Genomic DNA, 72089 nt, shown 5'->3' on the forward strand with positions numbered 1-72089 from the left:
CAGCAGACATGGCCCATTGTACGACAGAATTCTGGACACGTTTGTTGGTGCCCACATGCACATGTGTGCACAAGCAGAGGCACAGGGATTGCAGACCTACATCCTAGAACTGCTGACGTGTTCCAAGGAACTCCAGGCAAGGTGAGCAGCACAGGGGGGCCACAACACAGCAAAGCTTGCACCAGGCGAGTTGCACATTCAGGCTTAGTCACAGCACTGAGGGTGAGCTTGGACGAATATTGGTGTTGAAGCACACAGTGCAGCTCAGATGTGTTGGTGGACTGATGGCTGTTGATTGTGAGGTTGTCTGGGACACCTGCAGGGGCAGTGGCACATACCCTCCGGTACACCAAGGTCCATCGAGGCACTTGTATCAACCATGTAGCCTTCAGGGACATGGAAAGGGGCAGCTCACAGGGACATACAGCAAGGGACATACTCGGGTGCAGTGCATTTCATTTCCATGTACTTTATGATGAATGCACTGCCAACTTTGTTTCGGTCATGGTGGTACGCAACTTGCTCTGAAGTCATGGCTTGCTATATGGGTCTGTCTGCTTACCCAGGGAACATTGCATGCTGTGTGAATTGTGACACATTGGTGTTCCATTTGCCATGCACCCACCGGCGGCTGACTTACTGCATTGACTGTGTATGACCCGTCACAGGGTTAATGTTATATATGGGTATGGAGCATCTACACCAGATTGTCTGTTTGTAGAGTAGTTTGTTGCTATGGGGCATGTTTGGTGGTGTGTTTTTGTGTAATTGGCACGTACAGGTTGTTGACTGTGGCTCTCTTTGCAGCATTGCAGTGCTCCTGTAACCGGACCTGAGAGTGCGCAGGCAGGAGGCCAGTACTCAAAACCAGAGCTAAGTGTCTTGTTGTTTTTCTTTCAAACTGCTCTGCATAGGCTTGCTGGGGGGTGCACTAATGCATGGATGTATGTGTGATTCAATTTGGTATGTTTTTTTCCCCCTAATCACCCGGAATCCTATGCAATTTTGAACCCTGTACCCTCTACCCGGTGTTCCTGCTTCCCGTACCTATCCAAGCAACGTTCCCTAACCCTCTTTCCCCGCTGGGGTTGCGGATGCCTGTGTAAGCCCCGAACTTGCAGGCGCCAAAACCCTAGAGGGGGTGGTTGGTTCGTACCACTCCTAAGCCTGGACTGCAGAAGGCCATGACAATGATGTCCAGGTTTGTTGGGATTGTGTATGTGTTCATGCAAGTGGTACATTTTCGTACATTCCCTACTTTCATGTGTCATTCCTCCTCCCCTCTCCTGCCACTCATTCCAGTTATCCAGTGTGCCAACACCTGTCCCGATTGCATATCCCTGAACCTCCTTCCCCACCAGGGTCTCAGGGGCCTGTGTGAGTTTGACCTTGCAGGCACCCGGGACACAGTGGGGGTGGTTGTTTCGTGACACTCCCGCGCCTGTACACGGGACCTGTGACAGTACACATCCGTTCATGGTGCATCATCCTATGTTATGTACCACACATGGTTCACATCCTGTTGTGACATTGTTTTACTGTGCTACCTTGGTTGTTGCATCATTGTGGTAGTACATGGCCTTTGTGAGGTACTGCTACGTCAAGTCTTCTACTGGAGGGTGTTCTGTTTCGTTTTTATGGCTTGGATTTTGTGATTTTGGAAATGAGTGTGGATTCTGAGGGTGCAGGCACCTTTTTACACACAAGGTGGGAGATGGTGACGGGGGGTAAAGGTGATCCTGTGGCCAGGTGGAATTGAGGGTTGAAGGCTCCATGACCCAGGTGCAGTTGTTCAGTGGGTCATGGTCATTTGTGAGGGAGGGGGCGGTTGTTGTTGATAGTTGCCTTGCCCTGCAGTGTGATGGGAACCCTGACATTGTAATGGTGGTATCCTATGTACATGTTGTGTTCTGCTGATCAATGCCTGTTCATGTGTTGTGTTTACCTTTCAGGTGCGAGGGGATAGTTATGGTTTGACATGCTGGGGTGTACACATGGTGAATGTTCACATGTGATGTGTAGAGAACACTGATGGTCACTTGATTGCACATGCATATGTTGAGTGCATGTCCTTGCTGACCCACAAACTTGCACTCTGATGCACTACATGTACTCCCACCCTTGCATATCCACGTGTACACTGTTTGCCTTCTGGTGCCCACTGTGTCCCTGCAGCACATGTTCTGTGACCAATTATGGATCCTGCACATGCCTAATTTGTTTTTTGATGTGGTCTGTCGCCTAGATGTGATGCTCAGGGTGTGCATCACACACAATGGCTGTTCACTGTGCTGTGCGCTGAGCAGTGTGTTGCAGGAGTAGGACACAGCACACAGAAGCTGCAGTGTTGTTTTTGCAATGCACAATGTGCATGTAGACAGGCATTCATTGTTATGTTACGTCTACAACTCTTGTAATGCATTTGGAAATTACTTATTTTGGGTGGGAGGTTGTTGGTCTGTCATTTCATCTGATTCCAGGTCAGGCATCATTGTCTGATGCCACTGTACATTTTGGACATGGCAATGTGTACCTTATTGTTACTGTGTTGGTGTATGGGTATTGCTTGCCATGTCATGTTGTGGTTTGGGAGGGTTTGAGTGACATAACAGTGATGGCCATGGCCTGTTTTGCAGGTGTGTGTGATGCACACCTTGCATGTCAGGGTCATCCGCTTCTCAGAGCAACTAGCTGGGGGTAGATCTCTCTCTGCAGCAGGGCCCTCCCTCTGGAACAGCCTTCCTGCCTCACTGGAACTTGAGGGGAACCATCTCCGGTTCGGGAAGCACCTCAAGACCTTCCTCTTTGCTTCTGCTTTCTCTCTGCCTCTCCCTTGCAAAATTCTTCACTGGAACTGCACTGGATCTGCAACTGGGCCACTCTCACCGACCTCGGTCCCTGGCCCAGCCACTCTACACTTGCACTGCCTCCCTGGCAACCCCTGCACTGCGGTACTGTCTCTCTATCCCTAAACCCCCCCCTTCCCAGCACTTGTCTGCACTTACCTTTGCAGTTGCCACCAGCTGGCCTATGTATTTGTTTTTTGGTCTACTTCCCCTGTACTGCACTCCCCCCCTCCCCTTCCCCTTGCACTTTTCCCTTCCCCCTACCCCTGCACTTGCACAATCTCAATGACACCTGGCCTAGTAGTACCGTTGTCTGTCTTCCCTTGTTCCCCCCTCCCTGCCTCATCGCACCTTGAAATACTTGTGTATAGGCCATATCATGTCATGTCATATGTGTGCCTTTTGGTCACACAGGAGAGCTTGTGTTTAAGTAGCTAAGTATGCAGACGATGTGGCACTTCCATGGCAACTATCTCAGGGTGGTAGGGTTGTTACAGTTGACTGTCTCTTTGTCATCATCGATTGTCACCTGGTATGTGCCAGGCCTGTCTGCACTCCGAAGGGGTGGGAGTTTAGGTGAAAAATGTGACCACAAGCTGGGTCCGGGCTTCCTCGCCACGTGCCCTGTCCCCTCCCATGGGCAGCGCCTGTGCCTGTGGTTGGGGATGTGGGGGCACCACAATGTCCACCGGGACGCCCTGCCGTGTTGCAACATTGTGCAGGACACATGCTGCCACAATGATCCTGCACACTACTGGTGGTGCATAGAGTAGCTGCCCGCCAGAGCGGTCAAGAGAGCGGAAACGTGACTTGAGCACTCCGAATGTACGCTCCACTATGGCCCTGGTTGCAATATGGGCGGCGTTGTATCTTACCTGGGGTGGTGTGGTGGGGTTCCGGATTGGCGTCATCATGTGGTTGCTCAGAGGGTAGGCACTGTCCCCTGGGGAGGTGTAAATGGTTGTGATTATTGTGGTTTGTTTATTTGTGTGTGTGTGTGTGACGTGCATGCATGTGCAAGGGCATTTGTACTCAGCTAGGAGCCATGTGTCGCCATGCTGCCCAGCTTCCAGGGCCCGGTTCAGGGCGGACATTCTGTATATGAAACTGTCATGGGTGGAGCCAGGGTAGTTTGCATAGACAGAGGTGATGATTCCCTTTGCATCGCATACCACCTGTACATTGATGGAATGCCAGTGCTTGCGGTTTCGGTAGATGTGCTCAGTGGCCCTAGGTGGACGTAGGGCCACATGGGTGCAATCTATGGCACCGAGCACTTTGGGGAAGTGTGCCACCCTGAAAAAATCCAGGACAACGGCCTGCCTTTCTGCGGGTGTTCTGGGCATGTATATGTGCCTGCGGACTGAGGGGCGCGCTATCATGATTGCCAGTACCTGTTGTAGGCAGCGTGACTGCGTGGCCTGTGAGACCCCCCCCACTATGGCAGTAGTCTGCTGAAATGACCCAGTGGCCAAAAAATGCAGGACATTGAGCAGCTTCTCCAAGGGGCTCAATGCTTGGGAGCAAAGGTTGGGGGATGTAAGGTCATCTTCCCACTCCCTGACCAGGTCTAGGATGATGTGGGGTGGAAACCTATACCTGCCATAGATCTTGTCGTCAGGCATCCCAAAAAGGCTTGTCCGTGGTGCGAAAATGCGTGCCCTGGCTATTCTCCTCCTCCTGCGGTGTCCCACGATCAGTGCTGCGACAAATGGGGCATTCATCGTAGCTGTATATATGTGTTTGTTGTTTGCGCGCACTTTTATACTGTGCGCGGGGACGCTTCCGCCTGCCTTCGTGTGGCGGACGCATTGACGCCTGTGTGCGTCTTTTGCCGTGCGCGGGTTTCCCGTATTCGGATCCATGAATACGGGTTGTTCGCGTGCGTGTGGGCATTCCGTGTAGTTCCCTGCAGTACTTCCCCAGTTACGCCTTCTTTTTCACGCGTTATTCCCCATTCCGTGTGTTACGCCCACTGTTCCGCCCATTTTGGTTGTGTGTGCCGTGCTATGTGCGCTTTTGCTGTGCGCGTAGCACACGCCGTGTATGCCTGCGTGCGCCATGGCTGGATTGGGCGCACGGACAGGGGGAAACACGCGCAGCATCTTCCTTGAATCGCACACGTGCGATGCATTTCTCACGCTTGCGCTACCTTGCGCCTGCTTGCGCATGGATTTTGGGCGCACGTTTGTTCCATGAATCGGCCCCTTAGTGTTGTAGACGTAACAAATATATTCACTTTTTACCATTAGATGTAGTATTAGTGATTCCCCTTGCCAGCCACATACTTTATATTGCCATCTGAAGCCCAGTATAGTAACACACAAATACAATAATTGCCTTCCCAACTTGATGTACCTGCCCAATGCACAATCACACACCTCCACAATCATACTTACCATCATACTGAAACACTCATGCACAAAGCACGCATACACTCCACAACAGCCAAACCCACACTTTTTTTCTCCAACAGACCCCAAAGAATGCCTACCAAAAAGCAACTCCATAGAAAGCAATGCAGAAGTAGAGCAAATCAAAATAAAAGTGTCAAATATAAGCATCCATCTCTTGCAGATTTTGTACAAAAAGTTCAAACAAAACAGCTAATACAGTCATTAAGCGAAACAAAACAAGCTTCCAGTACAGAAACTTTCCCTCTTCTATCAAAATGTAAAACCAAATAGAATGTGATTAACAAGACTTCAACTACCACTACTGCTAACACTGTACCTATAAATCTTGATGTAGTGGCAAGTAAGCATACCAAAATAAATGTTTTACAAAAATATGTTCCGCCACAGAGTCCTTCAGAACCTTTTAAAAACAGGAGAGAAATCATGCACTACCCTTAAAACCTACCATAAAAAATGTATCCTAGAAGCTCTTGTAGACAGTGCAATCCTTCTCAAGGAAGTTATTTATTTTAGTTTTAAACAGAATTAAACCACTAACAAAACTAACTACTAAACTACAAAATAGACTTTTCAATATACAGAATATCACCAGAAATAGCTTCTTAAACATCTGTGGAGGTGAATGGAGTTACACCATGACCACAGAACCATATTTTAATGAAGAAGCATATAAACAAAAGCAAACAAACCCAATTGCCATACATAGCAGTGGATGAGTGTATGAAAAACGTAATAACACCATTAAGGAACAAGAAACTCTGCTCACAAAAATATCCCCAGAAAACTCACTATCACATCCCCAATCTACTGAACCAAAAAGGTCCAGTCTACAAATGGCCGTGCACATCAATGTGTAACATTGCCAAAAAATCTTTCAAATCTTTACATGAGTTCCTCAATCAGTATGTAAAAAGCAAAGACAAAATAGATGCACAACAAACTAGCAACTACTGTACAAATAGGAACCTTCTATTAAACACATACAAAAAAGAAATACTAAAGTTTAAATGGACCTCCGCTGAAGTACCAAACCATGTCTGCGTATGTTGCCACAGGACTTCTTATAAAAGTACCACAAAAACTATAGACATAACGTACAAAATAGAAGACAATGAAGATTTGAAATGGTTCCAATTAGCTCTCTACCTTATAGCAGAAAACAAATACGACATTACTGACCCCTTAATACTTTGCAATTACTGCACTGCAAAACTTGACAACAACCAAACGCCTTCACGTGCTATCACAAATAACTTGGAATTATTCCCAATACCAAAACCCCTGCAACAACTAAATTTATATGAGAGCATCATAATTCAAACAGTGCACCCATTTCAAGCAATAATACGCCTCAAACCAAAAACAGCAAAATTACCTCCCTGAATTAGTCAAAGGCATTAGTCGCAAAGTAGTTTATTTACCATTAGATCTCACAGATCCCACAGAAAATGTACACACTCTAGGAGTGCAACGGCCGACAGCCAATAGATCAATCTTTAATTGTCTTAGTAAATGGCGTACCCACAATAGACAAAATAATTTGGCAACAACTCGTGGACTTACATAAAGTTAGACAAGCCCTGCAATATCTAAAAAACAACAATGAATGCTACAAAGAAATGAATATTGAAGAAAACCTAAGAGAAACTATTGAAATAATAGTCACCAGAAACTGGTCAATTTGAACTTCTAAATCCTACTAAAGAATCCAATATTTTAGACCATTATACAATTCATCCTTTACACTCTAAAGACGCTATAGATGATGCACTTCAATCGTACCAAATGCGACAAGCCAAAGGATCTCCAATCAGCATATGGGAAAAAAGTATAGAAGCACGGGCCTTTCCGCTACTCTTTCCTACTGGAAAAGGAGGAAGGTACGATGATAGACCCACACAGATAACAGCATGAGAATATCGCTCTCTACAAATGTATTTCCTACGACCCCAGATTCAGACAAAACGTGGAACACATATTCCACCTTCTCTTTGAAAGTGAACTAGCAACTCTATGATATGGAGTTGCACACACATTAAAATCAGGTACCCATTTTCAAAATATGTTAGCTAAGCAATTATTACAAAAAATGCAAGAAAAAGATGAGGTTTTACAGTCAAGTATTACAAATCTTTTAGCAAACATGTGTGGTACAAAATAATACTGGTTCCGACGTCACGGAGATGTACGCTGTATTTTATTTATTTATTTTTTTATTAATTTGTTCAGTTGTAAAATCAACTTTTCAAATTATTTGTGCAAAACAAAGTTTTTAATATTAAAATCATCAAATTCTTCTTATATATCATTTCATCAAGCAAAATTAAAGCAAAATAAAAAGATGAAATTATATATAATTATGCAATGATTGTAGTAATGATGATAAAAAATAATAAAATACAGTAATGAAATTATTTTCTTGTACAACATGATTGAAATGTGGAAGTAACAGCAAAAGTTGAGCTCTTTGCCCACAAAGGTAAGTAATACCCCAACTGTTTTATTTTATAGTTAACATGGAGCAGGGTTATCTTGCTCATTTGGGAGGGGGTCCGGCAACACCATATCTAAAAATTGGACAATTGCTATTTGTATAGAAATTCTTGGGTTGGAAAAAGAGTGTTTGCCATTTTTGAAATTGGGTTAGGTGATTCTGGAACACCAATTTGTCCTTGAAGCATCTGCTTCTTGCCCCACTTACTGCTTCTCAATCTACCAACAGATGTACAGTTTCAATTTGGTTTACATTTTTGCAATACCGGCAATACTTTTGCTCACTTGTGATGATCCTTCTCCTGTGTAGTATGTCACAGGTAGTATAAAGGTTTAACCTAAACCTCAAATACTTCCTCCTAATAAGAGGGCATGGATACTTTACAAGTTAAGTTGCTATCATCCCGTGTTTCTTCATTCCAAACAAAAAGACATCAAAGTCTTTATCCGTTGAACATTTTCCTATGTTTTCCACCCAGTCATGCTGAAAAACTTTTGCTTTAGCCCGATCAGGGTTTGAGATGAGTAAATCTATGGTTATAGCTGCATCGCTGAGAGCGTCTAAGGTGCGCTCGCGCCATTTCCGGGGAAAGGTATTATTTGACGTAAGTAAACTATGCGCTACAACCTTCAGAATGGTTGGTTTCTCTAGGCCAGTTAGCGCTTTCCAGAGAAAAGCGCATTGTTTCCACACCACCTGTGAATAGAGTGATGTGAGACCCAGCCCAAAGCGAATCATAGCTGTAGATGTGCCATTTGGGAGTTGTATTACTTGCTTCCAATAAGAGGACTCTATGCCATCCCACAATATACAATCTTTAGGTAAGCAGGCTTCAACACCATATAATAAGATGGGTGTTACTTTCATCTTATAAAACATGATGATGTGTTTCATTGAGAATTTTCCAAACTTTCTGAGAAGGACTCTGGATTGAGACACCAAGGATTGTGCTAGTGACTTTTTATGTTGTATAACTACACCTAGGTATCTATATTGGTTTACATTATCAATTCTGCACTGTTGCAATTGCCATTTGTGATTGCATACTTTAGATTTCCTCTTTGGATTGCAAATGACTATTTGAGATTTGTGAGTATTGATATTTAAATTGTTGGCCTGGGCCTATGTGCCAAGTTGTTCTAGCATATTTTGTAGTCCCCTCGGTGTCTGTGATAGTAGGACTAAATTGTCTGCGTATAATAAATACAGGACTTGTTGTATTCCTATTTTTGGGGGATCTCCCACACTATTAGTCAGAAACTTACCTATTTCTAATATGTAGAAATTGAACAGAAAGGAAGCTAGGGCACTTCCCTGCTTTAGGCCTATCTGTGTAGTTATTGTTGGCGACAGAATTCCAGCAAGGGTTATGCGTACTCGCATTGATGTATTTGTGTAGAGCAGTGTTATTAAGGATAATAAAGTAGGAGGACAGTCATATTTTCTGAGCAGCTTCCGATCTATTGAGACGAAAGCGGCTCTGAAATCAATAAATCCCAGATATAATGGTTGTCCTTCTGTTAACTGCTGAGCTTGCACCAAATGCAAAATTTCAAAAATGTTAGGAATGGTACCCAATCCCCTGACAAAGCCCGACTGAAAGGGGTCTAGTAATGATTTCTTTTCGACCGAAATATTCAGTCCTTTCAGTAAGATTCTACAGAAAATGTTCCCTGGGGCGTCCAGTAACGAAATTGGACGATAGCTATCTGGAGACAGGCGATCGCCCTTTTTATAGATTGGGACCGTTATTGCTTGAGTCCATGTTGGTGGATGTCTTTGACTATAATTGATTGTGGTGAAGATATTGAACAAAATAGAGGCCCATAGTTCTGGGTGCCCTTGCATAACGAAATTGGACAAGCCATCTGGGCCAATTGCTTTCGACTTGCTGGCAGTTTTTATAAGTTGAATTATCTCGGTCTCATTAAATGACAAGTTGAAGGGAGTTAGAGTGTCAGATATGAGCGAGATGGAGCTACTGGCTGGAATAGCATAAAGTTCACTAAAATGCGTGACCCAAGTGTGTGTGTCAACAGCGGAGGACTGGACACAAACCTGATGTTGGCCCAGAGCTTGGTTCGGTGTAGCCCACATCTTGGAAGTATTCTTACTAGCAAGTGTATTTAACATTTCTGCTCCATCTCTCTGATAGAGCAGTCCTCTACGTCGCTTAACCCAGTTTCTATAGTTGTTGCGTAGCTTCCTTGACAGAGTCGTTCTAACAGCAGGGGGGATGCTTAGCGAGTTTCCTTAATTCTGCCCGATAGGCAGTTTTTCTTAAACGTACCAAATTGTCAAATGTGTGCAAATGTCGTTGCTGTATGTTGGTAATTGTTTTTGTTTGTTGAAATGCTTGAAGCTTATTGCTGAATATGATGCCAGCATTATCCGGCACATTACCATTGCTCAAATTTGACTCTTTAAGGCGTTCACTGAAATGTATTAAAGCATCCTCCGACCATCAGAGATGGCACTTGCCTAAGTTTGTCTCCAACAAACCCTTAACTGGTTCCCTTCCAACAAGATCACATTGCATTTGGACACCAAGTTCAGTAAACAGCATGTTATGATCACTGGCTTCAGAGGTTATGACAGTGAATTTTTGTACAGTTGGCCAGAGTGCTGCATTTACATAGATATAATCAATAACTGAAGACACAGTGGCCCTCATTACGACCCTTGCGGAAAGTGACTGACCGGACCGCCACAGTGTAAATAGCGTTTCCGCCATTGCACGATGGAGCAAAGTGCGGCCCATTCCGACCCATCGGGCACGAGCACCACGCCATGGCGGAAGTGCAAAGTCCGCGATGGCGGAAATGACCCCAAAACGGCCCACACCGCCGCCGTACGGCGCCCTAGGTGCAATACCGCCACCCATCATAGCGGACACCGCAGTGAGCGCCAACCGGAAAGTACGGCGACCGTAAATATACGGAAACGGAAGTAAAAACATGGGCCCGGAACGGGAAACAACACCCCGTACACCTATAAAACCACAAAATACACACAACCACTAAAAACACCACCCTGAGACACATCCCAACCCGTCATCCACCCTAGTGAAACCAAGAAAAATGGGAAAAGTAGCGAAGAAAGCGTGCGACCGCAAGCGGCAGGTCCACTTCTCCCGTGAGGAACTCACCATACTCACAGAGACCCTCCAGGAGAATGCCGCCGCCGTCTTCTCCACGCAAATGACCAGGACGGCACTTGCGAACAAGAAGGCCATATGGGCCCTGGTGGCACAGCGGGTAAGTGCGGTGGGGACCGCACCCCGCAACCCACAGCAATGCAGGAAGCGGTGGGACGACCTGCGGATACGCGTCCGTAGCATACTTTCTGCCAACCGCAACATTGCCACAGCCACCGGGGGAGGGTCGGAATCACCCATCAAGTTGACCCCCTGGGAAGAAATCTGTGCCTCCACCATTGGAATGGAGAGCATAGAGGGAGTCGGAGGGATGGAGAAAGGAGTGCAGACATCCGGAGAATCAGGTAGGTGGCCCAAATAAAACCATGCCAAATCCACAATGTCCAATCATGTGACTCACATGTGTCCACATAGCGCAACAGCAACACATGGCCAGGAGAACGTCCACACACATTGGCCTGATAGCGCACTTTAAAACACACAATAAATACATAAATAAGTAAAAACCCCAAAAACACCCACTACACGTGCAGCAGGCACACCCTAACTGCAGGCTGCCAAACAACTGCACCCTCACTCCACACACAAATGAAAGCACCTCCAAGGCCCCGACCCAAATCACCCTCAGGTACCACCCCAATGCATGTGATACATTGCCATTCCAATTCCCACAGACCCATTAATAACGCTCGCCCTCCTTTACTCCACCACAGGGTCCGATCCAAACGACGAGCTCCAGGACACCCCTACCAGCACACCTGCAAAGAGGGCCAAGACCGACGGCCAAAGACCCTCCACCTCAGCTGCACGCATCAAGACACGGCAGCAGCACATATCAAGTGGCAGCACACAGGAGGGAACATCAACAGGCACCCCAGCAGCCAGCATGCCCACAACAGCACCACCACAGGTCCCCCCAATGGATGCCACAGAAGGTACTGCCTCTGGTGGCAGCAGCACCATAGGTGACACCCCATTAATGGCAGCATGCTCCGACACAGAAGACGGGGATGTCGAAGTCAGATCCATCCATGACCTGTCCCAATCCCCCTGTCTGTTCCATCCCGTACACCATGAGGATACCACGCAGGGGCACCCACAAGACGACGACTGGCCATCCCCCACAAGCCCTGTGGCAGGGCAACATGAGGCGAACAGCCCCTCTGTGACACCACCGCAAATGGCCATGGCCCAGCAGAGGCAACAGTCCCTCGACCAGTTAATCGTGCAACAGCAGCAACTGGCCACGCTCCTCAAGGACCATGCCGATGGATGTGGGGGCACTAAGGCAGACATAGAAACATCAACTGAGACACTTAGGGCACAAATGGAGAGTAGCACCGAGAGCCTGAGAGTCCAAATGGAGAGAAGCACCGAGAGCTGAGGGGGGAACTGCATGCGACGTCCAAAGACGTATGTGCCGAACTTGCCGCTGTGCGCCGTGTGCTCACTGAGCTCTCACAAACCCTTAGGGACATGCATGGACGTGAGCAGGCAGAGACATCATCCGTTGCAAGTTCCGTCCAGGGCAGCCCCCAACGTAGATCTGGGAGGAACCTGCGCTCCACAGGCAGGGGTGCCCCTGATACCCGCAGAGGGGGCTTGCAATAGCGACTGCCCACTGACAATGAGCATCTTTGGACACTGGTGTTCGGGGGGGAGGTAGGAGGGTGGAGGGGGTGTGTTGGGCTCACTTGGGTGGCGGGTCGATAGGGTGTTCAACATGATATCACATATGCCATAAACAATGCACGATCAAACAATGAGATGTGTGGACAATGATCTTTGTGTACTAGGCCATCATAGGCGTACAGTCCATATTGTGCATGTACCAGACACACACAGTGCCACGAGTCCCGTGTCCATGTATCAGCCACCAGGCGTGAGTGCTAGAAGCATGCATCTATGAGATGCTGACGAATTTCACGGCCCTCCTGTGCCTCGCAGACTCCTTGAGGTGCTGCCACATCCCCACCCTCATCATGACCATCTTCAGGTGCTTGCAGTTCTGCGTCAGGGGGCATGGGCACATTTCTACGTACGCACATGTTGTGGAGCATGACACATGCCATCACCATCTTTGCAACCTTCTCATGGCGGTACAGGAGTGCCCCGCCAGACCTGCTGAGGCACCGGAAACGAGTCTTCAGTAGGCCGAATGCCTGTTCAATGACTACACGGGTACGTGAGTGGGCATGGTTGTAGTCCTCCTCATGCTGGTCCCGTAGGTTCCGGACTGGTGTGAGGAGCCATCTCTTCAGTGGATATCCGGCATCACCTGTATGTGGACGATAAACGAATTATGTGGAATGCCATTGCTACGTACGCACCCCCCCCCTTCCTGCCAGGTCATTGCCGCATCACATACCCCACATCATCATGCATGAAATGAGACTCACCGAGTAGCCAGGATCTGTTCCCTGCGTGTCGCTCCATGTAGCGTGGTATTGTAGAGTTCCTCAAGACCATAGAATCATGGGTTGATCCAGGGAATCGGGCACAACAATGTGTAATGATCCTGTTGGAGTCACACACCATTTGTACATTCAGTGAATGAAATTGTTTTCGGTTGCGGTACTGGGCCTCCATGGCATGTGGGACGACCAATTCCACATGGGTGCAGTCGATGGCACCAATGCAACCCGGTATGCCGGCAAGTGCATGGAATCCCACTTTTGTGTTGGTAATTTCCTGCTCCGAGCGTGGTAGAGAGATGTAGTCGTCTGCGTGCTGCAGGAGGGCATCGAGCACTTGCAATAGTGTCCGTGAGAACAGTGGCTGAGAAATGCCATGCAACTGTCCGACTGTGTGCTGGTAGGTGCCTGTGGCCAGGAAGTGGAGTACAGACACCACCTTCAGTAGGGGTGGGATGGCGGTTGGGCTATCTATCATGCTGACAAGGTCAGCCTGTGTCATGTCCACAATGGCGGCTATGGTGTCCCGGTCCAAACGGTAGAGGGTGTGGATCTGCTCATCAGTGAGGTTGAACGGATGTGCTCGGAGGCGTGGGATTGCGGGCTGCCTGCGTGGTGGTAGTGGCTGTGCTGGCAGCCCTTGCTGGCCCTGCCTTGCCCTCCTCCTCCTCCTGCGTCTCCTCCGTGCGGCCGGTTGTAGTTGGTGTTCGTCTTCTTCTTGGAGTTGGAGTACTTGCAGTGCTATCAGGTCCCCCAGGGCCAACATCGCGAGTCCTGCCGGTAGCATTTCGGAGTGGTTGTGGGAGGAGACTGGGCGTGCAATTTATGTGTTTTCAGGCTGTATGGCCTCCACCTGTGGTGATTCATTCCACCTGTGCAAGCTGCTCTCCCCTTTGGGCGAGCACGTCCCGCACACAACGCTGCAATTCGAGGAATGGCATCTTGCTATTACAATCATGTATTAGTACCTGATGGCCGTGTAACATTGGTTGATATGTTCATTCGGCTATGGTCCCATTGTTTCACATGCATTCTTTGCAATCGCGAACAGACTTGTGAAGGGTCAGTGGAACGTAGTACTCGAGTAACGGTGGACCCTCATGCATCACTGTACCGAGGTTCACCGACGGGCGGGGCCTCCCATTTGTGAGTGAAGGCAGTTGCCATTTTCACACACAGCCGCACTAGATGGATTAATTTGTGATTTCAAGCGGCCACAGATGCCTTTTCGACGTGATGTTGCAAATGAGGAATTCGAAGGGCGGCGCTTTCGGTCTTCAGCTAGCGGCGAGGAGATGCCCACAGGTCTGACTGCAAATATAACGTTCTATTGTTCAGTGTCCTTGGGACAGGGGCCATGGCGAGGATGCAATGATTGATATGAATAGTTTGGGATGCGCAATAGCGAAGTGGATGATGAGGCCGGACGTTCCCAAATACATGTTACTTCACAACACTGGAATTACGGGCTGGGGCACAGTGGATTTTGCAGGCTGCATAACGCACAGACTCAATGGAATTCTCACATGTTATGTGAGTATGGAAACAGGCGTTATCATTACGGGATGAGGGAATGATGAATGGATGCATGGGCAGATGATTTGATACGGTGTTTGCCATGTACAGGGCTTCTTGGAATCTGTCCGCCTCCCCTGCGCTATGTGATGCAGGGCTGCCATAGTGGGACCATCGTCTATCTGGCCTTGTTGAGCCCTCCCTGTCTCGACGCGCCTTCAGACACTTGTGTCCATGCACGTTACCAATCCCATTTGATGGATTCTGTTTTCACAGACGCATGCACAGGTACACTCGTTTGTGATGGTGTTTTCACCTCGATATGGATAGTTATGAGTCGCAAGTGGTTTTGGGGTGGTGATGATCCTTTGGAGTGGGCTAGCATGAATATGGCTGTGGATCTAGTGTGATCATTGAAGTGAGTTGTTCGAATGTAGTTCTGATGGCCATTCTTTTCTTTTTCTTTTCTTTTGGTTGACAGGTATCTCCTCCCCTTTTGCCACTGCCATCTGTATGCCACTCCTGCAGATGGGTTTTACTCCCGACACCTGCTGCTTCGTGTTAATCAGTGGAGCAGCATTACGATCTTATGGGACGATCGCCAATGGGCCACATGCCCTTACGCAGTACTAGTGGCTCGGAGCAACATTTCGGCCTTTCAGCTGGACTAGTGCCTCCCTATTGGGACGGCCCTGCGGTTCTAGGCGCTTCCATGTTGCCTTTTCGTACGAGAATGTAGCCCCTGTGTACCATGAAGGAACAGGGCGTCACACAAGAAGTAGCTGGTCATTTATTGCGGATGCAGCCCACAATGGTGAAATGTGTTTTGGAGTTCATGGCCTAATGGCTGTATGGGCTTGGTGAATTTGTTGTGCATTAAATTTCTATTCTGATATGGGCCGTGTAGCGTTCTTCTTTGCAAGTGATGTGGCATATTCCTATTTGGGGAGCGATGTATTGTGAGGAGATCTGCATTGGGTTCCAGCTTCGGAGTATAGTTGCGTGGTACTGTGCTGGGCGCGTTTGCCTACGAAGCCCAGTGAGGTCAGGGGTGAGGGCTGCCAATATGACTGTTTGAATGATGTCATGCTCAGGGGCGGGGGATTAGGTTTTGTGTAACAGATGCCGGTCAGCCAGGTGGATTGGTGGAATGATGTGATTATCGGAATATTGCTGGTCACAGGTGCCTGTGTTTGCGTGCGTTTCTTGGTGGGAGACTGGGGTCATGTCCATTGGTATAGCTTCTGTATTCGTGCCATCTGTGCCCTGCAGCTCCCATTGGCCCCTCTTGTGATTCTTTTGTTCGTTGGCATGCATGGGTGACTTGTACATTTCACTGGTTGCATTGTGACTTCGTTGCACCTACGGGGAGTTGTACTATGTGGCCAGGGAGCGGTGTACAGGCACTCAGTGGGGCCGTTTACGGTTGATTCGCGATGCCGTACTTCTCACCATGGCGGAATGGTACTTTCCGCCGTGCTTGATGGCGTTAAGTACATGTCCGCTAGGGTCGGAATTCGCGTACCCTTGCGCCATGGTGCTAATTACGGTTTGGCATGGCGCGCGCGCGCGTACTTGGTGCAGTTAGCGTTGGCGTTCACTACGGTGTCGCTAATGGCATCGTACTTTACGGTGACGGGTCATAGTCACACCGAGCGCTATTCGATGGCGGTATTGCATTTCCGCCATCGTTTTTCGATTTCCGCCAGGGTCGTAATGAGGGCCAGTGCCTTTGTGCCAAGTCAGAGCCGGTGGTATATCAGATGCAAATGCTCCATTCAAGACATGTAGACCTCTGTGTTGGACTAGGGTTCTGCAACATAGATTTCTTTGACTAGTTTGCCTATTCACGCTCTCTATGCACCTTAAATTTAAGTAGCCAGCTAGAATTAGGAATCTAGTTTGTTGAACATTAATCACCATGTCCAACAGACTATTCAGATCTCTAAAAAAATAATCATCGCTTATTGCAGCAGGGTTCCAATATAGGTTTAACACAGCATAGACATCAACGGAAGTGCTAACTTTAACCAGCATCATAGATTCATTAGGTATAGCCCACAGCTGTGAAGAGAGATCATTGCTCTTCTTAAAAGCTGTGAGAAATCCGGACATTGGCCTGCCCATTGTTGTCTTGATAGCTGGGTTCAAGAACACTTCGTAACTGTCCCAGATCGGGGGTCTCTTGTAAAAGTACCAGGTCATAGCTGTTTAGCTGATGTTGATCATTATTTACAAGATGCTTATAACCCCTGGTATTCCAACTAATGAGAGTAAGCATTTGTGAATTTGTTTTTTGGCTTAGCTATTTTCACTCAGTGTTATGCAAACAGGTACAAGGCATACTGAAAGTGACATTGGGCCTCATTCCGAGTACAGCGCTAACCAATGGCGCTATTAACGCCTTGGTTGACGCCGTACCCGGACCGGCAGCGCCTTGGTGGATGGCGGAATTACCGTCCCATTCCAAGGTTGGCGGGGCGGTAATTCCCCATTCACCAAGGCTCTTCCCCATTCCCAAATGAGCCCCAATAGGGCTCAATGGGAATGGGGAAGATGCAAATAACGGTGACCGTTCATTACGGTCACCGTTATTGGCTTGGAGGCCCCTTTGCTCCCTCGACTTTAACACCTGCTCAAAGCAGGCGTTAAGGGCGAGGGCGCAAAGGGAACCTCGGAGTATGGCGGTAAGGGATTACCGCCACCGGTCTCGTTACCGGTGGCCGCTATCCCTTACCGCCATACTCGGAATGAGGCCCATTACCTTTTGTTTTATTGGACATTGGAAATTTTGATTGGACCAAATGAGCTTGGTGTATCTGAGATAGGGACGCTTGAGGAGGTTGACTGTGCTTGGGTAAAGCCACTTGAGGGGCAGAGTGATCAATACTGAGGTCAAGGCCCAGTGTGTCCAGAGATTCTTTTGACTGCCAAATGAGGTTTTGTACAACCCTGGACTTTTGGATGTCAGAGAATATCGCCATCACAGCCCTCTCATTTAAATCACATTAGGTAGCTGGGGAGGGTTTACAAGCCAAAATTAGAGAATGAGGAGCTGGTTTCAACTTAATGGTAATATTTTTCTCTACCAAAGCCTTTTTACTAGATTTTTTAGTTTAGGCTGCCTCTTTCACCAATGTGCGGGTGGATTGCAAATTCCCCAGTGCACTCTCAATTAACCGAGTGATGGCGCTAGACAGATCATTCATGAGGGACAGATCATTCACTCGTATGTCAGCTGAACATACAGAAGAGAATTAATCCGGACAGGGTTCACCATTTCCTATTTTGGAAGTCTCATGAGCCACTTTAAGGAGATGTAAAGGTGTGCTCATGTTGTCTGTCATTGAATGTGGAACCTGTTCATGTACTAGATCTGGATTAACCAGTTCTTGGGTGGCTGTTTTATTCTGGGTGCATTCACAAGCTTTCTTGGACATCTCTATTCGAGGTTGAATGCGATCAGACATGTATGCATCGACTGCCTTTCTTATTTCAGTTCTATCATGGTCAACACTTAGTGCATTCTTTCTTTTAGAATTCTTACTCGCATTTGATTTTTGACTATTAGAATCTACTGCGCCACAAGGCGAAGGGGGGCAGATTGTGTTCTGTGATCTTAATGCTTGTAGAAGCTCATTCAGGGGAGGATAATTTAGTGCTTGAACAGGTTGGAAATTAGGTACATCCATTTTTTTCTTGATGTACATTTGCTGGACATACTTTTTCTTAATGGCCTGAGAAACAAGCATGTGGTTCTTTTTGGGGAGCAAAATTGCATTCCGAAATTGTTTAGTCACGGAGCTTCCAGTGTGTTTTATAGAGGCTTCATTTTTTGGTAATCTTAGGTTTGGTTTCCTAGTTTTCTTGATTCCCTTACTCAGTGATTGCTGTGGTATTTCGACGCTGGGTGTGATTGTTTTTGTGTTTTTTTGTTTTTGTGAGTCGGGAATCACCGGAATGAACATGGGGTACAATGCGCCTTGAGGAATGATGGTTGGTTTAGTCGATGGAGCTACATTTGTCTCTTTGGACGAGTTAAGAACGTTTGCTAATGAATCATAAATGATTGAGGCAATGTATGGTAGGGCACTGGATGTTCCTCCACTTTCTCCATTCTCTGCAGAGGAGACACTGAGAGTTCCTTGCTTGGGGGCATGGCCAGTCTGGCATGCTATAGAGTTAACAGCTGCCTTCAGTGACAAAGTCGTAGTATTAAAGGCCGAGTGATGCTGAGTCTCACACTTTAGTAGCTTGTGTAGTGTCAGAATTTACTGCATGAACGTTTCTTTCATTATCAATCGATTATCTATAGTTTGATATATTTTCCCTAATGCCTGAATGGCCAGGTTCATGGCTTGTAATGTGATATTTAGTGGCGACTCTGTTTTTGGTTTACAGAATGATGTATTTATTCCTTGTGAGTTAGTCTGTATGCCACTAGCCTCTGATATAGAAATAGAAGAGACGGTTTCTATTGAGGTGTGAGTAACCTCAGAATACATCATGGGGGACTTGGACAGGTTTTCAGACAACATCTTGTTAGAAAATACAGAATCGTTAAGGTCCAAATCAATTACGGCTTCATCTTTTGCAGACAGAGTTAAATAAATGGATGCAATTGGCTGAACAGTGGAGGGTATGTTTTCAAGTAAAGCCATATCAGTAATGGAGTGGCAAGACAGAGGTTTTAGAGGCTGCTCCTGTTGCGTGCCTTCCAGAGCAGCTGGGAACATGAACACTTTTTGGGCGCAGAGCCAGAGGATGCACTGCTGGGCATCTCCTTTTCCTGTGCGAGCTGATCTTTCTCCAGCCTGGATTTCGCCCTATGCGCTGAGAGCGAGCCGCTGCAAAACAACCGTATGTCCATATTGGACGTCCCCACTTTGGTACCTTTGGTTCTGATGGGTGTGGAGTTTAAGTGCATAGGGGCTTGCAGCGGGCGTGCAGGAAGTTCTGTGCCAGTAGTTGTGCTGAGGGGCGGCGGCATTCCCGTTTTTAAAGTAAGCACTCTAATGATGAAGGCCCGTCAGCTATTTACTGAACCATGCCGCCCACACTCGTTCACAACGGGCCACACTAAGGGAGCGAAGTCCACAGGAAGCGCCTCCCACCTCAGCGATGAAGCGAAGAGGCAAAGAGGTACTTGTGGTACTTGCGAGGTGCGCGCGCATAGGGGCACGCGCACGTCTGTTTTTGAAGACGGCGAATATGGGGGTGTGGTTTCACACACTAAACAAATACAAATAAGCAGTATTATAATGCAGCTCAAATAGGTTAAACGTTTAAACATTTTAAAGTCTATAGTCCTTCTCAAGTATGGTATTTTACCGTCAGTCCAAAAGAGAAGCACACATAGGACGCTGCAGGAAGCGAGGATTGCGGCTGGTCCTGCATCCAAACCGGTGTCCCGAAGCAAAGAGGTACTTGTGGTACTTGCTTGATGCGCACGTGCAGGGGTGCGCGCACGACTGTTTTTGAAGACGGCGAATATGGGGGCGTGGCTTCACACACGTCAGTCCAATAAAGAAGCACACATATGACGCTGCAGGAAGCGAGGATTGCGGCAGGTCCTGGATCCAAAACGGCGTCCCGAGGCAAAGAGGTACTTGTGGTACTTGCTTGGTGCACTGTATGATAAGAAACCTTGGCCCACCCACTTGGTTTGTAACATTAAGTTGTGCAGAATATGCATGGGGAGATTTACATCGCATCGCATTTATTTCCTACGCATAGCAAACAAAAATAAAACAAATATAGATTTAAAAACACCAGGAGAACTCTGATCTCTAGATCCTGTAAATGTATCAAGCTATTTCCATCATTGCTTCATTGCTCTGCTACACTTTTTTGTAATAAGACTGTTCCTCCACTCGGAGTACTTGAACACTTCTTTTGGAGAAAAGAATACCAAGCCAGAGGAGCACCACACATCCACATGCTATTATGGATTAAAGATGCTCCTAAATTTGGTCAGCACAGTTATGCCACTGTTTTGCAGTTCATCCAGAAATATGTCACCTGCGCAATCCCTCCACAAACAACACATAGTGACCTTAATGCACAAATGCCGCTTTGGTTTCCCTAGACCAGTTTCAGCAACAGGTCAAGTAAACAACTTCATGTCTTCAGTCAGACAGAGTGTCAAAGGTAAATCACCTAAGAACACATATTACATAAAAAGAACAGAAGAATCAAAATACACAAATGATAACAATGCAATCATTGCACTCCTGTGGAATGCAAACATACATGTGCAGTACATTGCAGACAATTCCAGTGCAGTTGCACGATATGTCACAGACTACTTAACCAAAGCAGAGAAAACAGAGCTTCAGGACCTCTGGGATGACATATCATCTGACAAAACACTATCACAGAAATTGTACAGTTTAGACATAAAAATGCTCTATCATTGAGAATGTGGCTGCTATGAATCTCCAGACTGTTTAACGGGTACTGCCTTGTGTGGAAAATCTGACAATATAGTATGGCTAAGTCTTGGTCCTGCTAAATCTAGAAAAAGAGTTCTCAAATCATATGAGGACATAGAAACAATAGCCAAAAATGATCCCAACAGCCAAGACATTTTGAAAAACAATTTACTAGACACATACTACCCAAACAGGAGTACCACTTTGGAAACCATGTGTCTCTACCATGTAGCCCAAAACATCACATACAAAAATAATGTTAAACCAGATGAAAAGAAAGGTAGATACAGAGTGGTAAATTGTGAAGGCAGCATAGTGAAACTTACCAAACGCAGCTTAATTAATCATATGAAATTGTCATTAAAAACTCCTCAATATAAAGAACTGTATTACATGTCCCTGCTACAACTTTTTAAACCATGGAGAAAAGAAGAAGAGTTACTGGATACATATGACTCCTATAAAGACGCTTTCAAATCAAATGAAAGCACTATACCAGAAATAAACTTTACACAGTACCAAACAATGTTGCGCAATGAACAGCAACACGAAGAAGAACTCCAGGCCCAACTACAAGTGGACACTCCCGACAGTAGTCAACCTTCTGTAACAGGAAGCCAAGAACCACTTGGACAGCCACTAATAGCAAATGAGGCAGAATTAGCCATGACAGAAGTAGAAAACACCATGTGTCAGTATGAACAAGCTACAGAAGACTTTGCTGTACTGAAATCACAACTGAACAATGAGCAGCGTATCATTTTCCAAGAAATAACAAAACAAATTGAACAAGGTGTGGAACATGAAAATAAAAACTGTACCTGCCAAGACAACAAACCTGTACTGCTATACATGAGTGGTGAAGCTGGTTCAGGCAAAACATTCTTAATCAAAATCATCAGCAAGTTCCTTTAATAACTGACAAACAACAAACTGTCAGCTGTTGTAACTGCCGCCACAGGTTTAGCTGCCTACAACATAGGCGGTGTCACTTTATACCAATTACTACTCCTTCCAGTAGAAAACCAAAACAAATTAGACTATTACAAACTTTCCACAGAATTTGCAATGGAACTACGCAGAGTTTTCAAACAAATGAAAATGCTGCTAATAGATGAGGTGAGCATGGTCTCCAACCTAATGTTGGCTTTGATTCACCACAGATTACAAGAGGTCCTCAAAACAGACTATGACCCGCTCTTTGGAGGAAAACACATTATTGTTTTCGGAGATCTTCTTCAATTGACACAAGTGAAAGCTGAACCTATTTTTAAAACTTAGGGCACAGACTGTGCCGTAAAACTCTTGGCAGCATAGGAAATGTCAACCTTTGGCAACATTTCCATTACAGAGAATTAACTGAAAACATGTGCCAGTCTGTAGATCTCACATGCACTAACATTTTAAAAAGTATTAGAGTTGGTGTACTATCTAAAGAAGCACAATCGATATTAAAAACCAGGCACATCCATGGCCACAACTCATGTGCTACTGATGTCATGGAACAATTAGCACACAAAAATGTCAATTTTATGTCCTTGATGCCAACTCTTGCAAGTTGTTCAAAATTCAATGAAACAATGTTGAAAAAAGAAATGCAACCAATAATTGAACTTTTTCTCCACAGACAAACTGGACGTACATGTTATGACACTACCCATGTGTCAACAAGCCACAACAAGACTAAATACCTTAGAAAATTATCTCCAACACAGCTGGTTTGGTCAAAGTAACTCAACTACTTCTTCAAAGAAGCAACACACACTCCAAACAAATGCCTTCCACACAGAACTATCAATTCCCTTCAAATTTTCAAATGTATCTGCTGGTCAAGTGGCACAGCGAGTAGAGTGCTTGCTTTGACATTTGTGCAGAGCCTGCTAACGCAGGTTCGAATCCCGGCGGGGCCAAACTCAGCCTTTCATCCTTCTGAGGTCGATAAATGAGCACCACACACCGTGGGTAATAATAAGCAGCGCTCAGATACCTGAGGGTTCGTAGCGCTATATAAATGCCAAAATTATTATTATTATTAAATTGCTACGCAGATGTAGCAATACATATTCTATTCCAATTGCCACCAATTATTGGGAACATTTATTTACACAGTACAGACCAATTGTGTTTGCAAATTTTAGTCCTTCATAGAAATGCAACCAACAATCCTGACAACACTTACAGTGTTCATGGAATAAGACAGGAATTGGACTACTGTGCTGGAATTGTCAAATTCACTATAAACTCACAAGAACATCCACAAGAATTTCTAATGTACTTAATACAGGCACTGGAAAACAAAAACATACCGATCAATGAAATCTTTCAGATTTCATACATGTGGAAACATACATGCACTCTCTACAACCATGTGGCACAGGAAGAGGTCCCTAATGAACGCTTTGTGTATGTATCCATACCTAACTGTGAATCCATTCCATTTCAGCAACTTGTACAAAATGCAAACCATGGCAGATTATGTACTATCTGCAATTCAGATAATTGCTCCACCTTACAAATACAGACACATAGTAAATACGTAACAGTAATGCTTTTACGTTACAATGCAGATGGTACCAAAAACAACTGTAAACTGACTGGATTCACACATGGTCAAGTATCCTTGGTAAGAAAACCTTCACAACAATAGGTATAATCTACCAAGCAGGAGCCACAACCAATGCAGGTCGCTACACTACATAAATAAAAAAGAATTGTGGATGGTTAGAATGTAATGATAGTTCCATTACTCTAAAGCAGAGATTTCCAGCAAATCTTGTAAACGCTTACTTAATATTCTTAAATCCAAAATTTAATATGTAATCTGTGTATGAACATAAGCAAAACTTCAACTTAAAAACTGTGCACAGTTAGAATACGCCAACAGGTATCTAACTGCCCCAAAAATCTGCAACAAGCAAACAGATAAACAAATACTACTAAAATCAAACAAGAAATATACAGTTAACAGATAGTAGATTAGCAAGAAACAAGAAATAAACAGTAAAACAATGAAAGAAATATATTGTACCACAACATAGAAGTTTTTTTTTTTAATACAGCATGGATTTTTTTTCCCACAGACCCAATGATTTAGAAAACAAACTCAGAAACTGAGCAAATTGCGCAGTACATTGGTTTGAACTACAGTACTTTTAAAGTACTTAATATGAGGGTCACAAAAAATACAGAAATGTCTATTATTCAATGCAGTAATTCATTATGAACTAACTGCTCTAACATATGACCTTTTCTTTTATCGCAGAGATCGAAAAAGTATCTGGTCCAGTTACCCATGTCATGAAAAAACTGCATAGAACCACAAAAAACTCAACCAGTAAGTATCCAATAAATAAACTCAGAAACACTGCACTCCTTCTTACAAACTCTACAATCTTAACTGCATAACCTAGCCAAAACTGCACATACAAACTCTACAAATGAAATAGTACACAAACTTTGGAGTTGTTCATATTTGATGGGTGTTTGATTCTATGGGTCTATGGGTTTGTGCACCAAAGACCCTGGCCCTGGCCACAACCACCACAGCATAACACACCTATAATACCAAACATTTTCACTGTGGTATCTGGGCTGCTTATAGATCATATTAATAATAATCAATGCTGTACTAACAACTCAAAACCAACATCCTACTAAAGTAAAATAGCTAGTAGTGCATTTATTATGTCCGCGGACAGCCGCTATGACTGTGGGCATGGTGAACACATCAAGGGCACCTGCCACCTAAACAAATACAGTATTTGACCCATCTCTTACTCCTCAACCCTCCCCAAGCACTCCTGCACACCAACACACTCCCCAAAATTGCATTTTGCCTCTGTTCGCCTCCGCGCTGTCGGCGGATCCAAGATGCCGGGCGCATCCAAACATTGTGACGAGCCTCAGGCCTCACCCCAGCCAATCGGCGAACATGTTGCATGTCCGCAGACATGACGTAAGCCAACTAGTCAATCGGTGTCCTGTCCGCGAAGAGAACAGGGAAAAGTGTCCGTGGAGCAGACATAGATATCACTAATTTATTTGCCTTAAATTTCGGCCATTTAAAAAAAAAAACTACTGGACGGATTTACACCAAATTAACAAAATCACGCTTTCGGGACTAAGCTGTCCAGTGGTTTGAGCTTTAGGCGTGCGCAACGTTTTCTCCCATTGTCTATGGGAAAAAAAGACATTTTGAGACCCCCCTATAACTTTGCCCCCCTGAACCAAACCTCACTAAAATTTGCAAAACAATTCAGAGTGGGCCTTATACTTTTTTTTGCAAAGTTTGGTGAGGATTTCTCCAGGGCGAGCAAAGTTATATGCCACCCAAAAAGTGCTCTTCCTATGGGATTAGCAACTTAACCATAACTACACAGCCACCATTGTGGCTGTGTAATATACTATTGGTTACTGTGTTTTAATCACAGCTATTCCCACCACAGCTATTTCACCACAGCCAATTTTGGTGATTTTTACATGTGTTGTGTTTTTAGGTAGATGATTTGAGGTGTTGGGTAGCAGAATCCCAATGGAAAATTTGTAGACACCTGGAGAGAAAATGGCGCTTGAGATACGATGTTGATATGTGTAACCTCTATAAGCAAGCTGTCCTCTGCTACCATCTGATGATTCGCTCCGCTAAAGCTACTTTCTATGCTACTAGGATTACGGAGGCACCTTGTGCCTCTAGAGAATTGTTCCGAGTTGCTAAGGAGCTATCAGTTTGTCCAACCGGGACTTTGATTAAGCACCCCGATGCTCAGCACAGATGCGATGAGATCAGTATTTTCTTGCAAGAAAAGATTGTTGACATCCGTAAGGCCATTGCCATTCGTTAAAATGGGGAAATGGTGGTAGTAGCTTTGGAGGAAAATGGTGATGTCTCCATACCTCCAGTAAAGTACTTTGAACTTAATCCTATTACGGACAAAGTTTTAAGTAAGACTCTTTTGAGCCTTAAGTCAGCCTCCCAATTAGATGCAGTTCTCCTGCACATTTTGAAAGCCTTCCCTCCCTGAGTTATTACCATGCTGACTGAGGCAGTCCAATATTGTTTTTCGGGGGTTGGGGTTCCGCCTAGAACATGTAGTGGTTCTGCCCCTCCTAAAGACAAATAATCTGGACCCCAGGGTGGCGGCAAACTACAGACCCATCTCGCTGCTACCTGGGATGATGAAGCTCCTAGGGGCAGTGATTACTGCGCAAGTCTCTTCTTTTCTAGAAGAGAATGACTGCCTGCATCCATTTCAATCAGGATTCCGCCCCAAAATGGGGATGGAGTCTGTGATGATCTCCCTGCTGGATGATCTTGCATTGCTTCAGGACCGCGGAGAGGCTGGAGTCCTTATCCTCCTTGATCTCTCTGCGGCCTTTGACACCATGGGTCACGAGATCTAGGTTATCTAGACTTGATCAGTCAGGCAAAACTGGCCCTATTTTGGCTTGGTATTGATCCTTTCCGACTGGCCGGAATCAACCAGTCTCATTTCAGACCTGCCATTCCTCTTGGGTGGAGCTACTGGGTTCTGCCCTCTCCCCCCTTCTTTTTAACTTGTATGTGAGGCTATTGGCGGATCTTATCAATGCATGTGGAGTTCTTTTTCTACTCCCATGTGGATGATACCCAGCTTTTATTTCGCCTGGACTCTTCACAGGCTGCCCCTCCTGAGAAGCTGGGAGACTGCCTTGAAAAAGTGGGAAATTGGATGGCAGCCAACTGGCTGAAGTTAAATGGTGGGATAACAGAGTTCTTGGTGGTAGGGCCCCCGGAAATGAACCACCTCTGGAGTTCGCAGTACTGGACACAGTCACTTGGTCCCTGTCCATCCCATGTGCATCAGTGAAAGGTTTGGGAGTTAAACTTCTACCTAACGGCTCACGGGAGGCTCAGATCTCAGCCATTTGTAGTGCCGGGTTTGGAAGACTGAAGGCCTTATGGAAAATTCTCCCTCTGTTTCCCCCGAAAACAGGACAACCTTGGTGACATCCACCATAATCAGCTCGTTAGATTACTGCAATGGCATCTATCTGGGTCAACCGAAATACCAGATCCAGCGGATGCAAGTTTTGCAGAATGCTGCTGCCCGGCTGGCACTCAGGGCACCTCGTGTGTCTTTGTCCTTAACTTTGCTGCATCGCGTGCATTGGCTTCCGGTGGCAGCTTGCATTGAGTTTAAGATCTTGTGTGCTGTCCACTGTGTCCTGCATAACGTGGGACCTCACTTTTTGAAAAGTAAACTGGAAAGGTACTGCCCCACGATAAATCTTCGATCGGACCCCCACCAGCTTCTCAGGATTCCCAAATTTCACCCAAAACGCCTGGGCGGGCACTCCTTTTCTGTTTTGCCGCCTAGCCTATGGAATGCCCTGCCCTTGGGCCTAGAATTTTGGCTGATTGTTTCCTCTTCAAGAAAGCCCTGGAGACGCATTTGTTTAGCCTACCGTTCACTCTCTGTTGAGCTTTTGCCACCTGTGTACACTGAGCCGGCCTCCCCCTTCTGTCAGCGCCTAGACGCACTTGGGCCTCAGTTTTGCTTTATACATTTTAAATAAATAAATGAGGAGGTAGGGGTGGGTTAGATGGGGGGATTGCATGGGGGTTCCCATTAAAAGAAACTTAACAAAAACGGCTGCAATGAAAACACCACAAACAAAATAGACACCGTGAAAATAGCTGCGATTAAAACACATGCAAAGGAGGGAGAATAGCTCAGAGGCAATGCGCTCATCTTGGAAGCAAGACGACATGGAGCAAGACAGGTTAGATCCCCGGGTCCGCGCTTAGAAACTTCTCAGTATTAAGCACGTTATAAATAAACAATGATATAATTAAATTGCAAACGTTATTATATATAGAGCCACACTACTGTCCGTTTAACCATGATTGAGGTTTTTTTTAAGGCTGTATGATAAGCAGGGGCCGATATAGCACAGTGAAATAGAGTTAGTTGCCCAGATTAACACCCTTCAGTTTGAACCCTGTCTCCGATTTTGGCACTTCAACATTCATGTTTGGCCTTGAAGTGTTACAAAAACAGTTTTGTAGAACTGATTTGAAAAGTACACAATCGCATCTTATGCGAGGCAAATATAGAAATCCTTTTAGAAGCATAAACATAAGAATCATGATTGCAGTTGTTTTTTTTTTTCAATTCATGAGAGGGAAAGTAATGGAACCCTTTAAAAGTTCTCCTGGATTTTACAACTGTGCTTCAAAGACTTAAATAAATCGCTCAAAACAAGCAACGTGATATAATTGCTTGTAGTCACTGTTTGGAAGAATATGCAAATTGTTACCATGCACATTTGAAGTTCTATAAAAAATAAATGCGCATGCCAGCGAGCATAGCTCACAGGAATAAAGTAGGTGGTTTAAAAGCGAGTATATTTTGTGAAGAGTTAGTTTAACTGTCATGAGAAATGTCACACATTTGGATAGGTAGCTGTGGCTGTTTGGGTATTTCACATGATAACATTGCTGTTCTTGACACCCCCAAATTGGGGGACACATTGATTCACCTCCCCCCCAAGAAGCACATTGGAATAATGTTCTTTTTTTAGAAGCACTTTCAAAAGTGCATCCAGTGCCTCACAGAGGAATTGTGGGGAGTCAGCAGGGCCTTGCAGGGCGTCAGAGAAGTTACAAAGGCATTGCGGTAGGACGCTGCCCCTCCACACTCATCTTTCGAGGTCATGGTGGGGCAGCTGCTTCCTGTGTGCCCCTTTGACGCTGGGCTACACATTGGGCCTCGCCTGGCGATTGTAAATCACAGGCTCCGTCACAAGGTAGGGCTTGTAAGTGTTTACTTTTCCAATACCTTGTCGACTTGTCATGCCAAGAAAATGTTATTGTACACAGTGACCACAGGATCAGCCGCCCAGCCCAAGGAGGAAGCGAGAGCACTAACGGGCAAGGCAAGGTACACCGCAGAGGACTGTAACACTAAACACTGCAGGTGACTGTAGAAAGTACACCACAAGTGGACAAGGTGCAAATGACTACAAGACATTATACCACTGCAGGTGAAGTAAGACAAGGCACACCAAGTGTGACTGTGGAAAGTACACCACAGGTGGGTGAGGTGCGCATGACTATTAGCAGTTATTGGAACACTAGAGTGATAGCTGGAATGTTTTGAATCAATCAGAACCATGGATATTGCTCTGGGCAACCTTCCCAATCGTTTTTCAGTCTGCCTTGCCATTACAGAAGGTCAAAGATCATATGCAAATCATGTTTGGCCCCACCCCAAAAGCTATAGGGCCTCATTGCGGATGTGACTGTGCAGTAATAACGAGCTGGTATTATTTGTTTGTTTGTTTTATTCATTGGTATTGCGCACCAGACACGAGGGTATCAGGGCGAAGGAGCAACAAGGTTATTCTCAGCTTGTTTACAGTGCTGTACAGTATACATGGGTAAGGTATATACATGGGTAAGTACAGGTACAGATACAGGCAGAGACATTCAAAAGCAATTTACAAAATGTACATAAGGAGGGAAAAGCATGGTGAGGTTATCGGTCATTTTCCTTTATCCATTGGATGTAGTTGCGTCTAAAGTGGGGGTAGGTTTGAGGTGTCCTTAAGGTAGGTGGAAGGGAGTTCCAATGTTGGGCTGCTTTCACCTGGAAGCTATTACCACCAGTTTTGGTTCGTTTAAATCTGGGGACTGTAAGTAGATTGGCGTTGACAGTTCTGGTGGATCGGTTGGGGGTTTATCTCTTAACTCTGTCGACAAGGTAACGGGGGGCTGCATTGTTCAGGCATTTGTGTGTCAGAGAAGCTACCTTGAGTATTACCGCATACTAGCACATTACTGCACTGGCACACTCCAAGTTTGCAGCTAGGACGGTGGATTTACCTCCATCCCTGAGCTTGGGGTATATCCGCCACCCGACTGGCAAAAAACTGACGGCATTACCAGCCCGGTGCCCGTAATAGCGGCAAATCCCCCCGTGGAGTCCTACGTGAATCCATGGAATGAGGATTTAGCCGCGTTTACGCCACTTGGAATCCGCTGGTAATTCCGGCAGACCAAGTGGCAGAAACGGTATAACAGTTTGCTGGTATCCCACTGGTAAGACCTGCAGGATACCGGCAAACGTGTAATGAGGCCCATAGTCTAGCTCTAACTGCTAGGCCACCACCTTCTGGACGAGACCAGAAGCAAAGCCTGACCTGTTTCAGACCCATTGGGTGTTATCAGTGATGTGTAGCTTGAGTCTCTAGACGCACACCTCAATGATGATGCCAAAAGAGGCTGAACAACATGCAGGGTTGATTGTGGTCTCGTACAGCAGGTATGGGACCTAGCAGTTTAGGCCTGACTACTCCTGTTGGGGTGGGACTAAGCCTGGTTTGCATATGGTCTTTTCCCTTCTGTAATGGCATGGCCGGCTGAAAAATGATGGTCAGCAAGATTGCCCAGGGCTTTACCAGTAGTTTTTGATTCATTCAACAGCTATTGCTGTTTACAGTTGCACAAGGCAGGATACTACAACAAGGCACATGGAAGGGGACCATAGCAACAAAGAGCCTGTAACAAGTCACAGTGCAAGTATTTGTAACAAGGTACATTGACACCGCAGGACATCATAACAAGGCACACCATAGGAGACTGTAACAAGACAGGATAATACAAGTGACATGGAAAGGGACCATAGCACCACAGAGCCTGGATACCAACCAATACCACCACTTTGACGAATCAACGTCCCCGGCACCAGAGGTCCAGGGATGAATAGCGGTTTCTAAACCATCAATCAGTCCCACACCTCTAGTACACCAGAAGGGATCCGAACTGGTTGGAAACACAAGGAAATTATCAACCTTCTTGTCCAGTTTTGGTAACGTGGATGGAACGGCAGGCTTATCTCCAAAAGGTTGTGGATCGTTGGTTAGTTGCAACACAGCAAAAATAAAATTATTACCGAATGATAAAAGGGACTGTCCAGTCAAGGTTGTATAAACATATCTATATTATTATTATCACAACAGACAGTTCTAGCAACACTACAATATACAACTGATCCTGTAAGGGAACGCAGAGAACAGCCAGTTTCAAAGAAGGATAAGGGATGCACTCTGGATGCTGAAACGAGCGTAGTCGGTATAGGAAATAATCGCAGCATTTCAAGGATACTTGGTTTCAGCATAAAGGGGCAATGGGTCGTAAAATGTCACTAGAAGCCTTTGGGGAAGGACTGGGGGACAGAACTACAATGTGCCTTGTGCTGTAGGAGTGATTGGTGCTCGACAGAGTCAAGTCGGTTTTAGGGCACTTTGTAGCTTCTTTAACAGAGTTCAAGATGGGAGACAGCTATGGGTATCAGGCAGCAACCAGTTCTGCGAGCGATGCGGGACGGATGACTGCAGGCTGGCCTACACGGCGGTTCAGGGTCAGGAATCGTCTCAGTGCTGGTCAGCGTTTCTGAAGCACTTGTCGAGGCATCTCGGACAGCTTTAGGAAGTACGGCATAACAACAGTCAGTGGTGCAGTTGGTTGTAGCTGGAGGGGTTCGACTGGCTCGAAAATGGCCTGTAAGGTAGATGTTGTTAGATGCTTGTCAATGCACTTCTCCTAGCTTCTTCACTGGGCTTGTGTCGTCCTTTAAGGTGGACAGCCCAAAGCTGAGGAGTGTGTTGCAGGCAGCAGCCTTGTCCTTGGTTTAGGGTTCAGAGACTGTGTGGCACTTCCTACCGAGGAAGCTAAAGGTGTTTAGGGGAGGAATCTTGCTTCCATCTTGGAGTTACTGGCCTTCCTTCACTGGCGAAAGATGTAAAGCAGACTGTACCTTCAGCGAGGGTGCAATGATGAGTTCTTCTTTCTGCTTCTAGTGAAGCCTTCAGATGATCTGCTAAAAGAGGGGCTCGGCCCTGTAGTAAAGCCAAATGGACTGCAGGGATTGGTGAAGCTAAGCCTACCTGAATGAACTAATCCTGGGTCCCCACCAACAATCTTCTGTATGCGTGAGATCATAACCAGAGTGCTTTGCAACAGTACAGCTAATGGGTTGAAAACATGTAATACTATGTCCCACCCATCCTCCTGTCTGTTGTGGATGAAACGGTCTTTCAGGTCAATGGAGCTCTCTGAGGTTCCCGATTAACGTGGCAGGTCTCCTTTGAAGCTGTGACGAGACCAGACTCTCTGGCTCTGCCAAACCACATACTCATACCTTATGAAGGGGGTCCCCTGCAGCGATGACTACTTTAAACACGTTGTGCCAGACATGACATTTCACAGTCAATCGATAAAGAGGGCTGGAGCTGGCATCAGGTTGACACAGTTGCATATGCAAGGTTGTTGGGGATTCCTGACTACTTTGTTAGCCTCTGTAGCCAGGCCCCATGTGGGCTTGTTTGAATTACTTTCTGATTAGTATGCTGATTGCTGCCACCAGGTCCATGGTCCAACAAAATGACAAGGAAGATCCATGGAGCCTTTGCTAATTAATTAGGATGGCCATGGTAGGGGGACCGTTTGGTACTATCCCTTCTGAAGATGCATTGTGTACACTCCTCTTGTCATTTCCCAACTAAATTTGATAGGGGGACTGCGCCTGTGGGCTGTGTCCTCCCAGAGTATACGGGTATTTGCGTATGTCCTGCAGTGAGCAAAGGAAAATGTGTGGTGATTAGGCGAACACATTTTCCAGAGGTTGATATACCATCATTCAATTTCATTTAAAAATGTCAAAAAAAGCTCAGGCGTGCACCACCCACCGGGCAGATGGTCGAATTCCTCAAAACCACTGTGTTCTAAGGACAGACTGCTGCTGATCGTTCCCCCATCCTACTGCGTCTCTAGGGGAGACAGGTGTTTTGCAGTGTACGGGCTCATACTCTGGAAGATGAGAAATATGAAAACACTGCTACAATTTCAGAAGTCCCTCAAAACTCCTCTGTGTAAATAGACTGCATAGGTTTGGGACTGGTCTATTCCTTTTTGTTACATAATCGGAGCCTAATTGAATCACCTGCGTCCAGATGCAGCTAATTCTGTTTGGGTTGCATGCTAGAAATCACTCAAATCAAATCAAGTCACAGCACAAGTGACTGTGACAAGGCATACTGACACTGCAGGATACTATAACAAGGCACACCGCAGGAGACTAAAATATGTTATACCGGAAGTGGGTAATAGAAGATGCACTGCAGGTGATTGTAATAATGCACACATCCTGAGACAGGCTGGTGACTCTAACAAGTCACACAGCATAATACTGCAGCAAGGTTCTGTGCAGGTGGCTGTAACAAAGTACAATGCCAGTAACAAGGCACACCGCAGGCGACTACAACAAGCCACAAAGCAAAATACTGCCACAGGTACACGGCAGGTACCTGTAAGAAGGTACACCACAGAACTGTAGCAAAACACATCACAGGTGACAATAACTAGGCCCACAGCATAATACTGCAGCAAGGTACTGCACAGGCGACTCTAACATAGTACACCACAAGTAAACTGAAACAAGCACAGAGTATAGTACTGTAGCTAGGTGCAGTACAGGTGACTCTAATAAGGTACACCGCAGGCACATATTGACATTACACAGCAGGTGGGTGAGGCTGTGGTTATACTGTGGCTGAGTACAGACACAGCTGACCACAGGAAGTGACTATAATAAAAAGGCTTGCTGCAGATGCCTATTGAAAGTTCACGGCAGGTGGATAAGGTGCATAAAATATGCTGTGCTGCAGGACAATATACCAAGGTAAACCACAAGAGGCGGGTGCCTGTATTAAGGGAGGTGGGCAGAAGGCGGGGTGATAACATGCGAGGGTTGGAGTGGGAAACCAGGAAAAAGAAGGAGTGCAACAAGGGAAAAAAACAGAGGGAGAGAGAAAATGGAGGTGGCGAGGTGGGTACTTACCTGGACTCGGCAGCAGGGCCTGGGCCTGCTGCAGTTGTAAAACACCATCCCGGGCCCAAACAGCAGAGTGGATAGCCTTTCTCGGAGGCCGGCCAATCACGGGGAAGGGATGTGCCTAGGGGGCGGGATAAGGACAGGCAAGGGTCGGGTGGGAAACCAGGAAGGAGTGCAGCAAGGAAAAAAGAGCACAAGAAGAGAAAGAGAGAGAAAATGGAGGTGGAGAGTTGGGCATTTACCTGGACTGGGTAGCAGGACCCACTTTCACGGGCCTGCTGCAGTTGTAAAAACAGCCCTGGGTACAAACAACAGAGGTGGTTAGCCTTTCTCAGGGGCTAGCCAATCACGGGGAATGGAGGCGAATAGGGGATGGGATGAGGACTGGCGAGGGTCAGGGTTTGAAACAAGGAAGATGGAGTGCTGCGAGGAAAAAAAAGCGCAAGAAAAGAGGGAGAGGGAAAGTGTAGGTGGCGAGGTGGGCACTTACCTGGACGGGGCAGCAAGATCTGCTTTCACAGGCCTGCTGCATTTGTAAAACACAATCCCGGGTCCAAACAGCAGAGCTGGTTAGCCTTTCTCGGAGGCCGGCCATTCATGGGGAAGGGATGTAGGTAGGGGGCGGTATGTGGACAGGCGAGGGTTCGGGTGGGAAACCAGGAAGAAGGAGTGCAGCAAGGAAAAAAAGAGTGCAAGAAAAGAGGGAGAGAGAAAATGGAGGTGGTGAGGTGGGAACTTACCTGGGCGGGGCAGCAGGAGTGGCTATCCTCTCTAGATGGGCAAATGGGTGATGATACATGAAGATGAATTTTGTGTGACATAATGACTACAGGTAGGTACATTTTCTTTCACTGTGTTTCTTTCCTGAGGAGATTGTTTAGGATCATAATAATCTGCAGGGCGTTAATCGTAGGCTTTCATTCAGGATGCTATGTTATGTTACTTTGCATTTATATAGCGCCTTATGTACCATTGATATGATCTCAAGGCACTTGTAGGTTGAACGCCCTCGGGAACCAAGGTTCAAGTCAGTAGAGAGAGAGAGAGTCATAAGGTGCATGTGAGCACCGGAAATGTGTGCAGCAGGTGTGGTATTCGTGTAATAGCTGCTTCTGAGCGGTAGGTGTGGTGTTGGGAAATCAAGAGTATGGGCCTCATTACCAGTACCAGTAAATCCTTACCGCCTTACTACGAGGTCCCTTTGCGGGTTGGGGGATTTAACGCCTGCTTTTTGCAGGCGTTAAAAACCAACCCGCAAAGAGACCCAGGGAGCTAATTACGGTACCGCAATTTGCGGTACCGTAATTAGCGCCTTCACCATTCCCATTGAGCCCTATGGGGCAAAAATGGGAATGGGGAAGGGCAATGGTGGAAGGGGGAATTACCGCCCCGCCAACCTTGGAATGGGGCGGTAATTCCCCTTTCCGCCAAGGCGGTGCCGGTATTTTACCGGCATGAACCATGGTGCTTATAGCGCCATGGTTCTCCGCCATCTGTGTAATGAGGCCCTTTGTGTTCGTTCTGGCAGGTTGTTATTTATCCAGTCCGATTCTGGCTGTGTTAGGCCTGAGGAGAACGCCTAGGCTGGAGGGTGTGTAACCAGCTGTGTTTTAGTTAGGGTGATGGGGAGTATGAGGCAAGTTATGGTATGAGAACAGCTATACCGAATGGTGTCATAGTATTGCTGTGTTCTAGTTGAGTGGTGATGTAAAGAAGAGAGTAAGCATGGAGATGTGATGTGGTGGTTTACCTTAGGTGCTTGAGATCGAGCACACTTCAACAGTTCTATGCACTCCAACCGTTCAATGCACTCTGCCCGTTCCATGCATTCCGACCGTTTCAAGCACTCCAAACATTCCATGCACTCCAAACCGTTCAATTCACTCTACAGCGTTCCATTCACTGTGTTTGATGCACTCCAACCATACTATGCACTCCAACCATTCTATGCACACCGACCGTTTTATGCACGTCAGATCGTTTCATGCACTCTAATCATTTTTTTACAGTGTCCATTCCGTGCTCCCTATCTGTTCTGTGCATTCCATCCGTTGCATGTATTTGCTCATTCTATGCACACTATCAGTTCGATCAGTTCTATGAATTTCTTCTGATCAATGCACTTCGTCCGATCTATGCATGTTATCCCTTCATCATCCGGACTGCCCATTTCATTTGTTCTACCCACATTATCCGTTCTCCATGTGTCATCCATCCACATACTTGACCCGTTCCATCCACCCTGTTTCATCCATTCCATCCACATACGTCATCGGTTCATCCACCTACTTCATCCGTTCCATCCACATACGTCATCTGTTCATCCACCTACTTCATCCGTTTCATCCACTTCACCCGTTCCACATACTTCACTCGTTCTGTCCACATACTTCACCCATTCCACATACTTCACTCGTTCCGTCCACATACTTCACCCGTTCCACATACTTCACTCGTTCCGTCCACATACATCACTCATTCCGTCCACATACATCACTCGTTCCACATACTTCACTCGTTCCGTCCACATACATCACCCGCTTCACATACTTCACTAGTTGGTTCCACACTTTGCACCTGCTCCACACTCTGCACCCGCTGCACCCGCTGCACCCACTCCACATACTTCACTTGTTCGCTCCACACTTTGCACCCGCTCCACACACTGCACCCGCTGCCGAGGATGCACAACATAAACCTAGAATCAGGCCCGTTTTGCGCACCTGTATTGTCAGGCTGATGTGGTGTTGTATCTGTGTATGTTTCTAGTTTTCTGGTGTTTTCAGTCCTTTTACATGTTTTAAATTCCTTTCACTTGCCTGCCATGACTCCACCCATACCCCCTGTCCGTCCCCTCTCCTACCCGCCAGGTGCAATCCCAGAGTGTAGTTTTTCTTTTTATAGCACTGGTATCAACTTCACAACGTGAGACTATACCAAGCTCCACGGACAGTGACTACGACAAGGTACTTGCTGCACTATAACATGTTACGCCTCGGGAGATAGTAGCGAGCTACAACACAAATGGTGAAACACGTCCTACAAGAAGAGTGAGTTTTACAGTGTCCTGCCTACCTGCGGCCATAAAAGGCGGCTAGCCACATGACGTGGATGCGATTTTCTTGTTTACACCTCGTGGGGTGGCGCCACAATTGACTAATACAATAGAGTAGAGGATACGAATCAGTCTCGCGGGGTGGCAGGCGTGCTACTGCTTCTTCGGGGGATCTTTGACACGTCACTGTGTGACGGCCGGTATTCCACTGTCCACTGACTCACGGGACACGCCGTCCTTGACTCTCACTTGGTGGCGGGGTATTTAGCAACAGAGTGGATCACGCGTGCGTAATTGCAGGGATTAATCGAAGCCAGACCTGAGGCTCCGTGGTGGCCTTTGACCTGCTTTTGGCCTGAAGCCTGACCTGCCCTGTTTGTTGTGGAGAGCCGCATCCGTGGAGACGGAGTGACTCTCAGTGAGCCTTGACGACCAGTAAATGCCCACAGTTTTACATAATATGTTAATACCGATGTGTATCCTCTTCTCGGGGAGGGGGCGGGGGCTCCGAATCTCGGCCGCCAGCCAGGTCTGGAAGGCTGCGTGATCGCCCAGGACCACACAATGGGCCACTTGCGGAAAGCCGGAAGTAGAATGCTGGGTCAGTGATCTGGCAATTGAGGCCCCACACATCTTAGTAGATGACATCATCAATCACCTCCCCAAGAAGGGAGGCCTCATCTTTCATCATCCACTATTGGGGCGAGGGCTGGATGCATGTTTATCCGGGTCCCTGCCTGCCCCCTCTCTTCGTTGAATCATTGCTTCCCACTGGCTTGTCCCCTAAACCCCTTCAGTAAATCGACTATTTCTTCACCTCTGGAGCGCACTTCTCTCATTATATGTGCGACGGAGTGTGAGACTGGGAGGCGTTCTGTAAGCCCCGAGTAGAATTGGGAAGGGCCTCATTAAGTCACATGTTGCCCCAGCAACCCTTAATCTACTTTCAAACAAATAGCTTTCCGAGAACGCCCCATTCACCGTTTGATAGCGAGTCTGAGCACTCAGGCTGTAATCTATTTAAAGTAGATGGGTTGGCTTCGATAACAGCGTACACAAGAATACAATCACAATAAACAAGGCCTCTACAAGTTATCATGAACATGGATATATAAACATTGATTTGCAGAAAAATAGCACGCAATATAGCATAGAAAGAGTATGGATAATCTAAAGAGGGGGGAAACGTAACATTTAACTGGTGTTAAAATAATATCAATGTGATGAAGCATTAGCGGCTGCGAACACGCTAGACGATTCCCTAGCAAGCCTCGCCTCTAGCAAGCCAAATGTCTAGCAAGTCTCTAGTAAAGCGGAAGACTTGCATTTATAATGCAGTCCAGGGCCAGTTGTGTCCGTCCAGGGTCCAGATTGAGTCACATAGCCCTATACCAAAATGGAATACTCCCCGTGCAGACTCTACTGGTTTCACGGCGATAGTCTCGGGGGATAGTTCAGCAGCAACGTGCTTGCTTTGGAAGCAAGACGACACAGGGCAAGACAGGTTCGATTCCCCAAGTCCGCGCTTAGAAACCTCTGGGTGTTAAGCGCGGTATAAATAACCCATCATATCATATCATAGTTCGTGGAAAAGCCAGATGTTCACATAAACTCCCAGTTCTGTGCAGGACTTTTTTGATGATTCATCCGCAACCCATTCAGTGGTCTGATGCAATAGCCACAAAAAAGGACATCGTTTGGGCCGCTCATAAGACTGTAAAGGTTTTCCAACCAAATGACATGCATTGCAGCTCTTCAGTCATAGAGTGGGTTCTAACGAACAGATTTGGCTTTTAGAAGCTACGCAGCACCAGATCATCACCTGCAACACAGGTGAAGATCTGGCGAAGGTGAAGATCAGGCGATGGTCTTCTTTGCCACAATCGCTGGATCCAACACAGGCAGGTCACACCTTATGCAACAGCCAAGATGATGGAAGATCTCCCCAGGATTCCAATGAAACACCAGGATTCCAAACAGCATGTGTCTGCGGTAGTCAGCAGTAGCGTGGGTGGTCAGCAGTAGCGTGGGTGGTCAACAGTGATCAGGGCAGACGGCTGCACGGAGAAGATGTCACTGGCTCTTCAATAAGGCTCTTAAGCGATGGGAACTATCAAGGTATTCAGTGACAGCTTTAGGTCCAGGAAGGCTTGTGTAGGTAAGACAGCATTTGGATTCTCTCTGGATTCTCAGGGGGTAGTCAGCCAGCACTCTCTTCAAATATCTATCCAAAGTGTAGCTGCCTGTCCTCCCAACCCACAGGAGCTGACTCCCAGGCACAGTGAGGATGACAAGATCCAAGTTTAGGGATCTCTTTCAAGGTGGCCTGGGGTGAATAGCTTGAAAGGATAGCATTGCATCAAACTATGAGACATTCCGTGTAGGAAAAGCCCCTGCCGGTGCGATGTAACTTTCATTCACACAGTTCAAAAACATGTCACCTGCTGTGACATCAGTAACACTCTAAGGAGGGAGCGAGGATGTCAGGGGTAGGGCTTTAAGTGGGCCGGGGCCTGCCGGGGCCCCGGCAGGCTCCGAAATTTCGTTTTGAGGCGGGGCCCTGCCGGGGCCCACTAATCTCCCCTGGCAGCCCCAGCCACTACACGAAAAGGCATTTTTTCTACAGCCTGAAGCTCTTTTCTACAGCCTGAAGCTCTCGCTCGTGTGCGCTCGTGTGCGAGAGCTTCAGGCTTCAGAAAAAAATGCCTTTCAGCCATAATGGTGGCGCCGCACCTACGAGGCATCCCTTTAATCAAGTGATGCACGTGGGCCGGCGCCACCATTATGGAGAAAACGTGAGGCCGCTGGAAGCAGAGGCCTTGCTTTCTAAATACTGAAGTTCCCGCGGTTTCGCAGGAATTTCAGTCTTTAGGAAAAAGGCCTCTGCTTCCAGCGGCCTCACCCTTTCAGCCTTGATGGTGACGCTGCCCCTCCCCAGCTAGCAAGGGGCAGCACCACCATTAAGGCTGAATAGGCGAGGCTCTGTCCTCTGCCAGGCAAGCCTATAGAATAGAAATGCAGAGATCAGCACCCTCTTCCCCATAGGGGAGAGGGTGCTAATCTCTACAAAAGGCTGCCTGGCAGGGGTGCCGGTAGCCCATTGAGCCGGGGCTCGTCAAGGGGGCGTGGCCTAACGGGTCATCAAGGCCCCCGCTGTTAGGCCACGCCCCTTCGCTGAGCCCCGGCTCGATTTGTAGTGCCACTTAAGGCACTGGTCAGGGGTTCCCACCATTTATTAACACGTTTCCAACAGAGCGTGTGTCTGCCACACGGCAGGAGCTGTTTAGCTGTTGAAGCAGTTCCATTTAGTTCTGGCAGAAGTGTGAACTGTTACTGTGCGGCAAGTACACGCCTACATCAACACTAACCCTGAACTCATGGGTTGTCGTGGTTTCACAAGCAGGAAATAATGTATGATGTTTTATTGTTTAGAGGAGGATTTCATAGTTCCTCAAAATCTGCCGACAACTGCTTTAAAACTAATGGAAAAGAACATTAACTAAACTGCAACCTCATTAAAAAAAGTTCTCAATACAACTATTAACAAAAATAATACAAACAAAGCACTCTGGGCCTCATTACAAGTTGGGCGGTATCCCTTTGCGATAAATCTGCTGAAATACAGCTCAAACGAATTACCGTTACCACCACTTGGTCTACAAGTAGTGGTGGCGGTCTAATTCCCCATTTAATTTGAGTCCTTTGGACTCAATAGGGCTTTTGTGGCAGAATTACCGGGGATGAATTTCTGCTGTGGAAATTCTGCCGATTCTGTCGTTTTTTCGGCAGTGATTTGGGGGATTTACCTCCAGGATTTTTCTGGAGGCAAATCCTCCACCCCATGTCCAAATTTGTAATTTGTCACAGTAGTAAACATGGTGGTAACAGAGTTACCGGCACCTTTACCTCTTACCACCAAACTCGTAATGTGCAGCCTGAGGCCTACGGGCGTGTGTGTGGTGTAAAAATTAAAATTAATAAATAATGAGGCCGTCTGTGTTTAACACTTTGTTAAAAGTTACAGGACATCATTATGGAAGCGAAGAGCAGCACAGCACAGGCATTATTGAGGCCTCACAGGATGTCCCTTACAACATTCCCTGTAAATCCCTTTCATTCTCCTGCCTCCGGGAAATCTTTCACCCACCCCAATGAGTTCCTGTCCCCCACTCATCTCCCGTGTGAACCTTATCCACCCCCATCTCTGCTGAGCCTCTCCTTATTACCTCCATCTGGTCAGACAATGGGGGTCATTACGACCCGGGCGCAAAGGGATACCGGGCACCGGTAAGAACACCGGTGCCGGTAATCCCTTTGCGCCCTATTCCATTGCGGGTCCTTCCCTTAATGCCTGTTTTTAGCAGGCGTTAAGGACGGGACCCGCAAAGGGATACCGGGGTCAATAACAGTAACGTAATTTACGGTACCGTTATTGGCGCCTTCTCCCTTCCCATTGAGCCCTATGGGAATGGGGATTGACATTTTCAATTGGGACTTACCAGTCCCGCAAAGGTCGGACTAGACCGGTAAGTCCCCATTGAACAAGGGCCAATGTTTCTCAAATCCCTGTTAAATCACAGTCAGCCACCTCCCTCTGGTAAAGCCCTGTCGCCCACATCCACCTAATCAATCTCTGTCTTCCAAGTGCCTGGGGCCTGTCTCTTGTCTTCCTCTGAGTATCTGCTTCCATATACTCGGGTGTAAAGACTGGAGGGGGTGTCTGTACTTCTGCTCTCTATATGGTAGAGGAGAGGCACAGAGGACCCCAGCCAAGATTCTCTATTATTGGTAACGTAGTCGAGCAATTAAGGACTAGCTTCTGAGGAGGTGATGCAGGCTGGTTCTTTAGTGCAGTGTAGTCCCCAAGCCCTCACAAAGGAATGTCCACACACTGTATTAGTTAAAACACAGTCTTTATATAATTAAGTTCAAGGTTATGTACGCTGTCACAATAACTCACTTTGTGCTCAGTGAATCTACATTGTCAAATATAGACAGTTCTAAAGTGGTACCACAATTATTATCAGATCTCATTAAAGTGCATCAACTATACTCTGGTTAAATGTCACACAAATCAATTAATACAGGTAACCAACAATAGACATAGAAGGAAAGCAGTTGATTAGAACAATTGGCAGAATACTGGCCCCTATCAACTAGACAAAGTTCTGTGTGCAGATCCCCCCACCTGGGCAACCTGTAAAGTAAAGATATCACAAGCCCAGTCCATATATCGTTCTAGAAGTCTTATTTCCTTCTAAGATAGTTCTACAACCCCAATGTACCTGGAATAGCAGAGTTTGTCGTCGGGTCGTTGACGGATCCTTCTTGAGAGGTTCCCTTTAAGGCAGGAGCCACGGATCATCGAGATCCCACAAGGAAAAGGGTTGAACGACGATGGGGAGGTGGCAGCTTCGTTCCTAGAAGTGCTCGTCGATGACGGAGTGTTGGCGCCCTGCAATGAAGAGGCGTGCGTGCACCTCGATGGTGATAATTCAGGACCGCAAAGAGATTGTGAAGAACTGTTGACCAGCAAGGGAGTCCGGCGTCTCTATGGTCGTCAGGTGACAGGAAACCCTACCGGCGGATGCTCCTCGGTGTGTCAGCGGCCTCGACTTTCTCCGGCGGGACAAAGCGATCGACCGTGCACGTGAGAGCGTCCTTGAATCAAATGTTACTTAGGGAAAGGGAGCACTGCGGCTCCGGTAGGTGACGGCAGTCATCGACGGTGATGGACAACAGTGTCCGGGCTCTTCTCCTTGTGATTCCGCGGTGGTCCCCATCTCCAGTTGGCAGCCTGTCGTAGGTCTGTCTAGCAGGGAGCTTTGGCAAAGATCAGCTGGTGCACGATGGTCCCTCGTAGCTCGGGAAGAGGGTGCCTAACCAGGTACTCTCTGGGTCAGTCCTTGGAGGCACAGCAGCTTTCAGATCGACGAAGTAGATCAGCAGGAAGACTTCTCTTCCAGCAGGGCTTCAAGGTTAAGCTTCAGTTTCAACTCCAGTTTCTTTTCAGCTTCTGAACACAAATTCTAGCAGTGAGAGGCCCCCAGATATACTAGTTGATCTCCCATTCATTCTGCTGGGTCACACTCAGGCAACCAATCGGCCAGAAGGGCATTCATGCAGGCAGGCAGCCAATCAGGTGCATAGTTCATTCAGGCCATTTACTTCTCTCCAGACACTCACAACAAGTTATGTGTATTGGGACAAGTACCCAGCCATTCAACACTCCACACTGCATTCATACCAGTTTCGGGCAGGGCTGTCTCAGTCATTGTGTCAAACACCAAAAACTAGACATCCACAACAAGAACTTCGTCACACACTCCATTCATCCAGTTCCCACCCACAGGGTGTACCCACAACATACAGTCACTGGGAAGGCTCCAGCCAGTCTGGCCTGGACTTCACAACAACACCATATATGGAACTTCCACCCAACAGCCAGTCAGGGGGGAGGGACAGAGTCAGGACTTCCCAGGACTTTGGGAAAACAAGGTAACAGGCGATAGAAAGCAAGAGGCCACAGGTGCCATCTTGTTTCCTATCAGGAATCAACTGATTCCAATGCCAGGGCCATGGTATCCCAAAATGGAGGATACTCAGAGCACCTGTCAAATTCAGCATGGAGCTGCCACCAGCCCATACCCTTCTCTGTAGGCCACACACAGGTGCCCAAAAACATACACTGGGGCACAGGTTTGTACCCCACCCATGGGTGCCATAAGGGTATCCCATGGGTTTGTACACCAAACCAAAAGAGAGCTGCACCACCAGGAGTCCCACATGAACTCCTGCATGGAAACCACGGCAGAACATACAATAAAAAACAGTAAAGGACAAGGATTCGGAGGCCCTGTCCCTCTGATGCCTTTCCAGCATCACACTGGGGCCTGTCTCTTCCCTTCCTCTGATGAGTCTCGGTCTTCGATTTACCTGGGACCTGTCTCTTGCCTTCCTCTGATGAGTCTCAGTCTTCGATTTACCTGGTGCCTGTCTCTTGCCTTCCGCCAATGAGTCTGTCCCTTCGATATACCTGGTGCCTGTGTCTTTCCTTCCTATGTTGAGTTTCTGTCTTCCATATACCTGGTGCCTGTCTCTTCCCTTCCTCTGATGAGCCTCTGCCTTCCATTTACCTGGTGTCTGTGTCTTGCCTTCCTCTCTTGAGTCTTTGTCTTCCATATACCTGGTGCCTGTCTCTTCCATTCATCCGATGAGTCTCTGCTTTCCATATACCTGGTTCCTGTCTCTTGACTTCCTCTGGTGAGTCTCTGCATACCATATATCTGGTGCCTGTCTCTTGCCTTCCTCTGATGAGTCTCTGTCTTCCCTATGCCTGGTGCCTGTCTCTTGCCTTCCTCTGATGAGTCTCTGCTTTCCATATACCTGGTTCCTGTCTCTTGCCTTCCTCTGGTGAGTCTCTGTCTTCCCTATACCTGGTGCCTGTCTCTTGCCTTCCTCTGATGAGTCTCTTTCTTCCCTATTCCTGGTGCCTGTCTCTTGCCTTCCACTGATGAGTCTCTGCCTTCTATATACCTGGTGCCTGTCTCTTGCCTTCCTCTGATGAGTCTCTGCCTTCCCTATACCTGGTGCCTGTCTTGTGCCTTCCTCTGACGGATCTCTGTCTTCCCTATACCTAGTGCTAGTCTCTTGTGTTCCTATGATGAGTCTGTGTTTTCCATATACCTGGTACCCGTCTGTTGCCATCCTCTGATGAGTCTCTGTCTTCCATATACCTGGTGGCTGTCTCTTGCCTTCCTCTGATGAGTCTGTGTCTTCCATATACCTGGTGCCTGTCTCTTGCCTTCCTCCGATGAGTCTTTCTCTTCCACATCATTGGCCAGTGCCCATCTCCCATCACTCTCAAATTCAACTTTTTCTCACATCCAGGGTGATTCCCTTTCTTCTTTGAGCATTCCTTTGTCTAACATAGCCATGCCTGTCTCTCAGATCGCTATGCAGGCCCTTTCTTCCATCCAGGACTGTAGAGGTCCATTCTCCCACACCTATCTATTGAATCCCTGTCTTTCACCTTCCTATGTTGAGTACCTCCCTACCTGCCTCTATTAAGTCTTGTCTCCCAACATCCAATGGTAAATCTCAGTCTACCACATCGCTGATTGAGTCTATTTATCTCTCGTCCTTCCTGTGTGACCCTCTCTTCCAACATCTTTAATGGAGAGCTGTCTCTTCTCTCCGGTGAGCACCTGCTTTGCACATCTTTGATGTGTACCTGCCTCTGGTAGATCCCCCTTTCTTACTGAGCCTTAATGATGCGCTACTTACCATGTTCAACCAGTGACTTTGTAAGAGCAAAGAAATATCGAGGCTGAGTACCACAAATGAAATAGACCAATCACGGGCTGAAAAGATTCACAGATCTTTTATTCTGCAGTTTACAAAGAAAGACAGATAGCTATCTGGCTCTCAACACCCGCAACGTATACCAGCCTGACAATAAGAGGTGAGAGAGTGCTGGACATCTAAACATTTGTGCTTTTATACAATTTCGAATAATATCATCCAGCCTCTCTTCACGTTAATAATTTGTGGTCTAGAGTTCATGCCTAGTTCACATACAGCTTATACAATAATATGCAAAAAGATTACATAAGTTTGAATTTCCATGTAGATACAATGGTGGTGTATGTTCTCGAATCCCGCGGTAAGCCTTAGCCTATATTCTTACACAATGCAGTTCGGCCTGTGTCTACGCTTGAGGTTTACTTTACATTGTTCCAATCGTTTATACAGGGATGAGTCTTATGTGCGCAGACAGTACTCGGATGACAGTTCATATGGAGCACAAGGTCTGTTTACCTAGTCTAAACAGTCAGCTCTCGGACAACATAAACATTAACAGAACTTAAAGGTCGGAAGGTTTGATTGCAAGTTGAAAACACAGTCCACCATTTTAGAATAGAGAATCGTACGAACAGATATTAAAATGGTGGATGAATCTTAAAATGGCGGCAAAGTCGATCCAAAACCGGAACTTTGCAACACGGTTTTCCTCATAGAGCACTAGGTTTAGGACAACATTAATCACAAAGGAAGCACTTTATATTTACCATTTCCAAACCCTCCTTTTGGCCTAAGCCAAGAGCTTCACTAGAAATAGTAAATTTACTCATAACTACACGTTTCAATGTCCATACATCCTGAATCATATTCATCTGATATATCAATCGCCATTAGGTCTTTCTCAGTGATATCTTTCATCACAAATACATTATTCATTTTCTCAGGCCTATGTACTTTTGGTCCTAATGTTACTACTGTTTGCGCGCAACATCTCCCTAGCATTAAACATATGGCAGGAAGACATTGTATGCAACAACAAAACAGCAAAATTCCAAGAATTACCATTAAGACTGAGAGAAGCTTCCATTCCCAAGACCGTAAAGAGTCCCAGAACCAAGTACTAAGATCCCAATTTCCCTCGGGAACGTGCACTTCTGAACTTAGGACGTGCAGACTCTGTATTGCCTTAAATATTGTCGGGGAGGAATCTGGTAAAAAAAACGCAACAAGCGGACCCCAAGAGCTTTACTAGAAATAGTCAACGTACTCATAACTACACGTTTCTATGTCCATACATCCTGAATCATATTCATCTGATATATCAATCGCCATTAGGTCGGGGAGGAATCTGGTACAAAAACGCAACAAGCGGATCCCACTAATTTGCATACTCCACCACGCTCAGCCAAGATGACGTCTAATACCATCCGGTTTTGCAGTGCCACTAATCTAATTGCCTTTTATTTTAGAGTCATGGTATAGAGTATGTCAGTGGTCCGGTTGATGGTTCTCTCGAGTACTCTTGCTAGTCTCCTGATATCCTCGGAATTCATAATCTGTCCCCAAAATGGTACAAAAGATTTTGTTACATCGCCAAGAACTTGTGAAGGAGTATCACCATTCTCATCCCGCCTTGGACGAGCCCTAGAGATTTGAGTGGTACTGGTTACATATACCCCTGGCAGCAGAATTCCAAAATAACAAGTACCTTGCCAATCCCTAGGTAGCCATGGAAAAGCCTCATTACCACAAATGAAGTAGACAGGTTCGCCTACATGCAAAGGTCTGTTTTCACTGGTCAAGTTTGCAACATTGGTACAAAATCACCCATTAGATGAGTACCATTCCTTTGTATGCAGAAAGAAACATAATTGGGGCTATGATTAACAGTATAAGAAGGTGGCATGGCATCCCTGCTGCCTACAGGAGCCATCTTGAAAGAAATGAGTGATTGGAGAGGTCTGGACAGTCTATCAGAAGGCCTAATAGAAGCAACATTAAGCTTGCTCCTACTTGCAAAGAGTGAGAATCCCAGAGGCGTCAGGACTCGCCTTTCAAACTCATTCAAATTCATCCCGTCAAAATTCCCTGAGATGCTATCATTCCACAGACCAAAGAATAGTGCCCTTAAAGAGGCATAACATGCAGTAGTTAAAGGCAAAGGATGAATATACCAGTCCAACCCTTTTTGTCCATGTTGCGGTAAATGAGAGCATACCCAGCAGTTCGTCCTATTCAAAATCGCAAGTGTTGCATTCATTATAAACAGTAATGTATTATTATGATAGTTCTGCCTATGTTGGGAGTCCCTAGGAGATAGAGTGTGCATATGCACGAAAGGTGTAAGCATAGTAGGAACATTCTCAGTAGGAAAAAATGTCTCAAGTGGGCGTATTTCTTCCATGTACCAAAATCCGAAAGCAATCAATACAGTGAGACTGGTTAATGCAATTATGAGAAAACAATACGTCCTCATGGACCATGTATTTGATTGTCCAATGTCTTTGTTGGTCACACAGTCACTTGTTTGTTCCGCACGAGTAGAGATGATAACAGGCATTGTTCCTTGAAGCTTTTCTTTTCTCGAAAAGATTCCTGCGAAAAACTCCATAGTCCGTTTGCTGTTGATCTCCTGATCACGCGTTTTCTTAGTCTTTCCCTATCCCCAGACACCTAATTTTTCCTTCGATGCAAAAGGTGTGGTGAAGGACAAGCTCTGTAGTTGTTCCCCTGTGGGCACAGCAAAGCTGTGCAGTAAGTCTAGCTCCGTGGACGCATTGTACCTTGTGACTCCTGGTACCGTATGATCTGCGAAACAGTGCGTCGTTGCTTCCTGATGGAAGTGATGGATTGGCAACAGAACCAGACAAAGGTGCAAACAGATCTGTAGAAGAGTTTGGAGACAAAGCAGCAGTTTCCCCAGGCCCCGCGAGCTCAGGAAGTGTCTCCAAAACACCCTTGATGCTGCTTAATACTGATCGATCATTGGGAACAGAGCAAGTAAGTTTCTCCTTGTCTTCTCCGTTGTGTGGCAAAGGGAAAGGTATCCTCTTGACATGCGTCGCGTGTATCCAGTGTCTCTTTCCAGCTACTCGTACAGCAGTCTGTGTGGCCAATAGGACCTGGAAGGGCCCCCTCCAATATGGTGCGAGAGTGGATGCTCTCTAAAATGACTTCATGAGCACCCAGTCACCGGGTCGAATTCTGTGATCTGGCCCCTCGTATTTAACTGGGAGGGCTTCTCACACCTGTTGATAAATCAAATACAGATTTTGAGTTAACCGTTCACAATACTCAGAAAGAAGTAAGTGCTCCACATCTCTTAAATATCTAGGTTTAGGCAAATTCCAAATGTTAGCTGGCCTCCCCATAATTATTTCGTAAGGGGAGAGGCCAGTCCTAGTCTGTGGGGTCATGCGCATTGAAAGGAGAGCTATAGGTAAGGCGTCCGTCCATTTCACATTGGTTCCGGCGCAAACCCTGGCGATTTTATTCTTTAGAATACCATTGTGGCATTCTACAAGTCCGGCACTTTGAGCATGCCTGGCCGAATGGAATCGTTTATCGATCTGTAATCCCGCACATACTTGCAGAATAACAGCAGCGATACAATGTGGACCATTATCCGACCAGAAAACCCTCGGCAAACCAAACCTAGAAAAATATTCCTTAAGCATGGTTTTCGCCGTTGTCATTGCTGTGACATCTTTCACAGAGAAGGCTTAAACCCATTTACTAAAAGCACAAATAACTACCAAAACATATTTAAAATTGTTGCAGCGCTCCATTTCAATAAAGTCAAGTGAATTACCTCGAAAGGGACAGAAGGTGGGCCAAAACTACCCCTTGGTGGCGATGTACCCTTCCCCACATTGTGCTGTAAACAGATCATACAACTCTGGACAAAACGCTCAGCATTTGTCGGGATGATAACATTTACCCAGACAGTTTCTAACATTTTACAAATTTTCCTAGCGCATATGTGAGTGGGACCATGAGCCATTGAAAGCATCATAGTGGAGTTATTCACCCAACACCCATCATCAGCCAACCTCGCCAAGCCCTCAGCCCATTGTTTAGTTTCTTCTAGAGTGGCATAGGCTTGGATATTTTTTATGGAATCAATTCCTTCATCCATAATACAGACATTTGTGGCTTCCCTTGTAGTATACATTTCTGAATAGAGATCAGTATCAGTCTGTTTGGCTATCTGGTCAGCGAAAGCAGTCCCTTTTCCTACATCATCTATGATTTTCTGAGGTGTCGTGCATTTCATAATCGCTAACTGAGTGGGAAGTGCAAGCGCTGAGAGTAGCTGAACTATCAAGGTACCATATTGAATCTTTGTTCCATGTGAGGTCAAGAAACCTCGTTCTGCCCAAAGTCTACGGAAGTTGTGAACCACCCCAAAGGCATACTGACTATCAGTATACATATTCACTCTAAGCCCTTTGGAAAGTTCACAAGCTTGAGTCAATGCAATAATCTCTGCGGCCTCACAGAGTTATGCGAAATTCTCTTGGTTTCCATAATCGTGCTTAGTGTAGTAATGGCATAAGCAAAAGTGGATGTACCATCCGGAAGTTTGAAACAAGAGCCATTGCAAAACAGTTCCCCTTATGGATCGTTAAAAGGTGTATCTTTCAGATCAATCCTGCCTTTAGTTTCTTGCTCTGTGGTATAAAGGCAGTCATGTGACGTTTCGTCACTGCAAGCAATATCATGCGGAAGAGGTAACAATTCAGCCGGATTTAATACACAACATCTTTTAATTTGGATATGCGGTGCAAACAAGATCAATTCATATCTCGTTAATCGTGCAGATGTAAGATGTTGTGTTTGCGTTCTGTTTAATAGAACATCTACAGAGTGAGGTACCAACAAGGTTAAAGCATGGCCTAGGACCATTCCCTCGCTCGGTTTTACAGACGCAGCAGCAGCAGCGGCAGCTCTCAGACATCTCGGCAAAGCGCATGCAACAGGATCAAGGGTGGAGGAAAAGTAACCGCACAGGCTATTCTTCCCCCCCATGTTCCTGCGTTAACACAGCTGAAGGGCATCCATCACGTTCATGCACATACAACTCAAAGGCCTTTTCATAATTTGGTGTGCCCAAAACTGGGGGTGAACACAGTGCAGTCCTGAGCAAATCAAAGGTTTCTGGTCTTCCAAGTTCCACGGTAATGACAAAGAAATGCCCTTCTTTGTCAATGCCAACATTGGTTTGATGACTAGTGAGAATTTTGGGATCCACTGTCTACAGTAAGAAACCTTTCCTATCAAGGCTCTGACTTCCTTCTGCGTATTTGGGACAGACATGCTAGAAATGATTTTAATTGGTTCAGGTGTCAATCTTCCTCCCTCCTTTGACAGGAGATAGCCTAAATAGGCGACCTCCTGTCAACAATATTAAAACTTTTTCAGTGAAGCTTTATGTCCATGTTTTGCTAGATGAATAAGCAATAACACAGTGCCTTCCTTACAAGCACTTTCTGAAACTGCAGCCAAAAGATCGTCGACATATTGAAGCAATATACAAGTAGTAGGCAACTCAAGTTTGTCAAGCTGTTCTTTCAAAGCCCTACTGTAAATGCTTGGACTTCCCGTGTACCCTTGGGACGCACGGGTAAATGTAAACGAGCGTCCCACTAGGGTGAACGCAAACAAGTATCTGCTATCCTCACGTATAGGAATGCTAAAGAAGGCATTCTTAAGATTCACAACGTAAAATGTGTAGCAGAAGCTGGAATCATCCTCAATATCGTCGTTACACCAGGCACAATTGGAAATTGTGGAGCAATGATCTTATTGATAGCACGTAAATCGATAATAAAACAAAAAAGAATTGCATTATCCCCTTTCTTGTACACTGGTAAAATCGGACTGTTGCATAAACTTTCTGCAATTTCTTCAATTACTCCACGATGTACAAAATCAGAAACTATACTCTTTAAAGCTTGCTCACCATCAACTGAAATCTTATATTGTGGAATTTGTAGCAACTTAGCTCCTGGTTTTAAAATAATTTTAACAGGCTCAATTTGTAAAATACCAACATCATTGTCATCAACTGGCCATACAACTCTGGAACGTCACTAAATTCTGGCGGCAAAGGTCTAGTCAGAAACTGCGAGGTAGAAAATTGCTGTGGTGAAATCGTCAAACGCACTCCATCCGAAGAACAATTAATTACCGCATTTAATTCCTTCAACAGATTCAACCCCAACAAATTCTCTCCACAGTTCGTTGTCAAAAGAAATGGACAGTGAAGAGTGAATGGACCCAGTGAAATCGGTACCGGTAAAGAAACCGGACTAACCACTGGCATACCAGAAAACCCTACTGAAGCATTAGTCTGCCCTGACAGTGGAATGTCTGGAACCCGTGAATGATCAATGGAACACTTCTGTGCACCTGTATCTATCAGAAATAGATGTTTCCTATTTCCCACTATCATCTCAACGTAGGGTCCTTTCTGATTAACGGGAAAAGGCATTGATTCCAGACCCTGCTTCGGCTGTCCTAATGGAACAATATATCATCAAAGGGAAGATCTTCAGAAAGATAGGCAGTAGAAGGGTTATCAGAAATATTTTTGCTATCTATATTAGATTGCTGGTTATCTTGCGAAAAACACTGGGAATTTTGAGCGAACTGACTTCTACCAAGACCCCCTACCCCAGGGCGGCCTCCGGGTCGTCTACCCATGACACCATATGTGGTATTCGACCTCTGCTGGAGGATCGGGCATTTTGCTCACCAATGACCCTCTTGTCTGCAATAGGCACACTGGTTCGCCTTTACAGGACCCAACGGCACACTACCTTGTGGAACATACTGACCCCTAAACTGTGTACTACCCCCTCTAGATCCTCTAACTATCTGTTGCAACAATACCTTAGTTTTCAGATCTCCTTTTTTCTTTTCAATCCTTTCTTTCTCATTATTGACTTTGTTTTCATAATACTGAGCCATATGCAATACCTTGGACTGTGATTTAGCTTGCCAAGCACTCTCAGAAGTCATAATTTGCGACTGGATGTCAGGTAACAATCCACGCTCAAATTTGTCCACAAATAATCTTTTTCCGGACTCGGTGCTTAAATCCTGTCCACTAAAATCTGAAAATACTTGTTCAAATCCTTCTTTCGGGAATTAAAGTCTTTAATTTTGCCAGTAATCTATCAGGCAAAGTCAGTATTACCTGCAGTGGTCTTTCACCAGCTGGTCTATCTCTATCTTGTCTGACCAAATGATCTCATGTGTCACCCAACCCTGCTGCATCGTCTATACTCCTAATTTGTTTCCACAAATCAGCAGGAAAGAGCACAGGAAATAGCAAGTCTATATCAACCAGGGTGAACACTGACGACTGCAAGACAGATTCTCTTCATAAAACCCTGTTGGATTCTTTCTAATATCTGGAATAGATTGTCTAATGGTATTCACTTCCTGTCTCGAGAACGGGACATGAACAAACTGCGATACATAATATGCATCAATATCATAGGCGGCAATGCCTGTTGCAGCATTAGCTGGAACCTCAAATTTAGGGACACATGTCGGAGGAACCTCTCTCATAGGTAACTGAGTGACAGGCAACTAGGATCGTTTACTGAGCAACAAAGCTAAATCGAGCGCTAAAGCAGCAGAAGTAGTGTCAGAAGAAAAAGCTCTCTTATAGATATTCAATAATTCTGCGGGACAACAAATCTTTCTCTGTATACATTCATCCTGCAGGTATTCTACTATTACCTGTATCACATTCCTTTGCATTTCTGGCATATACTGACTACACGTGTCATATACTTCTATGGGAGTTATCGACATGTCTGAGATCGATCTAAGCACATCTCTAATGCAAATTCGCGTTTCTTCACTCATCAACTTACAAGGAGGAAAGATCTGTTTCTGTACAAAAATAGCGTTCAAACTATCACCATCTATTTCATCATTCTGTAATCTTTCTAACTGCTTTCTAAACTCAAATACCCTCTCAACGTGCTCATATACTTTCTCTGCAGTATCTCTTGAATATGCTAAAACATTCAGATCCCTTAATCCTTGTGGGATATCTACATCATTCAGTCTGTTCCACATTACGGATAAATTAATTGCCATCCCTTCAATAAAACATTTTTCTCAGGAAAACTATCTAGATTAGAAAGTGTAGCGAAAACATCTGATTGTTCACCTTTCTCCATGCACTGTCTAGCCCATACAGTTAAGTCTCGCTTTCTTTCTTTAGAAACTGTATTACCTGTTACAATTTTTGATTCAACACCCTTATCGGCTACAAGCGGAACAGGACCACTTGGAAGAGAAAATGTAGGCACATTTTGTACAATAGGTAATGAAGGTGCCATTACTGTCGTTAAATACAAATCTACCGGAAGCACAACGGGAAAAGATGGAGGTATAGGTGGAGGAACAACAATAGGAACCGGAGCAATAGCGGGCAGCGGAGGAACAGTAGGAGGAATAACAGGAAGAGTAGGAATTACTACGGGAGGAGGAACAACAGCAGGCAGAGGTAAGGCAACAGGAATAGGTACATAAGGTGGAGGTGCAGTAGCCTCAGGCCTTCGTTCATTTTAAAGCTTATCAATCAATTCATCCGATGCATGAAAATCTTTAGATGGATATATTTTCTGTATACCAAGTTGAAAAGCCCTCTCCATGTTTCTAGCTGACTCTGACTGTTTTTGGTGATCATACAATAACGCTTTCTCTGCGTTCGACATATGTCGGCGTGCATGTTGCGCTCTACTTTTAAGCTGCTGCATAGCTTCTTTTTTCCAATTTTGTAATATATCAAATGCTGCAGGTCTAGCTTTCTTCTTTAACAATATAGATTCTAAATATTCTAAAAGATTCAAGAAATCTCAAAGCTACCATTGATTGGCCACTGAAGTTCGGAAGCATGTCAAGTTTGTCTGTGCCAAATATCGTTAAACACTATACTACCAATGCAGTACTTACAGTACATAGTCATGCCGGCGACCCCTCCTGTGGTGCCGGACGGCCAAATTCCAAAGATTGTCTGTCTCTGTGGAATAACGCCCTGAAACAGGCAGACAATTTCCCAGACATGTCAGATTACTGGTGTTACCAGGGTCAATTATTGTACTCGCGAGAACAATGCTCCAAATCAAATATCAGGATACTTAAGAATCGGGGCAAAACTCACCTGATGCAAAGGACTAAGGGAGGTCTGATCGGATTACTAGGGACAGCAAAGGACCCTCGTGGTTGGTGATTTTGGCAAAACTGCTCGCCTAGATATATGTACCCTCGTCAAGATGCCATCTCAGACCGCGTGCTCACGGTCCGGGGATCGGGTTGTGCAGTACTGTTGAGGTGTCGCGTCTCATCCAAGAAGGGGCCCCCTTTCTCACCGTCCGATCCCGGTCCGATAGCTGCGTCAACTCTTCAACGAGGTGACATCAATCTTGAGGGTCCCTATTCGGGCGCCATCTTTAAGAGCAAAGAAATAACCAGGCTGAGTACCACAAATGACATACACCAATCACAGGCTAAAAAGATTCACAGATCTTTTATTCTGCACTGTTTACAAAGAAACAAAGATAGCTATCTGGCTCTCAACACCCCGCAACGCATACCATCTTGACAATGGGAGGTGAGAGAGTGCAGGACATCTAAACATTAGTGCTTATATACATTTTCGAATAATATTGTCCAGCCTTTCCTCATGTTAATAATTCTTGGTCTAGAGTTCGTGCCTACTTCACATACAGCTTATACAATAATATGCAAAAGGATTACATAAGTTTGCATTTCCATGAAGATACAATGGTGGTGTATGTTCTCGGATCCTGTGGTAAACCTTAACCTATATTCTGACACAATGCAGTTCGGCCTGTGTCTACGCTTGAGGTTTACTTTACATTGTTCCAATCGTTTATACAGGGATGAGTCTTATGTGCGCAGATAGTACTCGGATGACAGTTCATATGGAGCACAAGGTCTCTTTACCTAGTCTAAACTCTCGGCTCTCGGACAACCTAAACATTAACAGAACTTAAAGGTTGGAAGGCTTGGTTGCAAGTTGAAAACACAGTCCACCATTTTAGAACAGAGAATCGAACTAACAGAAATCAAAATGGCGGATGAATCTTAAAATGGTGGTGAAGTCGATCCAAACTCGGAACTTTGCAACGCATCTTTCCTCGTAGAGCACAAGGCTTAGGCCAACAGTAATCACAAAGTAGGCACTTTATATTTACCGTTTCACAACTTCTTGTTACTCTCCCACTTTGAGTAAATCCTTTGGTGAATGGTACACTGCAGTATCCCCCAAATCAACCTACTTGTCACATGTCTCAATGCTATGATTCTAAGGTAAAAGGAACTAGATAATATGTTAGGACCCAACAATACCATTTGTGCCTTAGTTCCAGGATACCACTAGACTCGATTTCATTTCCTGGGGAAATAGCGCTAAGCTCTCTCCTTGCAGTACTTCTAGGATCATCAGACTTAGGGAAACTATGATTCCAAAGAAACCACCCTCCCTCCAGGGATTCTGCACCCAATACCTCTACATTCACTCTCAGGGTTATAGCACATTAGCGCACTTCCTTACAAGTCTCGGGGATGTAGTGCGTAGCAGGCTTCTCTGCTTCTCAGTCTCATATATTGCTCCAAGCACACTTCTTGATTTACCATCAAGGGAAATAGTGCCAAGCTTAATCCTTCCAGTACTTCTAAGCTCATCAGACTTAGGGAAACTATGATTCACAAGAAACTACCCTCCTCCCAGGTATTCTGCACCCGATACCTCGCTACTCACTCTCAGGGTTATAGCACCAAGCACACTTCCTTACACGTCTCAGGGATGTAGTACGTAGCCTTGGGGTCATCTTTGAGCCTCAAGCCCAGGGACTGCATCTCTACAGACCTTAAATCTCTCCACTGGCTCCCAGTTGCTGCTAGGATCAAATTCAAGACCCTCTGCACCATCCACAATTCTTTCTCGGGTCTGGGTCCCCGCTACATCCAACTCCCTCTGTGAGTAATTTGACCATCCGCACAGGGAGTGTGTGGTCGTCTGGGCTTTTTTGATTTTTTGGCAATAATAATGAATGATGAGAGATCAACCTCTGAAAATGTGTGAAGCCATTCCAAACACATTTTCCCTGCTCACCATACGAAACGCATAGTCACGTGTACTCCGGGAGGACACAGCCTACAGGCACCGTCCTCCCCTGTCATGTTCAGCTGGAATGTGAAAGCCCCCGGTACATCAAAGCATCTCAAGAAGGGGGTAGGCATGGCCATGGGCAGCCTAATTAAAATATCAAAGGCCCCATGGATCTGACTCCCTATTGTCTAGTTCGGCTGGTGGCAGTGCATACTAGTGAGAAATAATTAAGGCAAGCCCGTGAAGGGGCTTGGTTGTAGGACAGACAACAGGAAGGCAGAGCTAACACCGCTTTGATATGCAATGTGTCAACTTGAATCTAGTTCCCACCCCTTTGCATGAACAGTGAATGGCATGTCTGGGTCCACTAGTACCGTAGGCAACCCCTGCAGAGTGGACCCCTTTTAGAGGGAGAATTATGTGATTTAAGGGAGAAAGGAAGTCTGCCCTCATCACAAACTTCAAGGGAGACCTGCGCTTTGATGAAGAGCCACAGAGTGCTCAGTTAACCAAAGAGACACTTTGATCTACGAAAGACAGGAAGATGGGTGGGACTTAGGAGCGTATGTCGTCACCCCTGTTGCAGAGCACTGTGGTTCTGACCTCACGCATAACATAAGCTTGTTGGTGGGCACTCAGGATTCGTTCATTAAGATCACAAATCACTGGTGCACATTCGGCTTTAAAAGAGGACTGAACCCCTCACTTAGCAGATCATCTGCCGACTTTGAAAGGAGTAAGAGGAAGGACTCATTTGGACCCTGGGTGAAGGTGCAGTCTACCTTAAATCTTCTGCCAGTGAAGGAAGGCCAGGATTTCCAAGACGTAAGCAAGGTCCATCCCCTAAACATCTCCCAGGGAACAGAGGGAGATACCAGCCTCAAAGGTCCCGTCCAGCAGCTCCTGAACCGGTACCCAGCAAGCACACAGCATGCCCTGCTAGCGTCTGCCATCAAACTTCCTAGGTGGGAAGGAACAAACTGTATCTGAACAAAGGACAAGGCTGTTGCCTGCAAACACTCTCCTCAGCCTTGAAAGGATGCCACACGCCCTGCTAAGAAGCTAGGAGGAGTGCCACACAAGCATCAATCAACTTCCATCTTTTACAGACATTTATGAGGCAGTCGAGGCCTTGAACAGCGACCGGCTGCACCACTGACTGTTGTCACACTGCAGTCAATAAAGCCATCCGAGACGCCTCAACCAGCGTTCTAGATCCGCCAGCCAGTACAGAGACAGCGATTCTTGATCCCAAGCCACTGTGTAGGCCAGCCTGCAGCAGGACATCCAGCCTCGCTCTCCGAACTGCCTGCCGTCTGATACCCGCAGTATTCCTCCATCTTGAACTCTGTGGAAGGAGCTGCAAAGCGTTCTGGAACTGACTCAATGCTGTCGAGCATCAAGAACATCTCAAGCACCATATGCATTGCGGATCTGTCCCTCACGTCCTTCTCTGAAGGCCCCTAGTGATATTTACGAACCCTTACTCCCTTGGTGCTCCCTAGTGATATTTACGAACCTTTACTCACTTGGTGCTGAAACCAAAAAACCTTGACAGTTAAGACTGGTTGCTTTACCGACTACCCCCCTGTCAGTATCCAGAGTGCTTCCCTTTCTTCGTGAAACTGTTTGTCATCTGTGCACCTTTATAGGGTGGGTGGTATTTTGTAGTGTGCTACAACTGTCTGTTGTAATAATAATGAAGTAGATCTTTCTATACAACCTTGACTGCACAGTCCCTTTTATCATTGAGTAATAATTGTATTTTCGCTGTGTTGCAACTAACCAACGATCCACGACCTTGCGGAGATAAGCCTGCCATTCCGTCCATGTTACCAAAATTGGACAAGGAAGCTTATAATTTACTTGTTTCAATCTTTTTGGGACCCTTCTAGTGTACTAGAGGTGTGGGGTTGTTTGATGGTTTAAAAACCAATATTCATCCCTGGACCACTGGTGCCCTGGAAGTTGATATGTCATGCCCTCTCCCTAAATACCTCCCTGATAGAGCCCTTCAGTTTTCTAGCTCAACTCTCTGCAGATCAGATGTTTATGTAAGCAGAGAGGGGGTTTCTGGTGGGGGGTCTATATCCCCCTCCTCCCCAGGAGCCTCGCTCTAGAATGTTCTCCCTGCCCCTCTCAAGCTTGAGCCGGATCTCCTTCAGTTCCAGAACCTCCTCAAGACCCTCCTCTTCTCTGCTTCCTTCCCTCTCCCTCTCCCCTGTTAACATCCCTGTCTGCCACAGTGACTGGGTGCCTGGTTCCCTCTGAATTCTACAGAGCACCAGGCCCCCCTGCCCAGTCCACCCCCACCTCACTCTTAGCATTAGGACCTGCACCGGTGAATTTCCCTGGCACTTGCTCTCCTGGCTTCCCCTCAGTACGCGCCTAGCACCCTACCCTCTTCCCTCCCCCTCCTGCACCCCCCGTCCACGTGCACTCTCTCTCTCTAACCTGCACTTCCCTTCCCACCGTAGTACTTTGCATTTGTGTGACTAACACTTCCCTTTCTTCCCCCTCTCCCTCGCACTTCGTGGTACTGCGCTTGCACGATCCGAATGTCACAAGGCCTAGTAGGACCATTTTGTTATCTTTCGCCCTTGTTCCCCCTCCCTTTTTTTGTCTTGTGGTGCCTTGAAACACCATTTGTTGTGCAGGCGCCTTACAAATATCCAATAAATAAATAAATAGAATGCTTCTCTGTTTCTCAGTCTAATAAATAGCTCCAAGCACACTTCTTTACTTACCATTAAGGAAAATAGCACCAAGCTCACTCCTTGCAGTACTTTCAGGCTCATCAGACTTACAGAAACTGTGATTCACTAGTAACCACCATCCAGAGATTCTGTACCCAATACCTCTACACTCACTCTCAGGGTTATAGCTCTTTAGCACACTTCCTTACAAGTCTCAGTAATGAAGTGCATAGCAGGCTTCTCTGCTTCTCAGTCAGATATATAACTCCAAGCACACTTCTTTACTTACCATCAAGGAAAATAGCGACCAGCTCACTCCTTGCAGTACTTTCCAGGTTCATCAGACTTAGAGAAACTGCGATTCACAAGAAACCACCCTCCAGAGATTCTGTACCCAATACCTCTACACTCACTCTCAGGGTTATAGCGCTTTAGCACACTTCCTTACAAGTCTCAGGGATGTAGTGCATAGCAGGCTTCTCTGCTTCTCAGTCTGATATATAAATCCAAGCACACTTCTTGACTTACCATCAAGGGTAATAATGCCAAGCTCACTCCTTGCAGTACTTCTAGGATTATCAGACTTAGGGAAACTATGATTCAGGGACATTGTTTCAGCAAAATGCCTGGGGTAACAGAAGTAACATCACATGGCCCTTGGCTTCTGATGACATCACAGGAAATGACAGTACATAAGGGAAAACTCAAAGGAATAAAGGGGACAAATGAGAAATAAAGATCTGACAAAAGAGGGGTTGTCCCCAATGAACCAATTAAAGATCTAATTTGTTGGACCACACAATCAATATGACGGGTGACTGTAGTGAACTATATCAAAATAAATCTGATACGAAATGCACAAACATATACAAATTATACCTTGTTTATTTTGTAGAACAATAGGTTTTACATAAAGTAGAAGTAATTCAATTGCACAAAATCAAATTCAAAATCGAGAGTACCAATAACTAACAAGACATATACATCACGTCTGTATTCAAGGAAAAGGTGGACCAAAACATATAGATATGACAATATACAGAAAATTGTGGTCTATACTGTACAGAACATGATACAATGGATTTGAACATATAAATCACAATCAACATATACAGAAGACAATGTCCGCAAACCAAATTAGTACAGGTCAATGAAAAATAAAAGGGAGAAAAGTGTATACTTGGCCATTATTCTGTTGTGAGAAAACTCAATTGTAACAGAAAGGTTAGATAAATCTTATATCTTTTTTTTTTTTTTTTTATTTGTAATTTCTAGTTTCTTACAAACTTTTATTACAATTTTCTTACATCAACATTTCTGATTAGTCTCTTCAATATTCCACATCTTATGAAGTGCCATTTCTCAAGGTTTTAGTAGACTTTCAATTTAGTGCTTTCCCTAGAAAATTTATGACAGCACAAGTCAGATGCACTGAATTCCCACCTAAGATTCGTAACCACAATTCGTCCATGCTGTCAGTGAGAGGAGCAAATTGACATTCGATCAATAAGTGTTTTGTCGTTTCTGGAAGAATGGCACAGAACCTACATAAGGGATCCTTTACATTATCAATATGCCGGACGAAACACATTTGCCTGGTCTTATATGTATTTGTTCTTAGACGTAAAAAGCCATCTTATATCAGCTGCCTTTGTCAAGATCAGTCTAACAAGGGTGAAAAATATATTATTGAAAAAAGACCAAGACTTTGCAGACCATGAAAATGTTATTATAATCTGGCCAAAAGACACATGCCAGGTCATTTGACCCATCCCCAAATGACATCACAAGAAGTGATGGCACACAACCTTTCACCCCTTGACAGAACAGGAAGTTCTGTCAAGAAAAATATGGTTACGATATCACTGCAATATGATAAACATTTCATACAAGAATGGATCACCATATGTAGCATTAATATCAGTGTGTATAGGCCCATATCCCCAAATCACTGTGAATGTAAGCAGACATCCAACAACATCACTCGGGCTAAATTGTAAACAGATAGAGCATCTCGATGAGGCCTAGACCCCAAAGCACAGACATCCAGTGCCTGCCTAGTATCTGACCACAAACTGGAAACACCAACAGACCAACAAATCTAACCAGAAGACAATCAGAGGCTGTACCACTTCATGCTTTTACACTTGGACCATACGCGTAGGGAGTTCCTTTTCACTGGTGCTCTTTGAACCATTGCACAGCAACCCACTCCCACCAGTCACCCAGAGCCTGAATATCCCTCTGCCATTTTCACCATGTGCACCCCACCATCCACTGCAAGTCACTAAGGGGCCTTCGTCAACAGCTTTAAATGTCTGGCACCAACTCCTCCCTCCGACACCTTACACCTTCATGTTTACACAGTGCCACCCTCCAGCAACTTAAGTCTCCAGCATTCTCCAACACCATCAACCTCAAGCAAGCTAGCAACTTAAGTCTCCATTACCCTCCTTTAACACCCCAACAGTGTGTCTCAATTACTCTCCTTAAACATCTTATGTCTCCATTCAATGCATTTCAACTCTCTCTTACAACACATTACGTCTCAGACACTCTCTACCAACATCTGTAAGTCACTAGTACAACATCTTAAGTCTCCAATACCACCTTGCATAACATTGTGCCTCAAGCACACACCTCACACCCAGGGCTGGGACAGTGGTTATGAATGATTTGAAACCTTCCAGCCATCTACTTCCTGCTTTGCTTATTTGGTAAATAACCTGCTGTTTTCTTTGTTAGATGGGAGGTAGAGGGGAAGGATGTGTTGCAAGTCACAGTAATTGTAGGTTTTTTAAATTTTAAAACGTAAACAGCAGCATCTCCATGACTTCATCCCTAGAAAAGGCCCATTTCATTATTTGCTTTGGTCCTTTATATGTCTGCTTAATGCCAGCCACCTGCAGCTTCTAAACACCCATGTTGCACTGCATCCTCTTGTTCCCAAAGCAAGTGTGTTGCCCCTGAGCTATTCTTCACATATATATTTATTTTACTTGAAGAACCAACATACGGTTTACTTCAAAAGGCGGAGGGCAACATCATGTAAATTAATACTCACCTTGCGTCTATCTGCAGGTTACATGTGATGCAGGTCTGGCAGATCTGGGTCAGGTGACACGGTGCCCAGGCAGGATTGGTGGCAGAAGCCACTGGGCAACGCCCCTCTCATCACAGGCCCAGCGGCTCCCTGGACATGCAAAGCAGACAAGAAACATTGATGAGATTTGCGTTCATGCTGTGTTGTCACTGAGTACTGCAGGCTGTTCATACCCATTCCCAGCCAGCTAGACCTAGCCCCATACCCTTCCTGTTACTACAGTACTCGGTATGAACTGCCCTGACATTTGCTGCCAACCCCCAAATGATGTCCCTTATTCCCCAGTATCAGTCCAATTAATGCTGCTAACTTTACAGGATCCATGGTGCCCGCTCAAATAGATTTTTTGTTATAAACTGGAATCCATCCGTACGTACAAACCCTGGGCACCTGTTTGGAAATCACACCACGAGTCCCCACTTCCCTGCTCAACAGTGCTTAGTAAGATTTCACAAATGTCCTACCCACTGGCGACACACTGCGCACATCATTTTAGTTCCACTCTTCTTTTTGTAACAGGCACAACTATGTCCTGGTAACAACATCCTGTGTTCCCCTCGTTCGCCCACAGTGCCTCGATTCGATTTTGTACAATTAATAAAATAACAATAGTCCACAAAAAAAACGGATCTCTCCCCCACATAGCTATGCACTGCCCACCATCCGCCTTCCTGCAGCTTTACTTGAAAAACTCTGCAGCTGGACCCAATATCCCCTGGGCCTCCTGTCTCCGGTTGTTCCTGGGGTTGGTTCCTCTGGGCACGTGAAGGCCGGGGTGCCGTTATGGCCTGGCGAGGGGTGTCCTGGTCCCTGCATGCTGGTGTTGTCGGCCTGCTGAGTTCGGGGGTCTGTGAAGGTCCAGCCTTCTGGTAGGTCATCCTGGCTCTCTCACCTGCGTCTCGTTTTGGTCCTCGATTTTTGCCTACTGTGCCTTCCCCCATTCCTTGTCTCAGATTCCGGACTTCTCTGGCTCGGGCTGTTCCCTCTGCAGCTTCCCTAGCTAGTTCCTCGGCTGTGCTGGGGTCCAACGGCCAGGGGTGTGGTGGCCTTCGGGTATTTTCAGTTTTCTCTGTGCTTTCATTTGGCTTTCTGTGCAGTTGTCTGGTCTTTATCGCTGTTTTCTGGCTCCTTGTCGAAGTCCCCTGGTGGTTTTCCCTGGGGTGGGGGTTCCCTGGTGGTGCTCCAATGCCTATCTCTTGGGTGTTGCTTCGTTTGCTCCCTTGGGACCTTCCACCTGTTTTGGCTTGGGTATTCCTCATAGGTGAGCACTGGGATGAGGTAGAGGAGGTAGAGGTAATGTTGCGATTACTTACCAGTAATCTTCATTGCTCCTAGTCCTACTCTTCCTCATCACAGTACTGCCGGCGACTCTGCGCTCGTCCGTAGTGTGGACACTCCCATGTTCTATCTGAGCTGTTTATGAACTGGGGATTGTGGGTAAGTGCAGAGGCATAGCCACGATTGCCTTACAAGTGGGGACTGAAGCTAACATTGTTGGGCCCACCGAAGGGACATTAACATCTGTAAATACCCACACAGCGCTGCTGAGTGGGCATTTAGATATTTTGGCTGGACATTGCCTACTCAGGCCCTACCCTGTCTAGGCCTCTGGGTAAGTGGGAGGGTTAAACCTCCAAAGGGGAAAAAAAGTTCCTGTATGGCAGCCGGAGCCTCATAGGTGATTACTGTGATGAGGAAGAGTAGAACTAGGAGCAATACAGATTACCGGTAAATCATTGTATCATTAACTCCCCCTCCCTTGCAACACCCACTAATCCGGGCTGTGGCAGGATCGTGTATTTGCAACTTCAAAGATGAGGATTTGAGCACAAAACACAGAGACGAAAGCCACCAGCAGGAGCCAACAAAAGGTGCATCCTAAAAATATTTGAATATCAGTGGATGCAGATGGATTTCCTTCGAGAAGTCATTCATCTTTTTATTACCAAGTCAATCATGAGCAAGTGCATTCTGGAAATCCTCAGAGCTCCCACGAGATAACCGCCTGCAAGGGGGAAGGCATTGCGAACATTCCGGACAGTCCTTGCATTGCAGGCACATTCCTCCTACCTTTACCCATCCTCCTAGGTATTTCACTTCAGTATTCATTTATGAGTTTTATATGTGTTAGGTTATGTTAAGCTATGTGTGTAAAGGGCAGTGTTCACCATTATTGCTGTTTTTTAGCTATAGCGTTTCAGTTTCCCTGGCGGCCATTTTTGAATGTTTTTTCATTTAGATAAAAGTACGTCAAAGTGTAAATAAGGGAGAGCATACGAATATGGTGCATTATCATTGGGTGCATGGGGGATGGGTGCATGGGGGGTAGTGCCTACTATGTGTGAATCCCCGTACAGCATGTGGGGCGTTGTCAATACAACACACACTTTTAATCACCCTTCGTCTTCACTAAACCTAATCATTATTTCTGGAGTCACCTTAAATCACAAATGGAGTCTCAAAGCAGAATGTTTCATTTCCTAATTATTTGTCTTGCGTAACTGTATGAAGCAAGTCTATTTACAGTCATCTACACGACAGCATTGCCAATACACAGATCATCAAACCAGAATGTTTTACACGACCATCTAGTACATGCACCTGCATCCTTTGATGGTAAGTCAAGAAGTGTGCTTGGAGCAATATATCAGACTGAAAAGCAGAGAAGCTTGCTACATCCCCGAGACTTGTAACAAAGTGTGCTGGGCGCTATAACCCAGAGAGTGAGTGGAGAGGTATTGCAGAATCCCTGGAGGGAGGGTGGTTTCTTATGAATCATAGTTTCCCTAAGTCTGATGCTCCTACAACTACTGCTAGGAGTGAGCTCATGTGGCAAGTATCAAAGAACACAAACCAAACATTTGGAAGGACAAGTACATTGACATTTCTTCCCTGCTAGATTACAGGAGGATGGACAAGTGTAAGGATCAGAAGGGGGACGAAAAGGGCAGAAAGTTATTTATAGAAAAATCTTTGGCCATTTGGGCTACAGTTTTTGCAATATTGTCTGCCATATTGCTTGAAGAGTTTCCAGAGCTTCTCCAGAAATTACTATCTTATAATCACTTGTGTTGCCCATGTTCCAAGGATGTGTGTTTGGGGCATGGCTGGTGTATGTTGAGATGTACATCTGTGCATTCCCTGCTAAGGCAGGGAATGCACAGATGGACTGGGGTACTAGGGCCATTGACTTGTGGGGTAGGAGCAAAGTGGCCCAGTCCCTTGCTTGACGTCAAGCAAGGGGCTGGGAAATGGGAGACCGGCGCTGTCCTTTCAGAACAGCCCAGGTCTAGGAGACAAGAAGGGTGCTTGCTGGACGTTTAATAAAAGGGTGTGAACAAGACCTGTCTGCACTTTTTACAGGATGTTGGGACACTGGGAAGTCAAGTGTGCCAAGCACAGCAAAGAGCATAAATAGGGGCAAGACCCTCGAGGAGCCCCCGATGGGCCTGCTCTTGCCCGCGTGGGTAGATGTATTGCGGACATGGGCAAATGGGTACCATCAGGATGGGGATGCTAAATTGTTGGTAGAGGGGTTTTTACAGGGTTTATGCATTCCAATACGGGGTTGCATGACCCTACTTGTCCCAGAGAATAGGATGCCAGCCAGAAGCCAATCGGGAATATTGCAGAACAAGGTGGAACAAGAGTTGAAGTTGTTAGAGTGGCAAGATCTTTCCCGTCCCCTCCCCTACAGAATGTGTGTTCTCCCCATTGGGCATTTTTCCGAAAAAAAAGCCGGGGAAGTTCAGATTGATCCACAATTTATCGTTCCCAAGGGGGGCTTACGTGAATGATGTGATTGATGATGAATTGTGTTCTGTGAGATATGCTTATTTGGACGGGGCACTGGTACTATTGGGGCGGTCGGTGGAGGTACACTGTTGGCAAAATATGAAATTGAATCTACTTTTTGATTACTCACTGTGCACTAAGATGATTACGATTTGTTCGGTTTTCAGGTGGGAGTGCAATTTTACTTTGACAAGTGTATGCCGATGGGGTGCTCTATATCTTGCTATTATTTTGAGACCTTCAGCACATTCTTAGAATGGGAAACAAACAGGGAGTAAAAGGGAGCACAAATGCTCCACTACTTGGATGATTTCCTGTTCATGGACAGGCAGGGAATTTGGGTGCTGCCAGTCTAGCCATTTCTTACTGCAGCATTGTATATTTATCTGGGCATCTATGATCAAATTACATGATATAAGTCATTTATAACGCGCCTGTACACAAGTGTTTATAGGCGTTACAAGATGAGGGAGGGAAGATGGAGGGAGTCTGGACTCAGTGAGACTCTGAGGGTAACAAGCAACCAGTCAGTACAGCAAACAGGTAGGTCAGGTAGGTGTCAAGTGACTCCAAACAAGCAATCCCACTAAATCAGTGCCTCGTCTGGGACGCCCAAGGGAAGCCCTTATTTATATATTTTTATGACAAGTTATACCCTGGATGATAAACCCTTATATAACGCCCCTCTCTATGAATCCCCCTGATCTCACTGAGCCAAGAAGTAGGTGTGTTTTACAATTTAAAAGATGTATTGGAAAAATTAAACAATATATATATATTACACTTTTATAAATAAATTAATATTTGATATCACACTTAGGCATAGGAATATAATGTTGATCGACAATAGATAATCTGACACTAGCACACTTCTTTACAATCAATGAGGAGTTAGTATAGGAAGGATAAGGTAGCAGAAAATACTTTTATGGTTTCAAGGAAAGCAATGAGGTAAAATTGCAGCACAGAAATAAACTTGATATGATTTCAACAAAAGATAATATGATCACTTTTTCTTTGACAATTCCCTCCCCCCCTATGCAAGATAAGGAGATGGAAGGAGAGCACACAATTCTCAGGAATACAAAATGCAATACAAATTTCCAGTTCCCTCCAGCGAGCTTAGAGGAAAACAGGTATGATTTTAAAGCAGGCAAGATCCTTTTAAATGTGGTGGCAATGAAGTGAAAAATATGCTGAAAATGCTTTTAATTCCCTCTAGAGGTTCAGGGTGAGTGAGAGATACTTTAAATCAGTTCAGGTCAGCCCTACCAATGATTCAGGGATGGTTATCAGGTTGAAAACGGGATACAGTACTGGAAGCAAAAGACAGATATTTTTACACGTGGATGAAATGGAGCAAACTGTCAATTTGCGGCACTCTTTTCCTAGTGCGTCGATCGCGATTACGGAGGAACAATAAGGAGTTTGGTTTAGGGCTTGTTGGAAAGCTGAGAATCTTGGCTTTACGATGAAAGTTACATTTCGTTCCTAGGACACGCGGTTCAAACGATACGGTCGATTCTATGAAGGTAGTTTTTCAGAAATGAAATAATGATTCAAAATGACAGATGACAGTTTTACAGGTTTAAAATCGGGAAAGGGACACACAATTCTATGATGCAGTTCTGATAGGTTAAAATAGTTTGAATTAGATTAAACTAACAGATTGGTTTTGCACAGCTCTGGCTGAGTACTCACACTATGAATTTGAAATAGGCCGTCAGGGTCTGGTCAGCAGGTTGGACTGGACTCTGGGTGGGTGGTTCTGAAGTCACAGCTCTCTGGGTCAGCTCTGCTCTGCACTTCACAGCAGTCTGGTCTGTGGGTCTCTGGTTCTGGTCTCTCTGGTTCTGGTCTGGTCTGTTTTACTGCTGTCGGCACTTATTTCTGGGTCTGCTACCGGTTCTGGCAAAACTTCTTGGCAAAGAATCCAACAGCTCGCCCGACTGTAGAATAGTTTGGTTGGATTGCTGGATTCTGAAGGCCTGCTCAGAAGAGTTCTCAGCTTGTGGGTTAGGCCTTTGCTTTAAGTTCTGTAGTCTATCTTCTGGATCTCTGGATGTAAAGTCTGGAATCTGGATGTGAAGTCGTCCGTCAAAATGCTCCGCAAGAAACTGGAAAGTGAATGTCTTGCCTGTCCAAGCAGTCTCTTTTTATGTGGTTTGAAAGTGGGTGGGCCGGCTCATTCTGCATGCCCAACCCTCTCATGATTTGATAGGTCAAGGATTCTCTGTGACCTGATTTGAGAAGGGATAGTGTGTCAGAGTGAGTCAGAGTCTTACAGTCTATTGAAGAAACACCCCCTTGCTTTTACTTAGAAAATGAATTTTTCATAACTAACAGGTTTCCCAGATACACACATCGTTGAAATTACATACACATTTCACAGATTAATTTAAGCTACACTCTCGCCCAACTCTGATCCCCCTCAGCGGCTGGGTTCACAAATGGCAACATTTTGTGCTTTTTAGTGACTTTCGCCATATTGGTTTTTCCTCAAAATTTACACAGACCTGCACCCCTTCCCTGAGCATATTACTGGAAATTACTATGGGCCTCATTACGACCCAGGCGGTAAGTTACCGCCTGGGCCGTGACTTTACCACCATGGCGTAAACTACGTTTACGCCATGGTGGTTGGCGGACTTACCGCCCCATTCCGACCTTGGCGGGGCGGTAAGTCCCCAATCCCCATTTACCCTTCCCCATTCCCATTTTTGCCCCATAGGGCATAATGGGAGTGGGGAAGGCGTTAATTACGCCACCATAAATTACGGTGGCGTAATTAACTCCATGGTCCCTTAGCGCCATGGATTTTAACACCTGCTAAAAGCAGGTGTTAAATCCGCCATGGCGCTAAGGGACCTCGTACTCAGGCGGTAAGGGTCGGCGCTGTTTACGCTGCCGTAAACCCCTTACCGCCTGGGTCGTAATGAGGCCCAATGTCTCTATCCTAAACACAGTGTCTGCAATATTAATAAATAGCGGGGTTCGGTCCCAGAACACCGTACAAAGTGGAATTTGGGCTCAAATCGTGAGGGCATTTTTCATTTTCAGGATCCCCAAATTGCACATTTCTGTGAGCTTAATACAAGATTTTAGAAGCATTTAACTTAAACATATGTTTGCTGCAATATTAATCCACAGTCCCGTCTGGCCCGCCCCTAGGAACTGGGGGAGTCAGGGATCACATGTCTCTCCTTTCAGGCAGAGCTCTGTTTACAGTCCACACCCAAAATCAGCATACTCCATTCAATTGAAACTGTCTATTGTGTTGGGTCCAGCAGGCTGCAGCAAAGTCCCCTCCCTCTCAATCAACAGGGCCATGTGATATCCTGCCTCCTGGTGTGGGTCTCTGGGGTGTTAAGAGTTCTCAGGAAAGGCATGTCTTTTGAACTTTTAATTACATAAGACCCCCTTCTGTTCACTGTGCAGTTCTGCAAGACAGCTCTCCTGTCAGGATTGATAGAGCGCCGGTCACTGTCCAATGCCGGTACTGCAACTATTTTTGACAGCTGTCTTGAATTAATACATTTCAAAAGAAAAGGATTTTACTTGATAGTATATGATCCTTGCTTGACATGGCATTGATTTGGATCTGTAGTAGAGTAAAGTAAAACACTCAAACATAGTTGGATTTTTGTTTGGTGGTTTCGGGCCCATGATCTTAGCAATTTTTGACATTAATAAAAACGGGTTTTGAACAGAGCCATCTTTCTTTGCACTGGTGGGTGGCAGGTCAGGGGACCATTTTGGTGTGCGCAAAACTGCATGGTTCTCCTGGATTCTGGCGCAAATGTGGGCCTTTCGGCCATCTTGGATTTTCTAAGCCCACAGCGCCAAATGTTGCAGCATAATAATCCAAACATGGGTCAGGACACCCAACATAGGCCAGCAGGGGAGGGAGAGAGAGAAAGCAGAGGAGAAGAGGAAAGTTTTGAGCTGCTTCCGGTCCTTCAGGTGGTCCGGGTCAAGTTTGAGAGGGGCAGTGAGGGTATTCCAGAGGGAGGCACCTGCAGAGGAGAGAGATCTACCCCCACTCTCTGCCTGGAGAAGCATCTAACCCTCAGAGAGTTGTAAGTAGCTGAGTGAAGGGCTCGAGAAGGAAGACATTTTGGAAGAGAGCGTTGGATGTAGTGTGGGCCCCAGGCCCAGAAAGCCTTGTGGACAATGCAACGGGTCTTGAACTTGATCCTTGCAGCAAGTGGGAGCCAGTTGGGAGATTTCAGGGCTGGAGAGATACGATCCCTGGGGGACTTGAGACCAAGGAGAAGTCTTGCAGTCCTGTTCTGGATTAGTTGCAGAGGGTGGAGAGTAGAGGAAGGCAAACTGAGAAAGAGGCTGTTGCAGTAGTCAAAGCTAGAGAGAACCAGGGCTCTGGAGACAGTGAGCTTCTGGGGGAAAGTGAGAAAGGGAAGAGTCCCTTTGAGGAGGAGCAGTTGGTAGTGTGACTTTTGGCGACATTCGAGATGTGAGGAGAGAAAGAGAGTGGAGTCAAAGATGACACCAAGGTTGTTTGCCTCACAGGTAGGCAAAGGAAGAGGGCCCAAGGGGGGTGGCCAGAGTGAGAGAGGGAAATCAGTTGCAGGAGTCCAAATGAGAAGGATCTCCATCTTACTGACATTAAGGCAGAGATCGTTGTAGGCACACCAATCCTGAATCGCGGATACACAGTCAAGAATGAGCGAGAGAGGGGAGGAGTGTGAGGGGAGCCTGAAGGAAAGCAGAGTGTCATCCTCATAACACTGAAGGTTAGAAGAGAATGTAGAGATCAGGTGGGCCAAAGGGGCCAAGTAGAGGTTGAAAAACCAGGGTGAGAAGATGGAGCGGACAGGTAGGGACCAAGTTGGACCTGGGAGGGGCTGTCCAAGAGGAAGGAGGTCAGCCACTCAAGGGCCTGATCTGTGATGCCCAGGCTCTCATGGAGATGATTGATCAGGATTGATCAGGATGGCGTGGTTGACTGTGTCGAAAGCAGAGGAAAGATCAAGGAGGATGCAGACAGAAGGAATGCTGGAATCAAGGTTAGAGAGCAGATCCTCACAGGTGTTCAGGAGAGAAGTTTCCGTGACTCTGGCAGCTCTGAAGCCTAACTGAAGGTCATGGAGACAACCAACAGATTCTGCGTGGAGAGTTAGCTGGGAGATGGCCAGCTTTTCCAACAGTTTGTCCAGGAAAGGGGTGATGGAGATTGGGCAATAGTTTGCCGGGCAGACAGGATCGTCAGGCGGCTTCTTGAGGCGTGTGTGCATAAGGGAGTGCTTAAGGGGCGAGGGGAACATTTCAGTGGCGAAAGAGTGATAACAGAAATCGGTCAAGGCTGGAGCGAGGGTGTCAATATGGTCCTTGGTGGTTCTGGAGGAGCATGGGAGCACCTGTTTGCATGACACTTTCACAGATCAGACTTGTCTAGAAACCTTGTCAGGTCTTGTCAGAGAGAAAGAGGAGAAAGGAGGAAGCGAGGTATAGATGGCCTAAGGGGGTCCGAGAGAGGAAGAGGAGATGGAGCACATGATGTCCTGAGTTTTAGCAGTGGAGTGAGTGGACAGAGCCATACAGAGAGCCTGGGAGGGAACAGGAGAAGTAAAGACTGCAACAGGATTGACCAGTTCCTTGCAGATTTTAAAGAGTTTGGCCGTGTTGTTAGAGGGCACAGGCTTGAATGTGTGTTCTCTTCTTGATGAGTGTAATTGCTTCGATTGGCATTTTGGTGCAACCAGTCTAGATATGTCTAAATGTGGCCTGGCATGCTTCACTGTAACGTTAGTACATGTCTACACTGGTCTACATTGTGCAGTCAGTTGGACATGTTTTTAT

Source organism: Ambystoma mexicanum, chromosome 3q, assembly GCF_040938575.1.
Source record: "Ambystoma mexicanum isolate Mex_15411 chromosome 3q, UKY_AmexF1_1, whole genome shotgun sequence".
NCBI lineage: Eukaryota > Metazoa > Chordata > Amphibia > Caudata > Ambystomatidae > Ambystoma > Ambystoma mexicanum.